General features: G+C 34.8%; 1 protein-coding gene and 1 long non-coding RNA gene across 3 annotated transcripts; one reads left to right on the top strand and one right to left on the bottom strand.

Annotated features, from left to right (window-relative positions):
- Nucleotides 1-32,562: 32,562 nt before the first annotated feature.
- On the bottom strand, nt 32,563-57,435 carry Hdac2 (histone deacetylase 2). The gene is made up of 14 exons (XM_026395060.2): nt 57,144-57,435; nt 49,245-49,357; nt 47,777-47,894; nt 46,336-46,410; nt 45,429-45,567; nt 43,194-43,335; nt 40,782-40,874; nt 40,590-40,698; nt 37,563-37,703; nt 37,233-37,341; nt 36,497-36,627; nt 35,509-35,664; nt 33,488-33,545; nt 32,563-32,946 (listed from the first exon to the last, which is right to left on the bottom strand). The coding sequence occupies exons 1-14, from the start codon at nt 57,193-57,195 to the stop codon at nt 32,916-32,918; spliced, it is 1,467 nt and encodes a 488-aa protein (XP_026250845.1). The 5' UTR covers nt 57,196-57,435; the 3' UTR covers nt 32,563-32,915.
- LOC113187322 (uncharacterized) lies at nt 56,664-63,725 on the top strand. Of its 2 annotated transcripts, none has more exons than XR_003301403.2 (3): nt 56,664-56,834; nt 58,161-58,360; nt 63,375-63,725. It is a non-coding gene; the product is annotated as an uncharacterized LOC113187322 (long non-coding RNA). The 2 variants fall into 2 exon arrangements; XR_003301404.2 differs by having other exon boundaries at nt 58,161-58,404.
- Nucleotides 63,726-72,089: the final 8,364 nt, after the last annotated feature.

Raw genomic sequence — 72,089 nt, 5'->3', positions numbered from 1 at the left:
CATCCAGGGAAAGAGCAATGACCCTATAAATCAGGCTGTGGCAGTGGCACTGAGCTTATTCACTTCATATGCATATGGTGATGAAATTATGACACCAGACTCCCATATTCCTTGAAAACAAAATAAGTTAACTCCACAGCTATCACTTTTGAGGGAAACATGGCTTTTTAAAGTATCTTAAAAATACTATGTTTGGGGCAAAAAATAAAAACTAAATTAAATTTGTAATTTCACATATATATGATCCAAAATCATCTTTTTAAACATTTGTAGCCACTTCGAATATATTTACATCGATTAACAATTTCTTGCCACTTATTCATCCCTTTGGCATATTGGTAGTATAAGAAGCCTCCAAAACCAACTCAGGACAACATCATTACTGATTCAAAAACTTGGAGTGGCTGTTGTGAAAACTTGAGGTTTTTAAAAGTATGAGCTCCCTCTGGTGGTCAAAATAGTCTTTGCTGTTCAAATTGGCCATGCATTTATATTTAAATGATTTTAATAAGTTAACTTCTCCTAGAACTGAATTTGCACTTTAACATTTCCTCTTGCTTGTTATTGAGTAGGCTCAATAACATTCATAGTTGATCTCAATGTCTATTATTGTTATAATGGTAATTAGCAGTTTTCAATAGTGTTTATTGAGTTTCAGACTATAACAAAAAGCAATTATCACATAATTAATGAATAAGCTAATTTATTACAAGTGTTCCAAGGAAATGAGGTCATCACTAATAAAAAGCCTTCATTGATGAGTCTATTTCTCTTAGAATTATTCCAAAAACGTGCATTTCACATCAGAGTCCCATCATTCCTTACAGGAAGAGGTCACCCTCTGCAAATTCCTCTGAATTTGCCTCTTGCACAAGGGGACAGGGTCAGGTGAAAGCAGTTGTGAGGAGGGCATTGGTGGGGGTGGGAGAAATGTAAATGAAAGGAAAGACCAATTTTCAGTGTCTACTATGTGTCAATGTTCCGCTTTATATTTTACATCTGCTATTTCATCTGAACTTCTAGGAAAATGTTATTAAATTCCTCTTCTATTCACCAAGAAAACTTGAAGCTCTTACAAGTCATAATAAGGTACAGAAATGAAGTAGACCTCAGCTTGTAACCAAAGGCTTGGTCCTTGTCCTTGATGCCAATCCAATAACAAAGACAACATCTTGAGAAAAGGAAAGAGGTTTATTCTTTGCTAGTAAAGGAGAAACACATGGGACTCCTGTCCCAAAGGCTGTGATTCTGCCTATCCGCAGGAACAGAGGGCTTTTATAGAATTGATTCAGAGAAAATGAGATTAGGGAGGAGAGATAGGGAATGAGAAGATCAGAGAGGAGATCAAGAAGGAGGTTAGGGAAAAGAAGATCAGGGAGAAGTTTAGGGAAAAGAAGATCAGGGAGGAGAAGATTAGGGAAAAGGAGATCAGGGAGGAGAAGTTTAGGAAAAAGAAGATTGGGAAAAAGGAAAAAACATGTAAGTTTCAAAGCCACAAGTCAAAGCATCAAGTGAACCCCTGTTACAAGTTCTGCCTTTAAGATGCATAGAGCCACAAGAGAAAACTAGGAGAACACCCAGAGGCTGCTGGCTTTTCACCCTAACTCAGGAGGAGGGGAAGGGGGAGGGCAGGGAGGAGGCAGTAGGCCACAGGAAGACCTGCCTTCCTAGAGGAGGGCATCCTAAGTTGACTCTTGAAGGATGAGTAGTAATCAGCCAATCAGGGGGACAAGATGTACAAAGGGCTGGAGTCAGAGACAGCTACAGTTCAGGGTGGCTAGAATTGAGGGAGAGATGTGAGTGATTCCTAGCCCCATTTTTCTAAATGACCTAGTGGCCACTTAAAGACATTAATTAAGTATGCTGCCCCTTGGACATCAGCGAGCCTCAGACTTGCTGCCTGGTATTCACCTCCACCTTCTGTACTAGGGGAAGATGATAGCGCTGATCAAGGTAGACTGCAAGAGTAGCTGAAGCCAACTTAAGCAATTATAAGCCTAGCTCTGAAAAGGTTTTCGCCTTTGGAAGTAAAAAACGGTCAGAGTGGTTTTTAGTCAAAAGTAGGGACACCAGAAGTAACAGTGGTCAGAAATGATGAAATAATATGGCTAAATTCAGGAGCAAGCAGCTTTCCCAATCCATTACTGTCCATTCTCAGGTTCTGATCTTAATTAAAATCCGATCCAGCTGCCTACCTTGGCACATTTTTTTTGGTGGAATTGCATCTTTGGGTAAGGTAAGGCCCAAAGTGAACAGTGAAGCTAAAAATAGTGTGTAATCAGAGTTACTCTTGAAAAGCACTTAAATTCTTCTTAAAATCATCCAGACCAAATGTCGTCTTGTAAATACAATTTGGTACTGTGAATCTTTCATATCCCAAACTGTGAGGACTACTAAGCTTAATTCCAATGAGCACAAAACTGAGTCCTTGTGCAGATGCCGGAGCATTCAGTCCATTCTGCTTCTAGATGACTGTCAAATTGCTGGTCCTTACTAAAGCAATTGGTGGAGAATCCAAAATGTTGCGATTTGCCTTCATGGTTTATTCCATTTTGTATTAAGATGAATGCTCTTTAACTTAGCATTTTTAATTTTACTCAGTGTTGTAATCCAACACTTCTAATTTAAGATAGATGCACTTTTGTTATTACTATAAAGATCAAACTAAGACTAAAATGTGCCACAGTATTGGTCCTATAGTAGGTGCTCAATAAATGTTAAGTGGATTTGTTTCATTTGAACTATATAAACATATTATTTGAAAAGTCATAGAAAAGAATCTTGCCACCTTATTTTTGTCTTTCTAGTGGGCATTTCATCATTGGTTCCACTGAATATTGATCATTCTTATACCCTAGAGCATTGATTTTCCATCCTCCTGAGTAGAATGGAACTTATTTGGGGTTTTAAGGTAAGCCTAAAGTTAAATATACACTTGGTGGATTTTACTTGTAGCTTATGTTTTTTCCCCTCATTTTTTTTATTGGTGCATTATAGTTGCACATAATGATGGCATTTGTTGTTACATATTTGTATATGCATACAATATAACAGTGTAATTTGACCAATATCACTCACCAACACTTTAATTTCTTTGAATTTTGAAGGGAGTCAATTATAAAGGTTGATACTAGTGAATATGCCAGATGATATAAGGTAAAGGTCAAGGAATTTAGCTCCTGAACTGGGGTTTATTCCTGTCTTTTCTAAAGATAACCCAAAATGTTTTGGTACATCAAAATTCTATCCAGCAAACATTTGTGAACAACTTTCCATATCCCAAGCACTCCCAGAAGCATAACAAGGGAAAAAGAAACAAACAACAGATAGTTCTATTTTCTCCCTTTTAAACATAACAATGGTTATTTTTAATAAGATGTACTTGTACAGTGAAACCACAATCTCCTTCTTTCTTCTCATTAAATTAATTAGCTGGAAAAATACAAAGCAATTATTATAAAAATTCTTTCAAATTTAATTACCAGATTAAGAATATTCCTTTCAATATCCTAGCTTTACAACTGCCAACATTATTAATAAAATTTAATGTAATTTGATTTAGCCAACGTTCTAATTCATCAGTTCTAATTTAGGACATCTGACAGCTCATGAATAAGAAAGCCAGTCTACAGGCATTTTTTTGTGTAGATTACTTCAATCATTTTTATATATTGTTATCATGAGAATATTAATGAATGGGAATCTATTCTTATTAAATAAAAAAATATTAAGAAATATTTTTTTCTCTTTTCATAAATCATAAACAAATGAAAAAAAAGTGGGCTTTCCCTTTCTGACCAAATATGATAGGTGTTTGATGGTATGATTACAATTTGCAGTTCTCTAGCTACTAAGAAGATTTTTGTACCTTTAAATATATTTATAAGCCATTTTAATTCTTTTATAAAGTGCCTATTTAAGTCTGGTCATTTTGCTTCTTGATTCATACTAGTTTATATATTCTGGAGATTACTTTTTCATGGCTCTATGGATTCTAAATACTTTCTCCATTTTGTTTCATTTCTTTCAGTTTTTTAAGAAGCAGATATTTTTAACTTGATCCTTAAAACAGTCTTGAATAGCTTTTGCTTTTGAAAGATATTTTTGCTGGGTATTGAATTCTAACTGATAGGTTTTTTTTCCTTTCCAGTATGTTAATGATGTGGACTCACTGTCTCCCAATTCACACTGCTTTTAAGATTTTTATCTTTATCACTGGTTTTAATTATTTGATTGTTATACTTCTTGTAACATTGCCTTCAGAAGCATTTTCTAATATTTTTCAACTTTTTCTCTCTTCATGTTACATTTTAAATAGGTTCAATTGCTATGTCTTTGAGTTCAGTAACCTTTTCCTCTGCTAATTCTAATCTGCTCTTAATCTCATTTGTTATTTTTCATCTCAGACATTGTACTTTTCATCCCTTATAGATAATGTAATTTTCATCTCTTATAGTTCTATGTGGGTTTTTTTAATATGTCTTTAACATCATGTTTAATCTTTCCTCTATTTTTAGAAACATAGCTGTAACAACTGTTCTAATGTCCTTATTTATTTTGGATTTATCATCTGTGTAATTTATCAGTTCTTCTCTATTGCTTGCTTTTCTATTCATTTTGGGTCATATTGTCCTGCTAGTCAGACATTGTGAATTTTCCCTTGTTAGAAGGTAGACTTTTGTATTTCTACAATTATACATACACAATGGGATATCATTCAACCCTAAAAAAGAACAAGATAATGCCATTTGTCATAACACAGGTGAGCCTAGGGGACATTATGCTCAGTTAAATAAGCCAGACATAGAAAGAAAACTATTATACAGTCTCACTTGGATGTGGAATCTAAGGAAAAACAAATTAAAGTACACAACAATAGAGAACAAAACAGTGGTTAACATGGACAGGAGTGATAGATGAAGAGGAAATGGGAAGGTGTGGGTCAAAGGATACTGAGAAGCAGATACATGGGATGGACAGTAGATATCTAGATATCTACTGCACAGCATGAGGATGATCAGCAATAAAACTATTCTGTGTTTTGATTTATGCTACGTAAGTAGATTTTAGTTATTTTGCCACAAAAACAAAAAATGGGTATTGATGTGAGATGATGGATATGTTGATTTGCTTCACTATAGTATCCATTTTATTTTCTGTATGTACCCCATGATGTTTTATCACATATCTTAAATATACACAATAAAATTTATTTTTTTAAAAAGATGTGTGTATGTGTTAGTATTTACTTCTCTGTGCATTAAAACTATCTGCAACAACATAAGAAATTGAAAATAGTATTTAGTAAAGGTAGTAAGGAAGAGTTCAGAAACTGAGATAGGAAAGCTTATATGCTAAATTTTTAAAATTTTGAATTACATGAATGTGTTATTTACTATATTCAAAATATTAAGTAAAAGAGAAACATAAAGCCATTTATTTGGCACATTGGTATATATATTATAAATCAATAGAAAAAATAATTTGCATATTTGAATGAATAATTAATTATTAACAATTCCTAGTGAGACAGAGATTGTTTCTGTTTTTCACAGCAGAGCATTTCTCTCGGGGAATTTTTTAAAGTTCTAAGCCCCCACATGTGACTTCAGACATGCATAAAGGTCCAGGCCAGGGCACGTGTCTGGCTTTAGTAGGCTTACCTTTGTTCAGTGTATCCTGTAGCAGTTCTGGGGTCTGGCAGCCAAGCCAGTGCTCTCTTGGCCCTCAGCAAGTGAAGAGTCTGTTTCTGTGGAAAGCAGGGGGTTATTACCATAAAGTTTCTACTTATAGTTAATTACTACCCAGCTTCACAGAAAGACAAAGGACAATGCATTTTGGGAGACCCCTCTGCAATTAGTGAAAACTCCAGGTATGACAAACCTCACTAGCCTTAATGAGGAGGCTAAGATTAATTTAATTACTTGGCCATGCAATGCTTACACTACATCCTCTATTAGACTCACAACATGGAAAAGCCAATATGGTTATAGATGTGTGAAGACACCGCATCAATAAGAAATGTTGATGCAATTCATCACTCTGAAGTTTCATTAGAGCTGCAACAGAAACCACTTCCTCCCTCATGACTGGTTGGTTAGCTTGCTGTGCTCCCAAGGGTGCAGCTCCTGCAGACCTGACAAAGCAGGTAAGAGAGTAGCACCCTGTTTTTTGCCCTTTTCCTCCAGCTCCCTGGCTGCCTGCATTGCTGCATGTGTCATCTGAGCACTGAGATGACATCATTCTCCAGAGGCCAATGATACTACAGCCAGCACCAGAGACATTCTGGAATGAGCCAAGTGGAGATGATTAGTAGCAAAAGGAAGTCTTCAAATGGGGGCCTAAGAAGCAGGACTGGAAAGGATTCACATAGAACGTGTGAATAGTGAAGCACATCATGCAGGATAAGCCAGGGTCTGCAAGGTAGAGGGTACATTCTGCATGTGCAATATATTTGGTCAATGGAAAACCGTGCAAAAGTCTCATGGCAATTCCTCAAAAATACTGTCTCACCATGAGTTTCCAAAGGTCTAATTATGGAAATGTAGCAACAGCTGTAATGGGAATGATAAGCTCCATTGGCAGGCCTGAGTCTTAGTGCTCTACAATGACAGTCCTCCTCAAATAGCCTTGAACAACTGTTCCACTACTTAGATAAGTGTTTATTGTTATTTATTTTTATGTAGTAATAACTTGACAGTACATAATGGAACAATGAAATAGAAATGCCTGTTAATTAGTAGAGTGCAGAAAGAGCCTATGCCCTGGTAAAAATTGCAGCTCTGTCACTTAATAACTTAAGCCACTTTATAGATTTGTGTCTCAAGTTTCTTACCTGGAAAATGGAAATAATATGATTAGAAAACTAATAACATTTGCCTCCATGATGTTGTAGAGAAGAACCAAGGTAATGCAGATATTGTACTTCATGTGATGCTCGACAATAGGAAGCTTTCAATAATCTCTAGTTGTTGTTACTGTTGTTATTACAGTTGCTGCTGCTATTATTACTCTCACCTTTTCTCTCGATTCCTATATTTAGTCTGTTAACAAATCTTTCAGTATAAAATCTGATCCTCCCCCTTGGCCCAGAATTTGTCTCTTGATTGAAAATATGTGTACCTCTTGGTTCCTAGTCTTATTCTTGTATGTCTCATATTTTTGAGTGTTTATAGGGGTAACTACAATTGTCATTTTCATAATCCTATAGTATGAGTATTTGTTTCCTAGAAACCTAATATTGAAAGCACAGAGCATTGCTACAAGCATTAAATGAAATAAAGACTCAATATAGCTACACTAATCTGTGCTTTCTAAATTTACTGATGAAAGTGAAGAAAGTAGGTTGGCATGGAATTTGTACAATTCCTGGATCACACTGACTTGAATTCAGTGTGCTTAGATAAAAATATTGTTTCCTCCCAGGAGGTTTCCAATTTTTCAAAGAAAAATGCTCCTGTTTAGTGCATTATTTGACACAATGAATGGCCTTTCATTCTGGAGGAAAAATTAGATGAGAATGTCACCATTTTCCAAAGGTAAAGATGCTCTGGCAGAAGTCACAAGCAAGGTGGGGTCCCCAGTACTGTAAGATCAACAATGCCAGCGGTGTAGCCAACTGTGGTGCATTCATTCAGCAGAGGTAGCAGTTATCCTCATGTGATCAGCATTGACTTCCTGTTGTGGCCAGGCCAGTGGATTTGTGATGGCAGAGAGCAGGAAAGAAACTAGACCCCAAATAAACAGATGAGCAGCCAGAAATCAAGGAGAAAGTCAGTGACTACTTGAAAACCTTCTCAGAAAACACTTGCCTAGGATATTCAGAATTGTTGAATGTATCCTCTTTTTAGAAAAATGAGAATTTTATTTCTCATGCAGAAAAAAAACCCAAGAATATCAATTGCTCTTAAGAAAAGATAGTTTATCTATTAGAAAATTTAAAAACCTAGGGAAGAAAATGCGTTTCTTTTGAACATTTACATGGAACCTCTCTTATCACTTATTATGTGAACTTGACAACTTTAGATACTTTGTAGAGGACTCAATAAATATTGAGTTAATGTTTAATAAAATGAAACTACCAGCCTGCTGTTATTATCATCCTTATTTCCATGCACTGAACTTTACATCAAGGACAAGCACATTATCATCTTTAAGCTTTGTTGAAGCCGTCAATGTAAAATTGGCCAACGTTGAAATCTTACAGAAAACTATAGTTATTAATAGTCTCCACATGTATTTTACTTTTTTCAATCCTAAATCTCAAAGCATTTTAGAAAGAAATACTATTGCAACCTTTTTTAAATAGAAAAATACTAGGTAATTATGAGAAATAATTGCAATTTAAATAATAGGTAAAAAAATAAATTTTGATGTAAATCTATATTTATTTATATTTTAATTTTTATTTTTCTCTCCAGTGCTGGAGCTTTAATCCAGGGCCTCATGCATGATCGACAAGTGGTCTACCACTGAGCAACATCCCCAAACTCTGCTCTATCTATATTTATTAAGAAGAATATTCTTGAAAATACTTTTGTTTAAAAAAAGTTTAAAATATGCATAATGGCTTTTGTAAAAATATTTAAGAATATATGTAAAATTTTCAAAGATGAGTATGTGTTTATAAATAAGAAAATTACTGGAAGGTATAAAAAACAATTTTTCATGGATGAGGTGGGAGGCAGATTAGAAGCAAAATTTGTTTTTATATTTAATATATTTTCTGCTTTTATAATAATGGGAAATATTGCTTTACATTCAGAAAAATACAGCTAGCTTTATAAAACTGTGTAGCAATAATCTTAAAGAAAACATTTTTAATTTCTAAAAATCTTACCACTCAATAGTTATTTATATATTTAATCATATTATTTGTACTATATTGCTTAAGCTAATGTTTTGTAAGAAAGCATTAAAAACTCAGCGCTTTAAAATATTAGTTTATCATTATAGCCCATGAGTCTGTGGGACATTTGAGGAATGACTTAGCTAGGTTGAGCCTGAGTGATGTTATGCACTTAATTGTGGTCCCCCAAATTTATATGTTGAAATCCTAATATCTAATACTTCAGAGTGTGGTGATATTTGGAGAGAGGGTCTTTGAAGAGATAACTGAGTTAAATGAGGGTATTGGGCTGAGCTGTAATTCGTTATCACTGTGGCCTTGATAAGAAATGACATTGAGACACAGACATGCATAAAAGGAGAATGCTGTGTTACCATAAAGATGGCCATCTATAAGCCAAGAGGCCTCAGAAGAAACAAACCTGCCAAAACCTTGAGTTCAGACTTCCAGCCTCCACACTGTGAGAAATAAATTCCTGTTGAATAACTCACTTGGCCTATGGTACTTTGTTATGGCAGCCTTGGCAAACTAATACCACTGGTATCAACTGGTCTCCATTGGTTTGTCCAGGTACTTTAAGTGGGGCAACTTTCTTCTAATATCTGAATTCCTTCTTCTGGCACTTGTGGATTATCCCTGGCATATCCTCTCTTGGATGATAGGGATGCAAGAGAGAAAGTGGAAACATGATAAAGGGCTAATCTCAAAGCTAGTACACTATTACATCTGTCTTATTCTATTAGCCAAAGCAATTCATATGACTAAGCCTAAGAGAGAGAATAATACCCTGCTTACTACAGGAGGACATCACAGAGTGGCATGGTAAAGGCTATGGCTTTCAGGGTGGAAGAGTGCAGTGAGGGAATTGGGGCCAATGATATAATCTATCATAATACCTTAGAGGTTCACATTCATAGCCCAGTATTACACCACAGCCCAGTCTCTTCTACATACTATATGTATATATTTTTAACTTTACTTTACATTTAATACTAAAACACATTTAAGAATAAGATTTATAATTTTATTGAATGCACAATGTAAATATTACATCCATTGTTTTTTTAAATTGGGATTACAGAATTATCTTTACAATTGCATAAGAGGACAGTGAGGAAGTAGAATAAAGAAAATCACATTGAAAAACTGCTTCTAAAAATCAGTCAATACAATTAACATGTAAAGTTGAAATTTTAATTCAAGTGAAAAGCTCACAGTAGCACAGTAGAGTGTTTTCTATATAGCAAGCATTCAATCTGTTTGATGAATAGGTTTTATGTGAGTTTGTTTTGAATGTGATAACCATTGCTAAAAAAACACATCAAAATGTGGGAAGTCACATTTGTTGAAACACAAAACAACTACAACAATAGAAACAAAATAATGATGACAGTAGTAACTATAAAATGTCACAATTTGGTATCCGCCATCAGTTTTCTGGTTAGAAACATGTGGGAGCATTTTATGGGTCTGCTAAAACTTTTGATCCACTTGAATAGAAGATTGGCTGAAATTTAGCCATTCTGATATCATTTTTTTAATATCATGAAACTATTTTTACTCCTGCAAACACTTTTACTTAATATAAAAGGAATGCAAGAAATTATCAGAGAAGTTTGTTTTGTAAAGAGTGATAACCTTCATTTTCCTAAGAGGAGTAAAGGATTAAAAAAATTGTTGAAGTTTTCCTTTGTAAGAGAAAGTAAATCTTGGCTCCAAATTCATTTTCCAAATCAGGAAGCAGAAAATTTTTTCAGGAAAGCATTGAACTAGGGAAGTAGAAAAAATTTTTTTCCACTAGTTAATTATTTTTATAATTTGGTTCTAAAAACATTACTAGCATATATATTTCTAAAAAAGATTTTAGTGTCTTATGTAATCAGCAATTCAGTCATTTAAAAAGCATGTGGAAATTGCAGAGCTAAAGAGCAGACATGTATTTATTACATTTGGTACATGCACATACTCTAGGGATAACTAAATGTGTGTATAATACCCCTTTGTCTCCTGTAAGAAACTTCTCCAAACCTCTGTTATGAATTATATTGTTTAAACATGTCCTCACTCAGTTTCAGGAGAGTTATTCCCAAGTCAGTTTAAAACTGAACACATGTTGCATCTGTTTTCTGTTTGTGAATTTTGAACGCTTGGCACTTTAATTGGGATATTTTTCTTTGGGATGAAATAATTTCAAATATTCGCTTAATCAAAACATTAGTTTCCTTTTCTAGTTTCCATCATGGATTGTTGGGAGGTTTCCCAGACCTGGTCTCTTGTGCTTTGGGGAGAGACTCTCCTTCCCTGGGTGTGTAGGCGGGAACAGAGGGGAAAGGAGGCAATATCCGGACTACTGGCTCATCCCTTCTCCACATCCTGTTCCTCTTTAGATGTCACCTAACGTGAGGGATCATTCAATTATTTTTGAATATTTTAATTGTCTATCCTCCACTGATAATTTATAACTTTTCTTTCTTCTTTAAATTTTAATTGGAACACAAAAATTTTTCTAATAGGTGAAGTTCTGGGAAGCCACTGGAGCTTCACTACTCCTTTCCTTGCCAGATGTAATAAAAGGTTCTGGGGACCTAGATTTTTGGGATACATGTATTTAAGGGAAATTAACATGGCAACAGAGATGCATCAAAGAAAGTAGATTGAGGCAAAAAGAGGGAGGAAAATGGAGAAAATGAGAAAAGTCATCACAGCAGAATTGAAAAAACAACTGGTCCTACTATGGTAAGCAAGGAATTTTAGCCCAATCATTCCTGAACCATGTGACCCCAAATGAGGTACCCTATTTCTCTAAACCGCTCTTTCAACTTTAAAACAAATGAAACTAGCATACATAATTATTACAAAGATTAAATTTCTTCTTCTTTTTTGCACAGAGAATTAAACCCAGGGTCTCACACATGGTAAGCTAGCAATCTATCACTGAGCTACATCCCAGCCATGTGTATTTGTTTATGTATTTATTTATTTATTTTGTAGTACTTTGGACTGAACCCAAGGGCACTATCTTTGAGCTACATTCCCAGATGCTTTTGTTTTTTTGAGACAGAGTCTCTTTAAGTTTCTGACTGGTTTCAAACTTGCAATCCTCCTGTCTTAGTCTTTCAAGCAGTTGAGATTATAGGCATGTGCCACCACACCTGGCTGAATTATAAATTTTTAAAAATCTCTATTATCTTAATCAATTCAGACTGCTATTATCAGAATACCACAGACTGGGTGGCTTAAACAACAAATATTTGTTTAAATCTTAAAATATATTTATTTCCTTGAAAAAAATACTCAATTTACTATGGAATAGTTTTATTTGAACACAGAAAGAAATTTATTAGCAATTATGAATAACTTGCGGGACTAGCAGGGAAATGAACATTGCCATGGCTCTTTTATTTTATTTTTATTTATTTATATATGATGGCAAAATGCATTACAATTCTTATTACACATATACAGCACAATTTTTTCATATCTCTGGATGTATACAAAGTATATTCACACCAATTCATGTCTTCATACATGTACTTTGGATAATAATGACCATCACATTTCACCATCATTTCTAACCTCATGTCTCCTCCCTTCCCCTCCAACCCCAACAAATATTTATTTCTCATAATCCTTGAGACTCCAAAATCCAAGATGAAGGCACTAGATTTGGTGTCTGGCCAGGGCCCACTTAAGCTGGTTCGTAGATGACTATCTTTTGTTATATACTCATGTGGTGAAAAAAAAGACAAGAGAGCTCTCTGGGGTCCTATTTTACTAGAAAATAATCTCATTCATGAGGGTGGAGCCCTAGGAGCTGATTACCTTGTAAAGGTCCCATCACTTAATACCATCATATGGGAGGTTAGGGTTTCAGCATAAAGTTCTAGGGGACACAATACCTTGTCTATAACACCTAGTATGTAACAGAAGCTCAGTGTTAATGTATAATTTGAAATGGATACATCTGAAATATAACATGAAGGAAGAAACAAATGGTAATGTATTGACTACAGGAAATGAAGAACTGCATTAAAAAGAGAAAGTATCTAGTCCATAAACACACATGATGTAATTGGAAAAGGGAGCCAGTTTGGAGTAAAAACTAATGAATTTAGTAATGAACAATGAGTTTAAAGTGATAGAAGGACATCTAAGTAAAGATGTCTAGAATGTAGATGGAAACACAGTACTGAAACATGTGAGAGGTTAGCGGGGTTGCACACTGGGGTTAGAGATATGAATTAAAGAAGTATGCAATTAGAAATAATTATTGAATCTATGAAAACAGGTAAATTTACCTAAGTTCAATAGGAGATACTTAAGTTAACATCCATCCTTAAGAAAAAGCAAAAGAAGGTAGAGGATGGACTTTAAAAAGTTAGGAGAGATCTAGGACAGCCTGCTTCTATGGAAACCAATAGAAGATAGCCTCAATGAATAAATGATTGATAGTATCAATTATATTGTCAATACATTGGAAATATATGCCCATTAAGGAAGGTTTGCTAAGCAAATTATTGTACATCTGTGTACAGGAAAACTACAAAGCCTTTAAAACAGTAGATCTATATTTACTGGCACAGAAAACCAGTAGATTAAAAAATACCACAGGTTAAAGAACACCATGTGTAGAATGTGATCCTATAAGAATGAATGAATATACAAGTACACAGAGGTAGGTGTAGCATAGTACTTAAAATTATGTTTTCTGAATACTACCAATGATCAATGATCACCTACCTATGAGAGCATCAAAGATGAGTTTCACTTTTCTCTTTGTACATTTCTATACTATTTATATGTTACAGTAATCATGTATCCATTCTACAAAGTTGTTTTTTTTAAAGAGTGGATACTACTAAAGATGGTATTATGACTCTACATTCTTACAGTGTTTGTTGGTCTTTTCCGTATTTCTTGGCCATTTACTCAACCTTACTGATTGGATTTATCTAGCTCCATAGTTAGCCTTAGTTCAGGTCACTGATGTCCTCCTACCTCATCCTAGAGATTAAACCCAGTGGTGCTCTACCACTGAGCAACAGTCTCAGTCTTTTTTATTTTTTATTTTTGAGATAAGGTCTCAAAGTTACCCAGGCTGGCCTCAAATTTGAATCCCCCTGCCTCAGCCTCTTGAGTAACTGGGATTTCAGGCATGTACTACCCCAACCAACTCACTAATGTCCTTTGAGATGCTCTGGGAGAGAAAAAGTGATCAGGAAGTTTGAAAATGTTAATATAATATCTCCTCTGGGAGATCATCAAGAATTCCTGCAGTAGAGGCTCCAAGAAGGTGCTCCTAATGATAAACTGATCAACATTTAATCTAATACTTCCCCCAATTTTTTGAGCATGGAACCCTTTTTAAATGTTATCTACTGTGAATACACTATGGAACTATTATCTGCAGAGCATACTACAGGAGACATGGGCTTAAATGTTAATCCATTGCTTTGTTATGGATTTTCAGCTTTTTCTGAATGAAATTCAGACTGACTAGCTAATATGTGCACTCCCTAGAGACTCCTTTGGAATCTCTCCAAGGGACAGGTCGGTAATCTAACGCTTCCCTTTGTTCTGTGGTAGGTCTGCCCTGGGCCTGTTTAACAGCAAGCTCCAGATTGTCAGCAAGGGCTTTGCAGTTATAATTTCAGATTTCTTCAAGATTCTAGTTGAAAACACACACACACAGAATACCAAAGTTCACTTCACTGTAGGATTTTTTTTTTAACTTCAGTTTCCCTCTATTACCAGAAAGCTACAAAATGTTAGTAATATTTCTGTGAAAGTTATATTAGTCAAATTTTATAGTCAGTGTGCTGTTTTGAAAACTATTTTATCATATAAATATATTTATTGTGATTGGTTAAAAACAAAGTGAAGAAATAAAAAATCCCATCATACAGAAATAATTCCTGTTAGTATCTGAACTTTTATACCTCCAGATTCTACATATGCGCACCATTTGAACAAAAATGCAATAACATTACATGTTTGTTATATAATCTGCTTTACTCCCACAAATTTATACAAATATATTGCTATGTCAAGAATATAGATTTATATCAAAAGTTTTATGGGATAATTAATATTTCATAGAATTAATAAGGTATAATTCCCTAAAAATATAATTCCCTATTGCTGTTATAAACAATACTAAAATGAACACCTGGAGGCTTGTATGCATGTGACAATTTTTTAAAGTTGGGCTTAGAAATGCTTATTAAATTGACAGTTTCCCACATCCTCCACATTCACCAACACCCCTTCCTTTTCTATCAGAGAACTCAAAGCAGAAAGAATCATTAGTTTGTCTTCACACTTGTGATCAAAGAGACAAAAGAGATAGAAGTTTTCCTTTCCTTAAGCTCTGTGTTCTCCAAGTATATTTACAGCACTCTGGAGTCAATATTCTGGGAGGAAAATAATACATAACTATTAAAATGCTGTCATCAAAACTTTGTAGTTTGCTTTCAAAGGATGTTCATATCTCATTCACTATCTCTTTTACTCTCATGTAAAGGTTCTAGTTGCTCATTTTTGAGTCTGAAAAGTGTTTGGAGTCAAGGTTATTTTAGCTATGAGAAGACAATTTCCAAATTAAGATATATTTAATTCTTAAAAGTATATTTTAGCTACATTGAATCTTTCCATTGGTTCAATATTAAAAAATTAGGCCGACCTAGAAATCAGATTAACTCCAAATGCCAAACTTTGCTCCAATATAAACAGAATTTAGGTATTAATAATAACTTACATATTCACTCAACATATGCCAGTCACATACTGAATACTTTGTAGGTATTACCTTATGTCATTCTCATAACAGATCAGTAAGATCAGCATTACAAAATAGGTAACTATGGAATTATGAGTACTTTAATTCAGGCACTAATAATGGCAGAGACAAGACTATCGTTTAGGTCAGCCTTCTTCCTTTCTATCACCTTCTCTTTCTCAAAAAATTTGATTAAAAAAAAACTGTTAAGTGAGACAGACCAAGGTAGGTGCCCACTACTGGAGGAGACTTGAAGTGGGTTATCAGAATGAGATCAGTTTGAGGGGGTATCTATTTACCCATGATGTATAGAGCTAGAGCCTGAGCTGGGTAAGGGGTGTACACATGGAGGTGTAAGTAGGTTATTTAGTGGTGGGAGGAGGAGATCCATAGGAAGGGGACATGATTATGCCCTGGCAGAATAATGAGGGCATCCATGAAAAGGACACATCCTTGTTTGGTACCAGAAACTTAGCATGGTGAGAGGTATGGGGAAGGTAGGTTGCTTTCTTACAGGGGACTGGTCTAGTAAGTAAATATCTTAAGGCTGATTGGAGCCTGGTTTCACACTGTGGAAAGAGAAAACAAGTAAAATGAGTCCTGTGGTATTAGATGGGAATTCAAGGTATCAGTGTGAACTCAAGATTTTCAGTACATAATGAAATATAGGTCTGTGTATGTGTGTGTGGGCCATGTGTGTATTCCAAAGCCTGTCTCTTAAGGGGCCTTGGAAGTAGTCATATCCCAATTAGCAATGAACACACTTTCAAATTTTGATTTCTAAATATCACTCTCTGCTAAGAGGATTCCAAGTTTCTGAAGATAAAGCTGATTCTGGGATTAGGGATGGACTAATACAAGATGCTCTTGAAATATATTATTGTACAAAGAAATGTTTTAAGGACAATGGGTCAATCACATCAAAAGAACACACAGGCCAGACTAAAAGGTTCCCACTAACCAAATTTGGTATATTTTGAACATTAGAATAAATAATGATAATAATGAATTAGAACTAACTGAATAAAAATAGGAAACTATGAGTTCATATTGATATAAGAAACAGGAAGTTTGGTGAGGACTCAGAAAAGTATTGTTTATTTTCCCTCATATGTGAAAGCTAGAAGGAAAACACAAGAAAAAAAATATGCTGTATGGTTTAGATGTGGTGTCCCCCAAAAGCAAATGTGGGAGACAATGCAAGAAGGTTTGGAGGACAAATGATTGGGCTATAGCCTTAACATAATCAGTGAATTAATCCCTGATGGGATCCACTGAGTAGTAATAACTGGAGACAGGTGGTATGTGGCTGGAGAAAGTAGTTCATTGGGGGTGTGGCTATGGGGTATATATTTTGTATCTAGAGTGAAGTCTCTTCTCTCTGCTTTCTGATTGTCATGTGAACTCTTTCCCTCTGCTACACACTTCTGCCATGATGTCCTGCCTTACTTCGAACCCCAAGGAATGGTCAGTTGTCTATGGATTGAGACCTCTGAAGCTGTAGGCCCCCAAAGAAACGTTTCCTCCTCTACATTTGTGCTGGTCAAGTCTTTTAGTCACAGCAGCAAAAAAGCTAATACAGATGCCATGAAAGTAAAAGGGTTACCATAGGGTAGAGGGAAGGGATAGGGGAGAAGAAGGAAGGATGGTAGTGTACTGAGGAGTGAAACTGATCAAATTGTTTTTTTATGTATTTGTGAATATGCCACAGTGGAACTCACTACTCTGTATAATTAAGATGCATCAACTAAAAAAAGTTTGGTAAGGAAAAGGATATTTATGTAATTTTATAGTATTTTCCCTTAAAGCATTGGTTAAATATAAAGAATAATTTCACAGTGAAGATACTTGCATATATCTCTTTACTTGAGAGATAAAAGTACACATCAGTGATGAGACAAACTGAAAGCATGCATTACCTGATGGGGTGCACTGAGAATACAGCACTACACTCTCAATATTCCTGCGAAAGATATAGCCTAAGCCTAACCATGAAGAAAAATCAGATCTGCCCAAAGGGATATGCTACAAGTCTAAAGGGTAAGTGACCTTTTTTGGAAGGGAAAGGGAGTACCAGGGATTGAACTCAGGTGCACTCGACCACTGAGCCACATACCCAGCCCTATTTCATATTTTATTTAGAGACAGGGTCTCACTGAGTTACCTAGCACCTTGCTTTTGCTGAGTCTGGCTTTGAACTTGAGATCCTCCTGCCTCAGTCTCCCAAGCAGCTGGGATTACAGGCGTGAGCTACTACACCCAGTGGTAAGTGACTTTTATTGTTAGTGGCAGAACCAGGACAGGATTCATTTATCCAGACTTCCAGATCGGGCACGGTGCTTCTCCATCCTGTTCCATCCCATTCCTCAAACAATAAGTGAGGTTTTATTTGTTTGGCACTGTTGTAGACATCACTGATTATCTTATCCACAGTGGAGAGTAAGACCAACAAATCCCTGCCCTCATGAACTCTCAGTCCAATGAATGTAACCAGACATTCTAAAGCATAGAAAGAAGGTAAGTTTTAAAATGGAAAAACATCATGAAGGACATAAAGCCAAGGCACTGGTTAAAACTTAGTAATATGATTTCACATTTCTTATGATCTATGGCAGTTTTAAAATACACCTGAAAAATTTTAACACTCCTTTCTTTTTTTTTTTCTTAAATAAGCAAATTCCTATTATAATAACCACAGAGCAAATCCTGGAACAGTTCAGCAACCAATAAATAGAAAGTAGTCTTAAAAAGCTGCTATTTCTGATTATTCCTTTGGATCCTTCAACTATATTTAAAGTATATGGAAAATTACTGGTTGTCCAAAAGCTTGTGACTACATGATATGCTTCTTATGAAAGAATACTGGACTGAGTCAAGAATGGGCCAGGCCATGGGCTCCTCCTGAGTGGTGTCTAACAATTGGGCAAGTTTCATTAAGATTTCATAGCCTAACATAAAACAATGACCAACACATTCAGTTCTCCTGGAATCAATACAGGAATGACACAATTAAAGATGTGCTACAAATAATTAGGTCTAAAGTTGCTATATCCACGCAGCAAACTCAAAGAGCTCTTGCTAACCTACACTGAATATAGCAGAAAATACTAATGTTACATTTAAATGAGTATCATCAGATTTTTATATAACCACGTTTAATATTTATATAAGTGGTACTAAACTCTCAGATTAAACTTATAAGAGCATAGTTTAAAAGCACATTCCTCATTGCTTTTTAAAGTTAAATACAGGCTTTTCTTTTGAAGTAATTTTTATTTTCCTACTTCTGAAAATAGGCATCAGATTTCTAAATTGAAGGAAAAAAGTCTCAAAGAGCCACATATTATGTACTCAGACAGGTTTAAGAAGTAACTAAGTTAATAAACTGAATAAGTTAACTTGAATAAATTAAGAATGCACATTCAGAACAGAATTGTAGCTTTTGGTCAGCAACATGTGAACCAAAAGCAAAAATCTGCCAAGATTAAAGTAGGTTTTTTAAATATACAGTGCAGTGTGTTTCCCCTTCCCTCACAAAGTTCATTAAACATTCACTTTTATTTAAAATGCATTGCCAAGGTAGAACACAAGCTTCCTAATGAAAAAATATATATAGGTGACAAATCCAAGAGTATGATTTATTCCCATATTTTAGGAGTTACATTATTTTAGCTCTTCTCTTTAGTCAATATTTTTTTAGTTAAATTTTATATATAATAGAAAGTAGAGATCCAATTTTATTCTTTTGTACATGGATATTCAGCTTCCCAACAGCATTTGTTAAAGAAACTGTTCTTTCCCCATTGAATGGCCTTGGCATTCGTGTTTAAAATCAATTGGCCATATATGTTTGCGTTTATTGTTAAGACACTCAGTCCTATTCCATTGATCTGTGTGTCTATCCTTATGAAAGTATCACATTGTTTTGATTGCTGTTACACTGTAGTTAGTTTTAAAATCAGGAAGTGTGAGTTCTTCAAATTTATTCTTTTTCACTACTGTTTTGACTATTCAGGACTCCTTACCAATGTGAATTTGAGGACTGGTTTTCCCACCTATGCAAAAAAAAAAAAAAGAAGAAGAAAGCTACTGAGATGTTAGGACATTGCATGAAATCTATAGATTGCAGTTAGCAATACTGACATTTTAACAATATCAAGTCTTTTAGTCCATAAATATCATGGGATTTTCTTGGTTTTATCATATTTATTTTAATTTCTTTCAGCAAAGTTTTTTATAGTTTTGGTGTATAGTTTTTCATTTTCATGGTTTAATTTACTCCTAGGTATTTTTATTCTTTTAGATACTCTTTTAATTTCCCTTTCATGTTTTTTGTTATATGGAAGCCAATTGATTTTTGTATGTTCATTTTGCATTCTGCAACTTTTCTGAATTCACCTAGTGATCTTGTAGATTCTGAGGTGTTTTTTTTATAGAGAATCATTTGCAATTCAAGATAACTTTATTAATTTCTTCCCAGTTTGCTTTCTTTTGTAATTGCTTTGCCAGACTTCCAATACAATCTTGAATAGTGATGATGAAAACAGTATCCTTCTCTATTTCCTGTAAAAGGAAAAAAGTTTTCAGTCTTTAAACACTGAACATGATGTTAGGTGGGTTTTTCACAAAGGCCTCCTAGAATGAAGAAGTTCTTTTCTATTCCTGGTTTTCTGAGTGTTTTGGTTTTTTGGTTTTGTTTCATCATGGAAGATTTTTTGTTTTTAACAGTGCAATTCTGTATTTTATTTGTGTGTATAAATAGAACAGAACTGAGTCCCAATGACCAAATATGTTGATAAAACTGCCAATAAGTATAATCAATTAAAAGAAAAAACTTTCAAATTGCCTATTGAAGTAAAATTCAAAACTATTGCTTTTCAAGACATATACTAAACAAAACATTAAGCACAGTGCTATTCCCTAAAATGCCAGGGATGTGGGATTCCTGAGGCAGGAAGGTAACAAGTTTGAGGCCAGCATTAGCGATTATAAAGGACAATGGCTGAGGGAAATTATTGGCACTCACCACTTTATAGGGCATCAATTACCCATGTATATATGAATCAATAAATGAATGGGAGGTATCCTGGGATATGGTGTACATATTTTCCCCATATTTTAAATAGTAAATATGTGAATATTGCCTCCTGGGGCACTTGGTTACTTTGACTCAAAGCTCTTTTTTCTTACAAGACAACACATCATGGAGGGTCCAATTCATTATCTCAGAACGATGTCTATCCTCCTTGGAGGTCCCCATTCCCCACTCCCCACTTCAGTAAGACCACTCCCATAAGATCTGCTCAGTTACTCACTGAGGAGTGTCTCCACGACGCCGGTGAGGCTTTCCCCTCTGCTTTAGTAAGGTTGTTCTACAGAGGTCAGTATAACTTTCGCAAAGACCTGGACCTAGACCTACGATTACTATGACCCCTCTCCACATCCTGAGTAACTGAGTCCAAACATCTGAGGCGATTCCCTATTCTTTCTGCAATGCCAGTTCTCTGTCTCCATTTAAAAAGTCATAATGGTCACTCTAATGAAGTAAGATTACTATAACCACTGCAATATAAATACTGGTTTTCCAAAAGAGTAATGCATCTATTTGTCTCTTGTTTTCTTGTTTTTCACTAAGAGTAAACACTTTCACTCTTTAGACTACCAACTGAGAAAGTGTAATAATTAGAGGGACTAGGCCCTCATAAATCTTACCCATGGCACCAGACCCAATCTTCTCTGATAAGTCTCTGGTAACTCTAGTCAGATTTTCTTTCTCCTCTATATTAAGGTGGCTCCATAGTTAACCAGAACATGCACAAGGCCCTGGATCAATAATTATTGAGACTTCTCCACTTCTCCACCCGCTCAGCTACAAGAGATGTGAAGATGGACAAGAGCTCAGGAAACAGCCGTGTGACAATGCAGGCCAAGGCAGGAGAAGATACTCACTATTGGGTGGCTCAGGCACTGGGCCAAGAAAGAGCTTCTGACTCTTGTTTCAGTGTCCCTCCCTGCAGATCCAGTGGCACCTCTTGCTGAAGCTCCAAGAGGTACTAGAGTCCTAATTCACAAGCACATGTGATATGAACACAGAGGGCCAAGGAAGGTTCTGTGCTCAGCTGATGGTCTAATAATAGGGATGCAGGTTTGGTGATTCCCATTATCGTCATCTAACCAATGCCTTACAGTTCATTCTTCTGGACTATGTTTTTCAGAAGTGCAGTAAGAAATTGCTTCACTCATGTCTCTGTCCAAGATTTCTGCTGGACACTTTCACACTGACCCCTATCACTGGGTGGCATTGTTCTACATCTTCTAGAGATTATTGCTATCCCAAGGAAAAGTCATCATTTTGTGATTCATGTGCTCAACAGCAACAAGTAGCCAGTGACAATCACCTTGCCTACTTTGGATAGAGAATATTTAGATAGAGAAGGGTTTCATTTCTGAAGGAATTTCCATTGGGCAATGAATGCTTGTGTAGTAGAATATGCCACCCAATGTTGTTAGCAGTATATAAATCACTGCTTTGAACTATGCAAACCCTGGGCAGTAAACTGCTGCTTCTGGGAACATTGCAGTGCAAAAGTGCCAGGGAAAGGCCCATTTGTAGCATGACTCCTGTTGATAGGGGAGATTCCCTGCTTGTCATGGAATTCACTAGTTCAAAAACCTTGCATCTCAAATCCCAGCTGCCCAGAGGTAGAAGAAATGGGAGTAATCTGCTAAGTTCCAACCATGTTGTTTTCCTCAAACTTCATCCTGTTCACCTCAAGAAGTTTTTCACACTAAAACATTTTGATGTTCCTACTATAAAAATAAAACACAGGTCTCATTCTTTGTTAAGCCAGACTCTGCCACAGCTGGCTTGCCCACCGTGCCCCCACTTCCAGTAATAATTGAGTCTTTGCTTTATTTCTATAATTTCCAATTAATTTTCTCAATCCAGCTCACTGCCTATATTGGTTAACTGTTCATCTGCTGCGCTGGCTGGGACAGACAACACATCACCTGTTAAGGATATGGTGAAGCAGCCCAGGATGGAAGCAGATGACATTCATTCTCTTAAAAACATAATAGATACTAAGTGGCTCCGAGCACTGGAGCCGGGACACTGCTCCCCGAATTAATGTATTTTCTGTTAGTTGAGACAGTCATGATTTTTTTTTACCTTTTGTTTTATTAGTATTGTATATTTTATTGGTTTTATTATGTTAAGCCTTTCCTGAATTGCCATAGTTTATCAATCTTTGCTGTTGGTTTCATTTGACAGTACTTTGCTGAGAGTTTTGTTTTTAATCTGTATTTATTTATTTTTGTATCTGTATTTATAAGAGATATTAGACTGTCATTTTACTTATACAGAAATCAATATATGGAAATCAATAAACAAAATTCATCAAAACAATAGACTTTAAAGACAAGAATCACGATTATCTCAATAGATGCAGAAAAAACATTTGACAAAATACAGTATCCATTCATGTTCAAAACACTAGAAAAACTAGGATAGTAGAAATATACCACAACATTGTAAAAGCTATATGTTAAACCCTGCCGCAGTCTGGCTGGGCACAAATCACTAGCCACTGAAGCAGGAACAAACTTTATTTCTGAACTCCACCAGCACGCTCCATAAACGCTCCCAGGAATTCTCCCGAACGCCACCCATGCGGCTCCTCCAGGAACCACCAACCGGAAATCCCTCCTCCGGCACTTCCCCAACCAATGGGAACTCTCCGGGAATCCCCGTGAGAACTCCAAAGTAGCAGGCCGAGGTGGACAGCAGGGGTCTAATATTACAATTGAACACACAGCTTAACATAACTATTATCATCTCAATGGCTTGCTGGCGTCATGTCCGTCACCTCTCAACCACTCCAACCACTCCGTACTGGCAAAAATGCCATGCATCATTCTGACTGGGCTATGGCTCTCAGCAAAACCCAAGGCCAACATCATTCTAAATGGAGAAAAATTGAAAGCATTCCCTCCAAGAACTGGAAAGACAAGAATGCCCTCTTTCACCACTTCTATTCAACACAGTCCTGGAAACTCTAGCCAGAGAAATTAGAAGAAAGAAATTAAAGGGCTACAATTAGGAAAAGAACTCAAACTATCCCTACCTCCTGATGACACGATTCTATATTTAGAAGATGCCCCTCCCCCAAAAAAAACCCACCAGAAAACTTCTAGAACTCATAAAAGAATTCAGTAAAGTAGCAGTATATAAAATTTATACCCATAAATTAATTGCATTCCTATACATCACTGATGGATCAACTGAAAGAGAAATTAGTTAAAGTGTCCCATTCACAACAGCCTCAAAACAAAATATTCAGGAATCAATCTAACAAAAGAGGTGAAACATGTCTACACTGAACACTTTAGAACATTAAAGAAAGAAAATAAAGGCCTCAAAAGATGGAAAGATCTCCCTTGCTCTTGGATAGGCAGAATTAATATTGTCAAAATGACCACACTACCAGAAGCACTATACAGATTTAATGCAATTCTGATCAATCTCTCAATGGCATTCTTCACAAAAACAGAAAAAGCAGTCATGTAATTCATTTGGAAAAATAAGAGACTCAGAATAGTCAAAGCAATCCACAGAAAGAAAAGTGAAGCAGGAGGCATCATAATACCAGATCTTAAATTATAGTACAGGTTACAGTAACAAAAATGGCAATGAAGACCAATGTATAGAATAGAAGTCACAGAGACAAATCCACATAAATACAGTTATCTCATAATAGACAAAGGCATCAAAACATAGCCGCTTCAACAAATGGTGCTGGGAAAACTGGAACTCCATATGAAGCAAAATGAAATTAAACTCCTATCTCTCACCTTGAATAAAATCCATCTCAAATTGGATCAAGGACCTAGGTATTAGACCAGAGAACCTGCATCTAATGGAAGAAAAAGTAGGCCCAACTTGCCATCATGTCAGCTTAGGAACCAAATTCTTCAAAAAGAGCCCAAGTAGTAAAATCAAGACTCAATAAATGGGATGGAATCAAACTAAAAAGCTTCTTCACAGCAAAGGAAACAATCAATAATGTGAACAGACAGCCTATAGAATGGGAGAAAAATTTTTCCACCTGAACCTCAGATGGAGCATTAATCTCCAGGATGTAATAAATTGAGATTTCATCTCATTCCAGTCAGAATGGCAATAATCCAGAAAACAAATAACAATAAATGTTGATGAGGATGTGGGAAAAAAGGTACACTCATACTTTGATGGTGGTGCTACACATTGATGCAATCATTCTGGAAAGCAGTATGGACATTGCTCAGAAAACTTGGAATGGAGCCATTTGATTCAGTTATCCTCCTTAGCATATCCCCAAAGGACTTAAAATTAGCATACTATATTGACACAGCCACATCAATGTTTATAGCAGCTCAATTCACAATAGCTAAGCTATGGAACCAACCTAGGTGCCCAACAAATGAGTGGATAAAGAAAATGTGGTATATATACAATGGAATTACTCAGCCATAAATAAAAATAAAATTATGGCATTTGCCGGTACCAGGATGGAACTGGAAACTATCACGCTAACTGAAATAAGCCAGTCCTCAAAGAAAGGCCGAATGTTCTGACATGTGGATGCTAACACACAATAAGGAGGAAAGGGAGGGAAGAATAGAAGTTCATTGGATTAGACAAAGGGAAATAAAGGGAAGAGAGGTGATGGGAATACTAAACAGTAGAAGGAATTGGACACAACTTTCCCATGTTCACACATGAATACATGACCAGGTAACTCCACATCATGTAAAACCATAAAAATGGGAAGTTTTACTCCATGTAATGTATATAAAAATACACTCTATTGTCAAGTATAAGAATTAAAAAATTAAAAAACCCTAACAATAACTAATAATAAACAAATCAATATAATACACACTACAAATAAAGCAAAGGTAGAAATTATCAGTGAAGCCATTTGATCCTGAAGTTTTTGATTACTAGTATGTATGTATATATGTATTTAGCAGTACTGAGGACTGAACTGAGGGACATTCTACTACTGAGCTACATTCCCAGTCCTTTTTTGAGACAGGGTCTCACTAAATTGCCCAGATTGGCCTTGAATTTAGAATCTTTCTGCCCCAGCCTCCCAAGTACCTGGGATTAAAGGCACACATAAACACACCTGGGTTTGATTACTAAGTCTCTTTATTTACAGGTCTATTGGAATTTTCAATTTCTTTTTGAATCAATTTTGGTAATTTGTTACTAGGAATTATTCCATTTTACCTATGTTCTCAAATTGCTGATTTATAATTCTTTGTATTCTCTATAATCTTTATTTCAATAATAATATTTTATTTATATCTAAGAGTTTCTTAATTCTTTTGGCCCTTTGAAAGGCTGTCTTGAATTTGTTGTAATAAATGAACCAACAAATCTAAGAAGCTCAACAAATTCCCCAAATGAACAAAACAATGAGATCCACACTTCGACTCAAAGGGGTCTCAAACACCAGCATTAAGTTTCATTTTCTCAGTGTGTCAAAGAGAAAGCAAACCTCTTTCATTGGTGCCTATCAAGCAAGCTTCTTTGGGTAAGGTAGGGTGAATCTGCTCTTCTTAAAGTCATCAAGATTGGAGCTGAAAATGTTGCCATTTTCAGTTCCAATCTGCACTGTAGCTTTCAGAGCTACTTCCCATATCCCATTCCTTTCTGTAGTTCTGGCATGGGAAATGACTGCTTTCTGTTGCAATTTGTCTATTAACTTTTCAAAATGATAATTTTCCTTTTCTGCAGTGGTCTCCATTTCAATTCTGCTTCTGGATTAAAAACAAATTCCTTCATGTATTTTTGTATCCCATCACTTACAGATGAGGTAACTAAAGCTTAGGAAACATGTTCAAGGTCACAGGATAGGAAGTGATGGAGCCCAGTTATAACCTATACATAGCCTTATAAACATAGTGCAGTTTAATGTCATCTGACTGCATTCAACAAGTGTTCTAAAGCAAGTACAATTCTGTTATGACTAATAATTTTATTAAACTGTTCATGTTCAAAAAGCATTGTGGTTTCTGTCTCCTGACTAGATTCCAATGCAGGGAAACTCTCGTCCCTGATTTTCATGGTATTTTTTCAATAGCAAAGTGCAACATAATGAAATAATTTAAAATTAAATATTCTACGGGCCCAGTTTAGATATCAGAAAAAAGCTGACATTGAAAAAGAATTTCTAGGCTGGATGCAGTGGTGCATGTCTGTAATACCAGTGGCTCAGGAGGTGGAAGAAGGAGGATCTCGAGTTCAAAGCCAGCCTCAGCAATTTAGCAAGGAGCAGAGCAACTCAGTGAGACTCTGTCTCTAATAAAATACAAAATAGGGCTGGGGATGTGGTTCAGTGGTTGAGTTCAATCCCTGGTACAAAAAAAAAAAAAAAAAAAAAAAAAAATCTAATAAGTATACCATATTTAACAACCAAGAAATAGAGGTGTGGTAGGAAACAGTGTTACTCATCAGTGGTCACCTAAAGCTATGATTTGAACATATCTCCCAGGGTCATAGTTTGGAAACAATCCCCAGTGCAACAATATTGGGAGGCTGGGATGAAATAAGAGGAGATTGGGCCACAAGAGCTTGACCCAATTGTTGTTATTGTGAGAATAAGTTAGTTATCATGTGTGAGCTTTTTATAAAAGTTAGTATGGCCCTCTCTTATGTGCTCACTTGCCCTTCTGTTAGGGATGATGAAGCACTAAAGCCCTCACTAGATGTTGGCACCTTGATATTGGACCTCCCAAACCCCTGGACCATGAGCCAAATGTATATTCCCAATCTATGGTATCATTATAGCAACACAGAATGGACCAAGACACCTAAGCAGCTTCCCAGGTAAACTGAAGGACAGAACTGACTCCCTCAAAGTAAAGGTATATAAAGCAAAGGCTGGTGTGACACCCATTTTCTACTTTTCAATGGATAGTTCTCTACATGTTATGGCTACAAGTAATGATGGTGTTTTGAGGTCAGGTCAGAAGCACAAACAAGTTTAAGATGTTATCATCATGTAACTATTAGGGCTTACAAGTGCATATATGGGAAATCAGATATATTGCCCTCCACAGCCACAAACAGCCAGAAAGAAAAGACTTGTTTTTCTGCCTAATTTTGAAGAAGGATGGTAGAAGAGTAATTAAATTTGGAATGCTTTATCATTTAAAGATATATTGTTCAAACAAAATAGATTTCAAAAGGGTATTCGGCATCACAAGGGAATAGCACAGAAACTATACTGAAAACTATTACATGTGAACACTAAACTATACTATGCTTGAAAATAATTATTTTCTTCTTTAAAATCACCAAAAATTTTATCTTTACATTTGGTTAATGAAGCTGGTGTCAGTTAGTTTGGACTATGGATTGTAAAGGATTTTTTTTTTTTTTCCTGGAAAATACTGTATGGCCATTTTAGGTAAAAAAAATTTAGAGCAGATACCTTGCATCTGCTTGCCCAAATTTTCTTATTCAGATGAGTAAAAAAGAACACACCTAGATTCTAGAGAAATTAGAAATCTAGTCTTAGAGAAGTTCTGGTAAAGTGTAGGTTCCCATCCCCACATTTGGAGGGCTGTTATTTACTACTGGAGCTTGAAGGGTACCCTCACCTAGAATCTAGTCAAAGGAGACACAGTATCAAACTCTGCTAACCTAAGAAAGAAACAAAGAAGAAAGGGCTAAAGGAGAATTCCTTGTCTCTCAAATCATTAGTTTATTGCTTTCCATAAACATGATAACCTTTGGTTGGTGTTTGTCAGCTAGAAGCAGTTTTGATATGCTCTTTCAACTTACTACCTATCTGTACTTACCTTTTTATTGAAAAGTTTTCTATTTCTATTCATATGTGCTACATGACTGGAAGTGAACCTTGATATGTTGATTTCTGAAGAAACAAAGAAGATGATTTGTTAGATGATATAAGAGAGAAGCTAAACATTTCTTAATTGTCAGTAAAGTAACAAATTCACAACCCTAAAAGAGGAAAGTTTCGATTTATTATTTTGTTCCACTGACTGCATAGGTATAGTTGAAAATTTTTAGCTATTCAGACACCTATTAATTTTATTTTAGAAATTCTTTATGTGAATTTTGTCAATGTTTAGAGTAAAACATTCTTAAATTATCAAATAAGAGCAAATAACAAAATCTAATCAAAGAGTTTCTTCTCATTATTTATCAAAAAGGAATTACTAGTAACCTAGTAACCCAAATCACAACTCTATAGTGTTCAAAGATTAAAACGAATAGGTACTAAGTTCAGTAACAGAAGTTGTAGAACAATAATTCAATGATCCCAATGTTACCTTCACTATATTATTACATTTTTTAGAAAGAAATCTCAATTCTTCTTGCTCATTGTTCCTATTAACTGATTCCATTTCCACTTCCAACCAAAAAATTAAAATAAAAGTAAAACACACACACACACACACACACACACACTATTCTGGCTCTGGCTCTAATATTTAGTCCCATTCTACTTTTGACTAGAAAAGCCACTAGAGTAACCAGTTACTATCAGATACATTCTACTATTTGGTCTAAAGTGCAAGAATTGATGTTAAAATTTTCCTCCTTATAGAAAAACCTAAATCAGTACATTGTAGTTTAATTCAAATAGATTCTAATCCAATATTGCACTCAAGAGAACCTATTAATACATGTTACTCTGTTAAATGGACAATTACAGGAGAAGATGTCAAATAACAATGGAAAAAATTAAAAATGGAGAATCTGCCATCTTGTGGTGTGGTTAGAAAATGCAACAACTGCTGAACGGCTTTTAACATGTAGCTTTCCTGAGCACTGCTTCCATATAATGCTATTAAATCATGAATAATCAATAACAAAATGAAATATTTTAAGATTGGGATGTCCCTTCCTGCACTATTTTGGCCCCGTCCATCCACCTTTACCTTGTAACATCAGCAGCTAACACTTATAAGCATTAGTATGTAGAAACTCAGTACTTACAACAAACCTGAGGTAGGGACTATGATCTCTTCCTCATTTAAATTACTAAGTGACTGAGGCACAGAAACTGAGTAATTTGAAGATTATGATGAAGAAAAAAGGATTTTAAGATACTGAAAGTTACTACTTGTGATAGTACACAAATCAAAATTCTCATTTTAAGCTCAAAAACCCTGTTCTCATTTATATCACAACATGAATGAGGGATGCTATGAATACCAGCTATCAGAGAAACTTTGAAATTTCTGTACTTAAGCCATAGAAACTGGAAGATCAAATTAATGACTTTGACAAAAAGAATTTGAAAAAGCATCTACTAACAGAATGCAGCTTTGGTAGAAATGCAAAGATTAATTATTATATATAACTACTGAATAGTGTCTTTGCTGATGCCCTGGGAAAATAAGAAACATTAAGGACAAAACAGCAACACTTTCATTAACTGAAAATGAGTTGAGTTGGAGTCTTGATTTTAAAATGCAATGTTTAAAACTGTGATAGTTGTAGCTACTTTACTCCAGCTCCATGATTCTTCCAGAGGATCCCTGTTTCATCCTTGGTAAGCCTATGCAAGTCTTCCACCTGGGAAGAAACAAAACTAAGAGTCATTGTCTAGCAATTCTGAATTGCAAGAATTGCCCTTATTTTGTGAGATAATTGGAGAGATCATCTAAAAGAAACTGTAAGAATATACATCTCTAGTTTTTTGACCAGCAATCATTTGGCTACATTTTTTAATTAAAAATTACTGTAAAGGTATGTTATCCAAATGGCTTAGCATTCAACTTCCTATGAAAGCAGCCAATACTACTCAGTTTCATTATTTTTCCTAGACAGTATTTGTATAATCAAGTAATTTTGTGTATTTTTTACACAGAAGTTACTATCACATGTCCCACCCCTTTCTTTTTAACTTAATATGTATCGTGACAATCTTTTCATTATCTTATAAGCATTAACTGGTCCCCTATGAAACATTTAGGTTATTTTCACCTTAAAGCTGCACAATGAATAATGAAAGCTTTTTTTTTTTGCACATTATATGCTAAATTTCTTGAAGTGCAATTATGAATCAGATTATTTGAAATCAAGAATGTCAAATTAAGCTTGAGATTCTATGAATTCACACACCTTCTTCATATAAGTTCCCTCAAACTCTTGCCATTTTAAAAAAACTTGTAAACAAGGTTTTAAAAGCTAGGTGCAAGAACAAAAGTAACCCCATAGTTCTTAGTTTGCATTTCCTAAACAAAGTTAAAGATCTTTTCATATTAGAAATTATATTTCTTTCCCAACTTTCATCTCTCATTTTTTTTTCTCTATATAATCTTTAGCCTTTTGAATTGAAATGAGATGCAATTTTGCCATCTACCACCCCACCCATTTGTAATTTTTTTTTCCATTTGGCTACATTATCCCCACACCACTCATGGAATAATCTCTTTATTAAATATTTTCACACTGTATTAATTTCTAAAAATGTTTTAGAGTATTTATCTTGACTTCCTACTATGCATTTTATGCTGAAACAGTTTCTTTATATACTTGTAGACATTTAATCATTGCTATTGTAATGGAGTCTCTTTTTCAAAAAATGATATTATTTGTTATGGTGTCCGTGTATTAATGTTTTATTAAATCACCTGGCTGAAATTTTTGGGGAAACTTCTTGAGACAATAGTTCTATATCATGCTCTTACTTTCCTTTGTCATTAATGTTATAAGGTCTATAGATTCCTAACAAATATGTAGTGAAGCAGTAAAAACATGGATGACAATATTCATTAACTTCAAAATAATGGCCACCTCTGAAGAGTGGGAAAGAAATTATAAACGATAAAGCAAAGACAGGGCTCAGTCTCTGTATATTAAAGATGTTTTCAAATTCTGCAAACATGGCCAAATTAAAACAGTTGTTTCATTATAAGTCTAGGTGCTTTTATGAATGTCTGAAATAGTTAATGGCTGGCAGAAAAGCATTTCTGACTGTACTACCTTCTAGCATCTGTTACCTATACCTGGCAAAAAGATTCTACAAGTTTTGGCAAGTTTCTAAAAATGTTTTTATTCTGTGAACATCCTGGTAGTAGAAATGACCCCGTTAGTCTGCTTCCTAGCACTGTAATGTAAACTGTAGGTATTTTTCCTTTATGGTCAGTTCCTCAAATCTTAAAGTGAGTATACTATAGTTACTAATGAGAAATCATTTATTTTCTTGGTTTGGAAACTTGAGTGTTAGAATAGAATCTTGATGTCATATAAATGCAGTACACACAAAACAAAACCCTAAACAACAATGATAACAGGTTTTGTTGAATTAGTGGTTCTGGTTTATCTACTTGGTAAACAGTAAAGGGAGATGACCCAAAACACAATAAATTAAAACTCACTATATATAGCTCAACATTAAGTTTACTGTTTCCTTTTTTGATTATAGATAGAAATTATGAATTGAAATGAAAGACTATTTCCAATTTTGGGGACTCTGAAATAGCTCAAAGATAATTCCTATATCTTAATTATACAGTTTGTATTATGAATTTCAAAGACAAATTCTAACAAGATGTCAATCTTCACTGATATTAAGCTATAAAGAACAAAGTGGTAGCATTTATATTATAGCTAGAAAAAATTATATTAAATACCTATCTTTTTTTTTTTTCCTTACTGGGACTGAATCCAGGGGTGCTTTACCACTGTGCTACATCTCTAATCCTTTTATTTTTTATTTTGAGATAGGGGCTCACTATGTTTCCAAGCTGGCTTTGAAGTTGCCATCCTCCTGCTTCAGCCTCCCAAGAAACTGGGACATATTGTCACACCACTGTTCCAGGCAGTAAATAGCTATCTTGAAAGCTGCAATCATCTTTCACCACTAAAACAAACTTTCATTTTTAATAAACAGACAAAAGGCAATCCAAGTACAATTTTTTAATAAAGATAATTACAAAAGATGGAAAAAATCAGCTCAGAAAGGCCAATTACTTCTTTAATAGATCAGTTTTTGACATAATAACTCACATCAATTTTAAATACTATCACATAAAGCATGGTGGAGAAAAGAAATTTTGCTTCATAATTAGAAAAACTCACAATAAAACTTGCCAAGAAAAACAAAAACAAAACAAAAAGCCATTTTGAAAATAAATACAGTCCATGCCAAAGTAGTATAAAATGAAGCCAGAAGTCTTCAAAGAGAAAACATTTTTTTTGTCCCAGTATTTTCTCACTTTTTAAATGGTTTCCTAAAATTGGGGGGGCTCTCAAATTCAAGGGTTGCTGAGTTGTTCCGATTTGGCTCTGTTGAAAGAGGTTAACATGAAATATACTGATCAGATCCTGTAGGTTCATGTCAACAAACACATCAGCTGATAAAGCCTAAAGAGTAATTAATGCCTTAGTCTTTACAATCTATCCAAAGTTATTCTTCATTTATAGCACAAAATTATGTTACCAATAACACATGCTTTCTGACAAAAATCCTTGATTATGCTTTTACTTATAAATTGTTATTTGAGCCCAGTGTTTAAGTTCATCTATTTCACACACACATACATACATACATACATACATACACACAACTGTGCAAAAATTTGAGAACCAAGAAAACCACTAGTGCATACATTAAAGTTTACAGCATGTAAAAATCATTTACTTCAGATAAATTACATGCAAACACTAACTTTAGAAATTTATGTACAAGAATAAATTTAGATCATTTCACACAATTTGATAATGTTCTTATGTTCTAGTCCAGTACTTTGTAAGTATACATATGCCCTCAAATGTTTTTTTATTTTTATGATATAATAAAAACTACTAGATAGGGAATATCATTTACCCTTTGGTATCTGTTTTTTCACCACTATTGTCCTTGGATTTATCTTCTTCCTTAACATCTAAAAGCAAAGATGAGAAAAAGATTAAAACCTATTGATGTATATAAAATATATATTTTGTTTTAAAACATACTTTAAAAATATATTTTTGTTTTAGTTGTACATGTTCACAATGCTTTTGTTTATTTTTATGTGGTGCTGAGGTTTGAACCCAGTGCCTCACATGTGCTAGGTGAACGCCACTGAGCCACAACCCCAGCCATAAAATATGCTTTTAAAATATAAAAAACTCATATGCAATCTTGATATTCAAGAACTCAGTAATTAAATAAGCTTTGTGTTTGATGCACTACATGACGGAGGTTTAAGCTGTCAATGCAATACTGGGTCTTTCCCTTTTTGAACTTTTTGTTCTATGGGATCACAGTATTATGGGTGGGATAGACACTGTGAAAAAGTTCAGCATACAGACATGAATACAGCATTATGGGAGGTAAGAAAGGGTTACTAAATGAGATTTAAGAGGTGTCCTGAAGAATGAAGATTTTGCATGGACAAGAAAGGAGAAGTTATCTTCAACAGAGAAAAACTTCAAGGACTTTGAGGCAAGAAGGAACTGTTAAAATGGAAGAAGAAACTAAAGACCAATATGGCAGGAATACTGTGAGAACAGGGGAAAAGTTAGATAGAAACAGAGTCTAAATCTCATTACTCCGATCTCTAGTTTTTAACCCTCATTAAATCAATACTGGAAGTTCACAATTTTAATATAGTATCAGTACCTTATATTCTAGGGTTAGATCTATAAATCTTTTTTTTTATCTTTTACTTTTTTTAACACACATAATTGGGTTCAATGTGTTATGCATACACACATACAGATGCACTGATCAGTTCCAACCTCCTTTTATCCACCTTCCCCAACTCTTCCTAAACTCATTAAATATACATAAGTTTGAAAAATTTTCTGTTAGTCTTTCTTTTTTCTATTTTTTGAAGGGTTTTTAACAATTTATAAAGCCCTAAGAGAAGTCTATCAACAAACAACCTGGTTTTAAAAAAGGCATCAAAATCAGCAATAAAAGTACTAAGGAGCTGAATATTATCAGATTAATCCACCACTGGGCCAGTAAGATATTTAATGTTATTTTCATTTTTAGTTAAAATAGCCATAAAAAACACAAGCACCCTAGTACATTTATTTGGAAGAAAAGTTACAAAAAAGATAAAAGATTTAAAAATGATAAAATAAACAAACAAAAAAACACTTAAAAAAAAAAAAAGGAAAAAGATAACATACTAACAATGAAAGAAAACAACTAGCTGGGTGTGGTGGTGTACAACTGTAATCCCAGTGGCTCTGGAGGCTGAGGTACTAAGTGACCGAGTTGAGACTCTGTCTCTAAATAAAATACAAATATTCTGGAAATGTAGGTAAAAGATAGTAAGAGTTTCTTGTTTACAAAATTCAACTACCTAAATCTGACAGCATTCTGAAATATGTTAAAGCATCAGAAAGCAGTATCTCTTCACAGTTCAGTTCACAAATCCTTTTCTATATTTCCTTAGTTTTTGTTTTCTTCAATTTCTGAACAAAGTCTATTACATGACCATTTTCAAAATGATGAAACTAGTCTGAAAATAATGAAACTTTCTGTTTGACTTCCATTAAATTAGGTAGGTAAAAATTACCTCAGGATTTCAGCTGTTTATACACCACAAATGGAATTATAACCATTTTGTCTTCTTACTCAATTTATATAGATCATAGTACAATGTTCACTATTTTCAACCTACGTCATTAAGAGAAGGAAATAAGGTCTCCTGTATTATAAAAGCGAATGTAAATAGCAACATTTGAAAAGCTTTAATCAAAAGATATTTAAGAGTTAAACACAGTTTAAATGGGGAAAAAACATTATCTACCTTTCACATCCATCTGATACTTTTGTAGTTGTGATTTCAGGTTCTCATAAAAATGCTCAATCTTAAAAACATACATTTACCAAAAAGTAAACCTGACCTGCTTTTTTGTCCTCTGTTTCCTTCTTGTCTTCTTCAATTCTAGCTTTCTTTGCTCCTTTCTTATGATCAGCCACATTTCTACGCCCTCCTTCCCCTTCATCCTCAGAATCTGAGAATTCTTCATCACAAGCTATTCGCTTGTCTGATGCTCGAACTGACATATAAAAAAGATTTTAATATATTCTGGCAAAAAAAATTCACAATCATTATACCCATACAGATGCACAAAACAGTCACCACATTTAGAAGTATAAAAAATGCTTAAAAATTTTAAGTTTTGAATGGTTTGCTTAATACTAAAAAGTTAGCTTTGATCTATATAGATATAGTTCAAAGAAACATGAGAAACTTTTCAGGATGTCATTTGTTTTTTTTTTAAAAGGCAAAACTTTGGAGAAACTGTTTTTTAAATAGGACAATGTCTTTACCTTAAAAGCAGCCCTCTTATTTCAGAGATGAGAAATAGATAAAAATAAAATATTCTAATAATAACAAAAATGTTAGATTGTGTATACCGTTAGGCACACCCTTATGCTATAAACCTAACAATCCATCCTATTATATGTAATGAGAAGCTATAAAATCAAACAGAAGGTACTTCATGTTATCTAACTTTACATCCTACTTTGAACAAATGGGGTGTTTTCGATTATTCTCAAATTAAATAAGTGGCTCACTTTTGAAACTTATACTTTTCTTTGGTGACTGGGCTTTAACCCATAGTCCTGAATATGCTAAGCAAGTACTCTGCCAGTGAGCTATATAACCCCAACCACAGGAAACCTTGCAATTATATACATATAGTACTATTAAAAAAAAAAAAAAAAAAAAAAAAAAAAACTACTGACATCCAAACCAGACTTTGATATATTAGAGAGCTAAATCTATATAAGATTAAAAATGGAGAAAATGTCAATAATATGTGTTCATGAAACAAGCCCTTTAGTGCTATTTTGGTATCATAAAAACCTTTAACATTATCTTACTAGAAATTCTCTTGTCTGGATCTTCTCCATCTTCGTCTCCACTGTCTTCATGAACAGCATCTTCTGGAATAGCTTGCATCTGGACACCAGGTGCATGAGGTAACATGCGCAAATTTTCAAATAAACGCTGTCTAAATTACACACATTGTTATTAGACAAAATTCAAGTCCTTTGAAGTTCCTCTTGCATGCAAATAAAAATATAAGCAAAAATACTCATGTTTTATCTAGCTTAACCAGTGAACTAAAATAATACCAACATTAAGCATCAATACTTTGCATGTATTTAATCTGCACAACTTACCAGTCAGATACTGTTTTATCCCCCATTTCCGTGATGAGGCAACATAAACATAAAGTCAAATGAACCTATGTAATGTCATATGGCTAGTCTTTGGTAAAGAGGAACCAATACCTGTGTACTACTATGTCTCTAGAACACTATATGTAGATTTGAGAAAACGTGTCTGATAATAATGTAAATCAAACTTAGAGTGCCCCCTGCAATGTTAAAATGTATTTCAATTAAAAAAATGATGAAAATATTTTTTTATCTATGAAGCTCATACCTTTCCATCAAATTAAGAAATTAAATCAGTAATCTTGAGGTTTCAAACCCTTTTCAAGTTAACAAAGGAAATTTCTAATGTATAAATTAAAATAAATCCACTCTAATTATTCTTCTAAAGCTTTTGTCAAGATGAAATTGTTAGCAAAATGATTCAAAGATTTCTTACTTTATCTTTTCCATATATTCTGGAGTATTCTGGTTTGTCATGTTTGAAGGACTAATATGCAGTTTGAAGTCGGGTCCAAAATATTCAAAGTAATCATTATATGGCAGCTCTATTAAAAACAATGAAATAAAGTTACATAATTAAAAGTTCAGTTTCCTTACAAAAATCATACGTAGAATATAGATACAGGTAAGGAAATATTTCCATAGAAAATGTTCAAAAGCGAATGTAAAGTGAATGCTATCTTATTTATATAATTTTGGAATATAATCATTCATCTATTTGTATTGACAGTCCATACAATACATATCCTGCAGTGTGAATACTTACCATTGGGAATCTCACAATCAAGGGCAACTGCGGTCTCATATGTCCAGCATCGGGCAACGTTGCGGATTGTGTATCCTCCTCCCCCAAGCATCAGTAATGGTAAGTTAAAAGTTTTTACAACTTCTACACATTTAGCATGACCTAAGACAAAAAAGATTTGGGTAATAACAAAATCCACCTACTCTAACAGTTTGAAAAATGAACCTTACAACAGTAGTAAATGCAAACAAAATTTTGCTTAACCAAAATGAGTTGAATTTAAATACTTTAAAAATGAAGAATAAAAATTTGAGAAATTTCTAGTCTAAAACTCCTTGCTAATCACTTTCCTTACACATAATAATAAATGAGGGTATCTTTAGTAAATGTCTGTGATAAAAAAGTCAAATATGTACAGGGCAGTCTGACACATGTCTATACGGCCAAGTGACTTGGGAAGCTGAGGCAAGAGGACTACAAGTTCAAGGCCAGCTTGGGCAACTCAATCAGATCCTGTTTAAAATAAAAAGGGCTGGGTATATAACTCAGAGGTAGCATACTCCTGGGTTTCATCCCTAGTATAGGGGGTGGGAGGAGGAGATAAGATTTTTAAAACACAAATATGTTCACTTGTGGTTATATGGGGGAGGGGGAAATCAGGCTATAATAAAACATTATATATAATCCAAATTGACTTTTTGTTTTGGGTACCAGGGAATGAACTCAGGGGCACTCGGCCACCAAGCCACATCCCCAGCCCTATTTTGTATTTCATTTAGAGACAGGGTCTCAAATGAATTTGCTTGGCGCCTTGCCTTTGCTGAGGCTGGCTTTGCACTTGTGACTCTCGTGCCTCAGCCTCCTAAGCCACTGGGATTACAGACATGTGTGTGTCACCACCCAAGGCTTGAATTGACTTTTGTTTCCACTTTCCCCTGCATATATGTATAGAATATTTGGAAGGTTATAACACAAAGTTTAAACAATTTTTTTTTAGATAGTGGAAATTTGCATAATTTTCTTAAATAATGAGATTATAAACCTAACATAAAAACTAAATATTTCCTCTGAACAAATATCATGCATGGTTCAATAATTTTACAAGTTAAAAGTAACTTCTTTAGGCACATAATCATAAAGTAAGGAAAAAAGTTCCTCAATTATAAAAGAAATCCATGCATTTTGAAGAATATTTGGGAAAATAAGGTACAAAGAAAAATACTAACTACCTAAAACCTCATCATCCAAAGACATTTATTTAAAAAGTTTAGTTGGCTGTTCTCTTCAGGTAATTGGAAAACGACTATTTTTATTAAGCATTCTTTAGTAGATGTATTACATGATTCACAAGCCAATCTTAATTGCTACTACAACAAAAAACAAAGGCTTCTTATAATCTGGATATTTGGATATCTGGAAATTTTTAAAGGGAAAATAAATAAAACATTTACTTTTCCTTCATCCCAAAACTAGACAAAAATGATTTTTTTAAAAGGCTAAAATTTGTGAAAATAAATGGGAGAGAACACAACACCAAGAGTATAAATGAAGGCAGAAGGGAGATGAACAAGAGGAAACAACTTTAGGAGACCTGAGAAATCCAAATAGATTCTGGAAGTAGAGAAATTTACAATCATATTTAAAACCTGCAATTTCAAATATTCTTATAAGCTTTATACAAATGAAAATGCTATCAGTTGAAATAAAATGTACATTTATTATTTTAAGAGTAACATGCTATGCTTTATTATCAAAGCATTATTTTAAAGACTTTCTGAAAGTCAATCCAAATTTTAAAAGTATGTATGTTAAAGGGTCTGAAGGCATAGGTCAGTGCTTCTCTGGCATGTGTAAGGCCCTAAGTTATTTGGTCCACAGTACCAAAAAAACCAACAACAACAACAACAAAAAACCCATATCGTTCACTTTAGGAAGCACATATCCATTTTGAGGCAACAGATGGTTATTAACACTTTAAATTCCAACAAAATGAAATTGCTATTATTAAACCATTGTTGACCTACCAAGTATAGTAGCAAGCATAACATCAGGTAAAGTAGTTTTTAATATCTATATTTGATGATTCAATAAAATTTAGGCCAGCAATCATTCTGGAAAAGTTCTATTTGAGAACTCTTCACCACTTATGACAGAATTCAAAGCAGAATATCAACTTGCTACCTTAAACATTCCCATGGAAGAGAAAACTCCAAAATCTCACATGATCTGCATGACAAATCATTTGAGTCACATACATTTTAAGAGTCTATTAAATGGACACTAGACATTCGTTCCATAATGGTTATTTTGGTCTGGCCTAGATTTAATCATGTTGATTTCAACATGTGATCAAAATTTAATATGGTGTAACATTCCTCCTTTCCCACACACCTTTTCTCAGGAAGCCAGAAGACAAAGCAATCAGGATCTGTATAGGATACTCAGTCCAAATAGGAAGGTAAAAGTGATAGAATACTTGATGCATCTGAACATATGAAGATATTTAGACATTGGCTGCCTAATAATGAGTAAAGAGACAACTAAAAAAACCTTAGCAAAACTGAGCTATGAAGGAAATAAAAATCAGATATGGCGAAGATGTTGCTGCTGTAACTATTGATTATCACAACCAATATTCTAGTATGTAAAAGGGAGATAAGGGAAGAATTCATGTATGATGGGAACAAAGAAGTGAAGAGAGCTAAATCCTCTTTGTTCATAATGGGTAAATCAATATAAAAGGCTAAAATTAAAAATCTAATTAAGTAAGTTATCTGAAAGAAGGTGAAACCAAAATATAATCATCAAAAACACTGGAAATAACTGCTTCAGTTGGAATGGCAGCAAGCCTTTAACTATTCATGCATAAATGATAAACTAAAAAACACTTAATTGAAACAAGGTTAATTGAAGTCATATATACACTCCAGATAAGAAGCACCCATTTTGGTGTTAAAATGTCAGGTGAAAAGTAAAATGGGAACTTCTATGGAACTTCTTGAGAAGGAGAAATTTTTTGAGGGGAATACACTTATCTAAATTTCTTACCTTTGACTGTTAGATTGAAGCAACCAAGCCTATCACCAGACAATGAGTCTGCACCACACTGTAATACCACCGCACTTGGCTGATACATCTCCATCACTTTTGAGATAATCTATATACAGAATAAACAAATATTAACACATCTCTAATAATACTTAAAATTCCATTTCAATTTTGAAAATAATTAATACTTACAGGCTTAAATATCTGCCCATATGACTCATCATCTATACCATCTCTCATTGGAAAATTGACAGCATAGTATTTGCCTTTTCCAGCACCAATATCCTAAGACACATAAATAGATCTTAGAGACTATTCATAATAAAAAGCTTGACACACTTGTTTATAATATTTGTAAGATTAAAAGACCAAGTAAAAAAACCCATTTTTGAATTCATATTACAAGTTGAGATAGTAGATCTTAGAGACTATTTCATAATAATAAGCTTGACACACTTGTTTATAATATTTGTAAGATTAAAAGACCAAGTAAAAAAACCCAATTTTGAATTCATATTACAAGCTGAGATAGGAACGATGTAAATTGAGAAAATAATAGTAAGGAATAAAAATGTGCATGCCCCAATATTTACAGATTACTCATAAATTTTATGTTAAAGAACTCTTTCAATTAATCTGTAATGAAAGAAATTTTTAGTTAAAGGCACTATTAAGTTACATTACTAATATTAACCTAAGAACTTCATCATAAACAGAATAAATATGATGAGGAAGCAAAATTTAAATGCATGGAAAATACACACTCTGAGGACAACTGTCTATTAAGGCAGAATTCTGTTTATGATTAACACCTAGTATAAATTTACTTATGATGAAAGAAAGGGCCAGACTTTCTTGAAATTTTCACAGAAGTACACTAAAATATCACATTTGTTCTTTAGACATGAAATAAATTTTATTTTTACTTGTGTTAGTACTGCTCCAAACATTAATACCTCCTCAAACATTATACCTTCTCCTCAGGAAGAGCTGGTCTCTAGCTATACACATATGTAACTGTGTATGTATGTGTGTATGCACACATTTAGAAAAGATGGCATATCAGAGACATTTCTACAAAAGAGTGTTTTAATTGCAACACCAAAATATTGGGGATAATTAATTATTATGCATTTTAATCATATCTCTAGACATATGAATTTGAGGCCAGGTGTTTAGCCCAGTAGCAGAGTACTTGTATAACACATGCAGGGACCTGATTTGATCCCAGCACTACACACAAAAGTATGAATCCTTAGGATTACTATCATGTACACAAGTTCTTCCCCAATTTCTCATAGAATGATCTTAGCTCAAATTCATTTTAACAAAAGCACAGATTACATATCCCCAAACTCCTTCCAAGGTGAAACAATATATTTACTTTGACTCAAAGATTTCAGAGTAAAGTTGGTCAGCACATCTCACCCTAACTAAAAGGCTGGCAACTCAAAAGAGCTGCTACCCTCAATGAACCAAGCTTTGTCTCTAGCCTTTCTTATTCTATAACTGCTATTTATCACACCTCTATTTCTTTCTTCCATTTAGATTTTTCTCATTAAAGCAAGAAGAATTTTAACAATGGGAAGCTCACAGGCAGAGAAGGGAGATATTGCTTGTTTAAACCCATTATTTCCTATTGCCCTAAATATGAACACCTATAAAAACCTAAATTGAGTAATTTTATAGGTGATCCCATATGATGGGACATTATGGGTTTAAGGACCATTCTTTGAGATAAAATCAAGTAGGAAAGAAAGAAGCTAAAGGAACTAGAGTAACAAGGAGCTGAAATTATAAATCTGAAAATTTAAAAAGTCAAATAATTTAAACTCAAACTAAGTATCTGAACTCCTGTTCATTTTTAATTAAAAGTTAGAAAAGATTTTATGGTAACATCCTATCTCCTACCCAACAAGCTTACTGAAATAGTGCCATCTTGTGGCCAAATAAAGAAAAAGCACACATGTAAAAAATAAGGCTTAATTTTGGTTGCTAAAATGAATGACAAATGGGGGAATGGGGGACACGGATCTTACACAAAATAGTTCAGAGTTACTGTTCAATACCATGCTAAGCAAATCTTCCACATAATCCATACTGAATTGAAAACAGCCATTAAATTTCTGAATAAACACCAACATGCAAATAGTATGGTTCAAGAAAACCTCTAATAAAGCTAAAAAAAAAAAAAGTTTGTAGAAATGGAATTTGACAGTGATTTTTTATTAGATGCAGGAATATCAGACGAAAAAAGCATAATAGAAATAAATGTACTTAATGTAATAAACAAGGAGTACTAAGGTACTATAAAAGCTTTTACAGTCAATAGAAATGTAGACGACCACAGGATAACTTTGAAGATTCAAACTAAGCAACAAGAAAAGTGCTTTGTGCCCATACTTTGTGAATGTTCAAAAATAATTATTCAATCATAGAAGAGGGCAAAGAAAAAAGTGAATTCTAGCAGACATTACAACATATAAAGTGATTTAATTCTACATATAAGCTTCATATTAATGACTCAGGAAAAACATTAGTTCAAGTATAAGATTACTAACCTCCTAGGTTACTCATATTTATTCAGACAGAATTTGGTCTTACCCTCAAGTCTCCTGTGCCAGGAAAGTATTCCCCATACTTATGGAATGAAACAGTCATTACACGATCTGTTGTATAAAAAGCTTCTTCAACACCATCACCATGATGGATATCTATATCAATATATAAGACTCTCTGATGATACCTGAAAACAAGGCCATATTTATGTTATTATTATTATTATTATGGTTCTAAGGTGAAAAGAATTACCAGAAACTCAGGAAACTATAATTTTAGCTCTTGCATTCCAGAATGTTTAACCCTTTTCTTACTTTTCCTCCAGCCTAGAAGATCATTCAAAGATCTAAAGTTAGTTTGAACCTTATACCTTTAAATCTCCCATTTGGGCCCAATTTAAGTGAAAAAGTATTTTTACTTGAGAAACTTGTCCTATTCTACATGCTTTAAAAATAGCACATATTTCTATATATTAATATTTATAAAACAGCACATATTCTATATATTCTATATTAAAGACTGTACCATACAAGATTGTTACTTCAATTAAAATCTCTCTCTATAGTAAATCTTCAGCATTATAAATAAAGGTCAGCAAACTGTGCGTATAAGACAAATCTGGGCAACTGGTTTATTTAATAGCTTTGAGCTAAGAATAGTAAATGTTTTACATTTTTAAATTGTTAAAAAACAGAAGTTGAAATAAAAATATTTTTGACATGTGAAAACTAAGACATTCTTTTTGCGTCCATTAAAAAAGTTGTACTGAAACATGGCCATGATCATATTTATGTTTTGTCTATGACTTCTTTTGTCCTGCAACTGCAGTGCTGAACAGTTCTGACAGAGGCCATATATAGGACTTTTATCACTTCACACTGATGCTTTAGAGCACTACAAATTGCAGTGATGCATTTTTAACTCAAATACATTTTAGGAGCCATCATATCACCATTATCATGACATTTTATTTATTACTACTGCCTACCCATGACAGAAAAAGAAAAGGGTAAATTACTTCCAATGTTATCATTTTGAATACAGTGATATGCAGATTATTTTGTTTTTGCATTAGATTATAAAACATTGTATTTCCTATAAATGATACCATAGCTAAGTGAAAAGAATACTATAAGTTGACATTTTCAGATTAGGTACTCATGATACTCTCAACTCACAGAATATCAACATTCAGAAAACTCAGAAAATTTGAAAGCAGTATATCTCATCAAAGCAGAAATTCTTCACAAAAATGAAAAAATATAAATGAAGCTGTAGTCAAGGTTAAATTTCCAAATGGCTCATGTGTTAGAAAAGCAAGGAAAACTGTTCACCAATTCAATTAATTAAATAATATTTGAATTTTACTAGGAGGTAGAATTGTATCCAGAAAAATTAAAATTGTTTAAGACTATCAGCCTTGTGGTCAAAAACTTGCTCAAAGAGGTGAAGACACTGGAAGGAACATCAATATTCAAAAAAACTAGGTGAATAATTTCAAATGGTTTGCTTTGGCTCTTGATGAGTCAAGAAGATGTTAACACAGACTCTACTCAGTTATGTTTGATAATTTAAGGAGTCAATACCAAGGTTAAGTGGCTGAAAATTAGCTTCCGTGAATAGTATGCATGTTGTAACTACAAGCAAGAACATTTTCAAAGCTGAGAATATAAATTTTACACAGTATAAAACAGAATCTGCAAAAATGTTATAATTGATAGTAAAAAAATATCTAATTTTGTTAATCTCCAAATTCCTAAGCACTTTCATTAGTTTCTTTCTCAAACTGTAGTCAAGAATGACTTAAAAAAAAATATATCCTTCAGCAATTTAGAGAGAATGTTATTATCAATTAGTAGAAAAAGCCCTATCCAGATGTGGAAGCCAGGCTAGACTCACTCAACAGGTAAAAAAATATGCCCTTAACACAAGTTTTGAATTTTCAGCCTCAAATTAAAACTTAAAACTATTAGGATATAAAATTCCCAAGGTTATATTACTTTTCATTAGTTGAAGCAGTAACAAATATAAATTGTCAAAACTACTTCTAAGGGTACTTAATGGTAGTTTTAGACATTTATACAATGCATTGCTCACTCTAAACACAAGGACTGGATAAATTTTCCTATCCTTCTATCTTTCCTTATTATGAATTTGTAGAAATTCACCATATCAACCTACTATCATTTACTTGATGCTTTAAAAAATTCTTTTAAATTTTGTTGCATTTTAATGAAAACATTTTATCACAGAAAAAATTATCAATGCAAATTAACTTACTTTAGTAATTCAAGGATGGCAAGCACAATATCATTAACATAACAGAACCCCGATGCTTCTGATTTCTTTGCATGATGTAATCCTCCAGCCCAGTTAACAGCCATATCAGTTTGCTGCCGGTTTAGCTTCACAGCCCCAGCTAAAAAGTAGAAAGACATATAAAATAAAAAATTAAGAGACAAAAAAAGCCTATAATTAAGAACATGCTATGTATAAGCAAAAGAGTCATAAATCATAAAGGATAAGAATCACTGTATAGGACACTAAAAAGAAGTTTCACTTCTGGTGTTTTCCTATAGCCATGACCTGACTAAATGGTATGCGTGGGAGTAACAATGACCATTAGGAGAAAAAAAGCCTTTAAATGGAAAACTTAAACTTTAACCAAAATTTCAAGTCATTACAATCATACAACATGGGGAATTTGAAGACAATCACAGTTGCTATACTCTAGACAGAAGGAAGTATATGTGGTTAGGCTTAGTTCTAGGTGTAATGCAATCAGGAAGTGACAGATTCATTAGAAGTTGAGGCCCAGTAGGTGATTTTAGGTCACTGGAAGCAGGCCCTTGAAGACCCTGGTCCCTTCCTCTTTCCCATATAGCCAAGAGGTAAATAAGCTTTCTCCCCTTTGGGCTTTGTTACCACAGGCACAAAGCAATAGGGCCAGTCATGAACTGAAACCCCTAAAACTTTGAGCCAAAACAAACCTTTCCTTTTTCTAAGTTGATTATCTCAGGTATTTTGTTAATTGATGGAGGGCTTATTAACACAATATTCTACCATAACCACAGATTCCTTTTTAGTATCAAAATCCACTTCCGTACCAACTTCTGCTGTAAATGAATAACTCAAAGGGTACATAACCATATTTAGATCAATTTTAAATATGAACTGAGACACTTACCAACTGAGCCACCAGTGGAAAGCTGACAAAACTCAAACAGTCCATCAAACACTGGACAATCTTCTCCAACATTGACTGTGGAAGACGAATTTCATTGCATTATTCAAATTAATGAAAGCTCTTACTTATAAAACTTTCCTACAAATACTTTTATTTCATGTAATCATAAAACATACTTTATAGTAGTAATCTAAAATTTATAATTTTAAGACATACTTCATTATTTTACTCAAGGCAATTAAAGTTTTGTGAAATATCATGAATCTGTTCAGAATCATTTGTGAAATATTTCTGCTCTATTAACAAAAAATCCATTATTTTTCAAAACACAAAAGCTCTTTGCTTTTATTTAATTAAAACATAGGCTTAAATTTTCGGGGTAGTTCTTAAACATAAAACAACCAAGATTCTAAAAATTAAGTTAATTCTAATTAATTTATGACAACCTTAAAACTTAGGGCACACATAGCATCCATAACTTTGAAATGTTTCCTTTAATGAGTTAACAACAACAAAAACAACAAAATGTAACTGTTGGTTGGCTACATTCACAGTTAACCTTGCTCTTGAAAGATGATTAAAAAAAAAAAAAAGAATAAATTTTAGTTCATTATTGCTCAGATATAATCATAATTTAACTCACAATTTTATAAATTTTAAATTGGTCCTGATTTAGTCCACGGGTTACCCTTGACTCTAGGTATGAATCTCCACTTGGGAAAAAAAATCATGAATAATAACGCATCACTTATAGTATCTTATTGAATCATACTAGATAATCTATGGTAGATAGATGTGTGAAGTACTATGACTTTGTGAGACAGCTAGTAACTACACTTAACATAATCATCACTTTAGTCATCAATAAAAACACTGATGAAAATGAACTGCAAAATCAAACTTTTTTCCCCAACACTGTGATCCAACCATTTTAGGATTTTCTGCATTCTGTCTTCAAATCAATTTGTTACCAATCTATAACAATAAATTTCTTTGAACTTACAAATGACAACAGTAGTGGAACAAAGGTGAAAACAAAACATGTATTAAAATGCAGGTTTACTAAAGCACATAAATAGCAGACAAAAGTTGCTTACCATGGAAAGACTAATCAAAGTATACGTATATACTTTTTGAAGCAAAGGAGTACATTCTTCCTACCAATATCCATTATCTATATCTCAAAGTTATCATGGGAGCAAAATAAAAAGTAAAATACCATCTGAACTGCCATTTGTATAAGTTTGTTTTTAAACATAGCTTCAACATTATTGTACTGACTTGTCAAATCAATCAATCAACCACCATAGTAATAATAGTAATATTTTAAATCTCCAGGAAAAAAAAATACCGATTTCTGTAACTTTCTCAAGCTTCTAAAACTCTTCATTTACACACACACACACACACACACACACACATATTTTACATAAAAACTTACATCTCTGCATTTGCTTACTATACTCAGACATATTATCTGGTCTTATTGACCGTAGAAATTTGATATACTCATCACTGTGATATTTTGTCATTTCCTCAGCAGTGGCTTTATGGGGTCTCTGTAAAGAGAAATAACAGTCAGAACATTTAGAATTACAAGTGGTTATATCAGAATTATCAAACAAAATATACAATTTTCTCTAATAGCCTCTTTAAAACAACTATGTCTGCCAGAATAATACAGATTCCAAAGCTAATCAAAACCATTAATGGGTGCTTTAGGGAACAGTAATCAATACCAAAGCTAATTCAAACTCCTTTAGAAGAACTAAATATAGTATGAACTATGAATTAATTACTCCTTTTTTAAAAGTAGAAATAGGTCAAACTCATAAAGTCAAATCCATGTTTATAAACTACTTTTCTCATTTTCTACCACCAACTTTGTTCTATGAACACTGATTTTATCAATGAGCTCCCAGAAAGAGACTCATTCTCAACTCTAATTCTTCACTTATGATCTATCTTTTCCTTTGCTAACTTTCTTCTGAAGAGCTCAGCTGAATATCATATTTCTATAAGGCCTCCACATATCCAAACTGCCTTCTTCATTTAAGGCACCTATTGTATTTGTACCCTGCTGGCTATTAACACATTATTAGTACTTCACATTTATTATATAAATATTTGTAGGATTAATTTCTTGTATAATGCTTTTGTAATAATTCCAGGTCTACTCTTTTCAGTAGCAAAGGCAGTTTAACAATTATTCTAACAATAAAATTTAACATGATCCACCAAGTTGTGCTCTGGAAACAGGAAAGCCTAGGTAGGAATTGTTTTCAAAAATGCTTAAAAAAAGTAAACGAATGGAGAGGGAGGAGGAGGATATTGTGCTAAGCAAAATAAGCCAATCCCCCCAAACCAAAGGCTGAATGTTTTCTCTGATATATGGATGCTAATTCACAATGGGGGTTGGGGGTAGGGAAGAATAGAGTTACTTTAGATTAGGTAGAGGGAATGAAGGGAGGGAAGGGAGTAAGTGGGTAAGAAGGATAGTAGAATGAATCAGAGACCAGTGGGATTCTACATCATGTACAACCATAAGAATGAGAAATTATTTTCCATCTATGTATGATATATCAAAGTGCATTCTACTGTCATGTATAACTAATTACAACACATTAAAAAACTACATTATAAAAAATGCTTTAAAAATGAGGAAAAAGTGCATTCTACTGTCATGTATAACTAATTAGAACAAATAAACTACATTATAAAAAAAATGCTTTAAAAAACGAGGAAAAAAGGGGTTATTGCCCCCATACTGTTTCCTTTGAGGAATAATAAAAAAGTAGTTTTCTTCCATACCTTTTCTTCTTCTAATTGCTTTCTCCAAAGGGGAAATATGTCTCAAAGTACTAGTTTAAAAAACAAAAAGCTAAATATTTACCAAAATTTATACTCACATATATTTCCATTTTTCTGTATAAACCATAATTTAACAGCAAGTTGTGAGTCATGCGGATTCTATGAGGTTTCATGGGATGTCCCTGTCCATAATAATAATTTCCAATATCACCTAAAATAGAAAAGACACAAATTAAACAATACAGACAATGGAATCTTCATAAATTCTATGAATTTATGTATGTTCAACAGTAGAAGTTGCTTACTACTTAATAAGATTTATTAAATTAATAATGATCTTAAATTAGTTTTGCAACTTTCAAACTCTATTAGGAAACTAAGATATTATGTCACTTTTACATGCTGATTATTTCATTATTATATTGTTTGTTTATAAATTAAGAAAAGCATTCAATGGGGGTTGGGATTGTAGTTCAGTGGTAGAGCACTTGCCTACCATGTGTGAGGCACTGGGTTCGTTCGATTCTCAGCACCACATATGAATAAACCAAATCAAAGGCCCATCAACAACTATAAATAAAGCTTCCCTGATTTTTATTTCCCCAAATATTTTTAGAATTCTCTTGCATATTCAGATACTCAGGATAAATTCTGTAAGTTTTGGGGTGTATAATTTATTTTTTTTTCAGCAAATATTGCTTCTTGGATGATATACTAGCACCCCAGAAACTCTTAATATGTTTTCATGTATATTTATTTTAAAATATGTAAGCAGCAACAAAAGGATTTTTGTTAATCAACTAAATTTCAATAAAATTAGTATTTTTAGGTAAAGTTCTAGTTTCTTGTAAAAAGCAATAAGAAAGCCTCTAAATACGTACTATTTTTTGAAATATAAAGGGCGTTTTTTTGTTGTTGTTGTTGTTGTTACTAGGAATTGAACCAAGGGCACTTTAGCACTGAGTTACACCTCCAGTCCTATTTTCTTTTTTATTTGTTTTTTTTTTTTTTTTGGCAGGGGCTGGGGGGTATGGTGGGGAAGATGACATGGGACCTGGGATTGAACTCAGGGGCACTCCACCACTGAGCCACATCCTCAGCTCTATTTTATATTTTATTTAGAGACAGGGTCTCACTGAGTTGCTGCTTGGTGCCTCACCATTGCTGAGACTGGCTTTGAACTAGTGATCCTCATGCCTTAGTTTCCTGGAGCCACTGGAATTACAGGCAAGTGCCACACCCAGATTTTCTTTTTAATTTTGAGACCAAATCTCACTAAGTTATTGAGGCTGGCTTGGAATTTGTGATCCTTCTGCCTGGCATAGGGGAACTTTTTAGGACAGCCTTCATCGAATTATAAGTTATTTTCAGCTCTGATTAATGTTTAAATAAGCAATTCCAAAATTTTGTTTGGAAAGTTAAACTGATTTTAATGGCTTAAAGCCTATCATTTCAATATAGGTTTAAATATTAAAAGCTAGGATAAAGAATGCTTTGGACTCACTTTTCAGAAAAACCCCAAACTTTTGTACTCTCCATCTTCTTGATAATAGTCCACGATGAACATTCAGTTTTATAAAACCTATGCTTTTAATAATCCAATATGTTGGCATCATACCTCTGACCTACTGAACTTCATTTTTGACACAACTCTTCCAACAATTCATATATACACAGCTGTTCAAAGGTGAGGCCAACCTTATAAATATAAGTATCAACAACAAAGCTAAGAAATAATAGAGACAAGTCAAGGAGGACTACGGTGCTATGAAACACTCGTCTGCATTTATCACAACTGAAAGGCTGTGAACTCCAAAACAAAGTAATCAAAATCTGCCATATTGCTCTGTTCTACCCAGTGGCTGTACAAACATTTCTTTCAAAAGAGCTTGGTCCCATCAGATTGTTATATATAAAAAGTCAGAGTTACAAAGCATCATGTACCTAAGTTCATGCAAGGAAGATATTTCTAAGTTATCATCACTACCAAAGGAGATAATTAGAAGAATAAAGTCCAATCTTCAGAGAACTTGCATCTATCTCTAAGAATTGCCAAGATGAATTTTGTCTCTAATATTTACCAACATCTTAAAATCAAACACTTTAATTAACAGGCATACAGAGAATCCAATGGAGAGCCAGAAGCTCCAATAATATACAGAAAGATGATAACACTGACAGTTTCCCAGTGTATTTGAAAAACAAAAAAATGATAGCAGTAATTATCATTTCCTGAGTATTTGTCAGAAGCACTATTCTAAGCACTTTACATGGATTATTTTTTAATCTAGTAAACTAAATTATGATATAGGTAATATTACCATTTCATAATTGCAAAGAAATGGGAGATGCAGGCAAGTAAGGTAACATTACTTAAGTCACAACTAGTTAAGTGGAGGAGCTATCTTCAAATTCTGAAAAGGACAGCTTACAGGAGAATAATGGTACAGCCAATAGAAAAAAATGGTAGGAGAACAAAGTTAACAACTAAAGGATACAACATGGAATATAAACACCAAAATCAAAACTCTGGGTCTTTAAAGAAATGAAGAAAAGAAACTACCTACTTCAGTGTAATTTGTTACTAACAGGGTCCTCAAAATTTTCCAATAAGGTTCTCTGACCCAATTTAGAGACTCTAATCCTACCAAGAATACACACAGTTTAAATGTCAAGTTACAAATACTGTTTCATCAAGAATTCCTCCAAAATAAAGGGAGTTATGAAAGAACCAGTTCTAACTTTTTCATGCTGAATGCCACACCTCAATTACCAAGATGGCTGTTTTATAAACATCTAATTCTTAAAAAAAGATAACATGTCTTTTCCAAGTTTCATCAATAGCAGTACATTAATTCAGGTTAAGCTTTAGATTCCAAATGTGTTACAAAAAAATAACTAAAGATTTTTAGATCATTTTTGGACTCAGGACTGTGAAATGTGCCTCCACTCCTGAAAGTAACTGACTGAAAAAAAACCAAGATGGGAGTAGGGGGTGCACAGAGCAACAAGTAAAAAAAAAAAACAAAAAAAAAAACAAAAAAACCCAAAAAACTATTGTATTATTTTTGTCTGCTCCGCAATACTTAGTCCACTATCAGTCTTAGCACAACTGGTCCCTCCTCCTTGAAACACCTTGATTCTGTGTTTCCAAAATACCATTTTCTGATTTTATTCCTACTTCAGGTCCATGCTTCCACAAACTTTTAAATACCAGGATTTTCTCAAGTTCTCTCTTTCATTTAACAAATCAAGAGCCTACTATATGCCAGGCAGGCACTGTTCAGAAACCTGGGTACATGAGTGAATGAGTTCTGCCCTAAATCTCTGAAGAATGAGCTCTGGGTCCTCTTGTCTACCTACACTGTCTCTTTCAAAGCCTCAATATTTTATAAGCTATCAAATGCAAAATTTCTACAACTAGTCTCTCCCCTCTGGGTTCCAGGCTATTTTCATGTGAAATAAATACAGATCTCAAAACATAAGATGTTCAAAATAAAGCCCTGGATTAGTCTTCCCAATATCTCAATTAGTGGTACCAAGACCCACCTAACTGCTCTATCCAGAAATTTAGGAGCTATCCTTTACTCTTTACCACCATTTCCCTAGCTCCAGCCCTATTTCCAATCCATCAATAAGCTCTATTAGTTTTACTGTCCAAACTCTCAGATATCACTATATTTTATGTGGACCAACATGTATTCAATTCTTGCTTCTAGCCTACCATCTACCCATTAGGGGTATGCTCTCTATTTAAAAAACTTCAAGAGCTCCCACTCACTCCTTGAATAAAAGTCAAAAAATCTCTTACCACAAAGTCTTCTCTGGCCATTTACTGCCTAGCCCTGCACCCCATAATTCCCCATGACTTCTTGCCTGTTTTCTCCTTGATATGCCAAGCTCTAACTGAAGGAGAAACTCTGGCCCACTGTCTTCCTTTAGGTCTTTCTGGGTCTGACCAATTACTCTATCAAAGGTCTCCTTTATTACTAAGATGTAGACTTTTATCTTCCTCTTAACATATAATCATTCCCCCACCAACTATTAAGGATTTATCACCATCAAAAGTTTTTATGAAGAAAAAGACATAATTACTAATTTTTGTTATTGTTGCAGAAGAAACTGCAAAAAGAAAAAGTCTTCAGATTCCAGGTGCTAATCTTTTGGACATTGTAATTAGAGTCAATGTAGAAAAATAAAGTGGTAGACTGATGGAATACTACTGTTTTCATCTATAAAACCGACAAAATACCTATCCATAACTCACAATGGTTATAAGAATTTAAAGCTTATATTACAATGGGGAAACACAAAATTAAAGCCATAGAAGCAACAGGAAGAAAAAAGGTAATAATTTGCTGATGAAGTGAAAACTGAAGGAAGTGAGGAAGAAAGGAATTTGGGGAAAGAAGATTCAAGCCTAGAAAATCTCAAAAAGTTCTAACTATATTTAATAACTATGTGCAATTAATAGAATTTATGACCTACTACTATAGTCCATTCAGCATTTTTGCCCTCAAGAAACAATTACCCATTTTATAGAAAATAAAGATTTGTAGCACAGCTAAGACCCTATGCAGCTATATTAAAGGCAATCTAGTAAAACATTGGCAGGGGTTTTAAGTAAAAATGTCAGAAAATCCCTGGCAACAGCTGGCTGCCTAGTAGAAGTCCTCTGCTAGAGTAAATCAGGAGTACACTGGGAGGTATGATCTTTGTAATTGTTACAGTCTATCTTTGTATAGTGTTGAGTGCTTTTCTCTGAATCATCTGTTTCCAAACATTTTGATTATGCACCCCCATAAGAGGAAAAAAATAAAAGCACAAAGCAATTTGTGCTTAATTATATAAATTATATAGGTATCAATCCTACTACACTGCATACAACATAAAACACTAAATGTGATAGGCCTTAAGCTTAATTCAAAACAAAATACAGTCAACATTCCTAAAGTATTAAAAATACATTACAATTAGAACCCAGCATAGTTTCATTTGCCAATTACATTTAAATAAATGAAAATCACATCATTTTAAGGCCAAAAGGGATTTTAGTGACTATCTAATTAGTGGCATATCATTTTGCAAATTATCAATATAGTGTAAAAGATGACTAAAGTTTAGAAACGTGCCCTTGGAAACTCTGAAGGCATTAGTCAATATCCAGAGTATGAACTCTTTACTTTTGTTCAAAGATCTATCATCCACAAATACCTGAAGGTTCACTTGGGACCAGCATTTCAGTGTTTTATAGAGTACAATACTGAAGACTATAAATCATGGAGAGAATACATCTACTTTTATAAGTCCCTTTTATTGAAAAGCACAAAGTCTCAATTCTCCGAGTTGCCAAGAGGCTCAGAGTGTACTTACCAGCCCCAGAAAGCCAATAGTTCTATTCCCACATTCTATACATAACCTATAGTTACAGAACTTACTACATCACTCCTTTTCTCCTTTCTTCTTCTTCCTTTATCAACAAGTTAAAACCAATTAATCTGGGATACAAGATTATTCAGACCCTATTACTACTGATACTACCTATTCTCAGTCCAATCATCTTTACCTGAAAGTATACTACTTTGATATAAAAACCTCTTGCATCTTTTTCAAAATTAAAAAAAAATTATGGCTACTTTTATAATCCAAGAAAGTAGGGTTTTTGGGTAGTGAACATAGTTTAGTATGCTATCATACATTAATTAGCACGATTACACCTATTCAATTGAATAATAATAATTGTTAGCCCCCCCCCAACCTCAACATTCCAAGTGTAAACAACTGAAAAGCCAATTTAAAAAAATAAGTCAAAGAAGTACCAAAGATAGGAAATAGATAACCCACCAGAGATTTCCAAATTGTTAGTTATACATCTGGCTGCTGACCATCAGGGAAAGTCGTTGATGGGCCTAACATATTGATTCAACTATGATCACAAAACATTTAAAGTATCTCCACTCTGTTCATTGCCCTGCATCCTATTCCTGGAACCAGTGCCTGGTCACTGTCCCTCAATAAAGGCTCACCACACATGGGAGCAGGAAGAAATAGCTACAGAGAAAACTGCTACTCAGGTATACCTCCTAGTTCTGCAATTCAAACTTCATAACAAGTTACAAGCAATTTACCCCATCAGAGCCTATCACTGCCAACAGTAACTGGCATTCCAAAAAAAAAAAAAAAAAAAAAGCCTGAGTACTAATTTCCCCATTTTGTTAAACCTCTTTTCTTTACACCAAGCTTTAATAAAAACAAATCTCTAAACCTTAGAAACAATATAAATTTTAAAACTTAAGTTACATATAGGTTATTTCCTTTCCAATTTGATCAGGGGGACTGCAGGCAAAGGTTTGTCATTAATCCAAAACATGCAATGAAATGCATGTTAAAAACTGACATGGTCTCCCATTTCTACACCTCTACATTGGTATGATTTCAAATCAATTTAACACACATATATGGCCTTTTCAAAAAATATTTTCAACAACAGGGTTGTTAAGATTTTAGTTTTTCCAATAAGTGACACAGTGGCTTGAAAATAGGCATAAGATTATCATTGCCAAACGAAGAGATGGTATGACCATTTTTAAGTTAAAGTTAGGCCTAATCCTCTAGGGTCTACCCCTTTCTCTTTTATGTGTGATTCCAATACACCAAATGACAGAAAGACCTCCAAAATTTGTATTGCTTTGTAAAATCAGACAGGATTATCAGGTCATTAAGGCAAGCTAGCTTCTTTGTTGAGTTTCCTTACTCCACCTTTCAAGGGTAATCTATTAGTCCTATAAAATTTGTGAAACAGATTACTACTCCACTTGGTATATAACTAAAGCTGATATAGGAAACAGGTTTCACAAATTTAATTTCAGAAATTTAAATTTCAGTGCTCACACTCCAACTGAGAACCCTCAAAATTAAAATTATCTGACTGCTATAATTCACTGTATTTTGAGTTCAAGCTTACCTGATTAGACTATTTAGTCCTGTACACTACTTCTCAAAAGTTTTCCTACACCAGGATTTCCACCACCTTGCCTAAGCTCTCCCAAACCTACAGAGCAGGGTATATATTTCCTGATCGAACAAAGAGCAACAAAGAAGTGGGTGGTAACCACCTCCCATAGAGGCAAGCCAGGACCCTTCGAGTCAGATCTACCACACAAGCAGAAACCGCTCCAGGTTTCCCTACCACCGTCTCTTATTTCACTTGGGGACTACCTACCTCAAACCTAATTGTTACCGAGGAAGTGCAGCCCTTTCATTTGAATCCTGAGAAAGTGGCGCTCAAAGAACGAGGAGAACAAAGGGTAGGGATGGAAAACACGGGTGTGAGGGCGCCACTCGCCGGAGTTGGGCCCCCACCCTCAGTAACTCCTCTCCAGCACCGACCGGTGGCGGTGACCGGGGTGAGGCTGGAAGGGTGAAAGACGATGCTGGGCAGACAGAAGGTTGGGGAAGTGCTCGGAGCCGGGGAGCTAGGGGGTAAGGGGGAGGGGAGAGGTACCAAGGGGCGGAGCTCTCCCGGCCACCGGGCTTTGTGTAGTCGCGGCTGGGGCTGAAATTTTGAGTCTATGGATAAGGATCCGGGTACATGAGGCCGAAGAGGACTCCCAAACCTGCCCTGCGCTGGAGGCGGCCGGGAGAGGTGCGAGGGCAGGCCGTCTTCTCCCCGCGACCACGAAGCCATGGTAGGCCGACGCCAACCCCGCGGTCGGGCGCTGCGGGCCGGCTTACAGCACCGCCGCAGGGAAAGGCGGCGGCAGGCCAGGCGCCCCTATTCCCGCCCGCAGGATCCCAGCAGCCGCTCCGGGAGGGGGATCTCCCACTGACCAAGTCGGGTGGGGAATGGGTTAAGATGCGGCCAAGCGTCGGTCCCTCCTCCTTCCCACCCCTCAGCACCGGCACCCACTCGCGACGGCAGCCGCGGGGTCCCGCGCGGCTCCAGGCCAGTCGCCTCTGCCCTGCCCGCCCACCCTGCCGCTCGCCCGGACTCTCACCATCGTAGTAGTAGCAGACTTTCTTCTTGCCGCCTCCTTGACTGTACGCCATGGGCTCCCGGGCCACCGCAGCCTCTGGGCTCCGGCTCCTCCTCCTGCTGCTGCTGCTGCTATTGCCGCCGCTCGGCGGGGAGAAAAGGGCTGGGGGGCGGGCGGGGGTGGCAATCCCGCAGGGAAGGGCAGGTCGGAGGGAGGAGAGGAGGGGCGCCGGGAGGGTTCGGTACCGCCCGGCCTAGGGGCCGAGAGAGCGGAGAGGGGGGTGGCAGCAGCGCCAACTCGCGACACTGGGGAGGGGGAGGGGGCCGCCAAACCACCTCTGGAGGCCGAGGGGAGGCGGGATGCGTCCACTGTGGCTTCGACGGGGGAGGATGGAGTATGGCTGGAGAAAGAGGCCGCTTCGGATCTGGGGCAAAAGTTCTTTGAACAATGAACAACCTGGGGAGGGCGGCACGGTACACTGTCTTTTTACGAGAAAAGTGGTAAGCTTTCGCTCCGTTGATAGATAAAGGGAGAGTGGAGCGGGGTTGACGTTCCCCCCTCGGATCTTTGCACAGTGGATGCGCCTATGCTGAGCTTGCGCAGTCGGTGTCTCCTTAACTGTAGCCTTGGCCGTCTAGACCCCCTCCGTGTCGTCCCACGCTGCTCCCCTCCCCCACTGTCGCGAAGCTCCCGCCGGAACCAGCCACGTGCCGCCGGCCGGGCAGGGGGAAACCATTCTCAAGCTGCTTTCGGGCTTCGGAACCGTCCCCCATGTCCGGTGGGGGTGCAGCCCATGGCCATAGTACCTGGTTGCCTACTTTTCTCATTTATTTTTTCTTTTTTGCTGATAATTGCTCCGAGTTACTGACTTATTACAGATAAGTCTGGGTTTGAATAAGCATTTATGGAACTTTTGCATTAGGCTTGGTTCTAAGCATTTGCATTTATAATGTTTCATTGATATATCCATTTATAATAAATACATATTTAAGGCACCCAACAATGCTGTAATGTGCTATTTCTATTCCTTCTTTGTAGGTGGGGACCCTTGGAAGAACTTGGTTCTTTTAAATGCTAAATAGTGGTCTGAGAAGTTTGAACTCATTCTTCCAACTCTACACACCTTAGCTACTCCCAGTAACTGTTTCTGCTGCTAAATTGACGCTGGAATATAGAAATCTAAGAGAAAGAACTTTGAAAACTCCTGGAAGTTACAAATACCTGTGTGCTGATGTTCAGTAAGTCATTTATCAAGCTCCACCCCTAAGCCAGTCACCTCAAGGTGAGAAGCGGAGGCTGACAATCTGAGATGCTGCACTCTTATTCTATCATTTAACAGTTCTTCCTACCTGCACATTCTCCCTCTCTATCCCCTCACCCTGCAAAAAAGGCCTTTTTGAAGCAAGAACCATTTGGAGCCACTAGCAGGAAAAAAAAAAATTATTTTTTTCTTCGATTTCTGAATCCTCAACTGTTCATACTTAAGGCTGCAATTTTTATAGACTTTAACCCAAGAGATTTAGAATAAGTCAGTCCAGGGTGGCTCTTGCTGCATTCTCCTTCCCCAAAGTTTGTAGCTTTAATGAGACCCCAGGTGACTGTTGCATTTGGTACAGGGACCACAGAAAGAAACACTGGCTTAGAGGTAAAAGTTAATTACATGGTATTGACTTCCTAAGTTTTTTTCTTACCAGTTCCAAAGTCAACCTGGAAGATTCAGAGAATAGAATAAGTTAATTTAGTAAAAACTCATTTTTTTTCCCTCTGAGCTGACAAAGTAAAGTCTGAAGAAAACTTATTTCCTTCAGGAGACCTCCCTTCTCTCCTCCCAGTGAGGCTGTTCTCTGTACCCTTCCATGGAAGTAAAGCATTATGCTTTACCAGCTCAGCACTTAGAATTATACAGTTGTCCACAACTTGACTAAGAATGACCAACCAGAACAGTATTTCATAAAAGTAGGAGCTAAGTCTGTCATATATAATTGTTTCTTAGTGCCTGTAACTTCCAGCAAGTCACACTTTGTTTCTGAATTGCTTTATCTGTAAAATGAAGAGTAATTTCTCACATGAATATTAGGAAGCTCATTAAAATTATTATGGAGTGTTTTTAAAACAAGTATATAAATATAAGAAATGGTTTTGATTGCTTTTAATAATAATAATAATAGCTATTATTATTGTTTGCATCATAGCACCTAATAACAAATCTTTTGGTTGGTTGAAGAACTTGCTATATTATTTATTATTTAAGCACTTTAGATGCGTAGAAGTACATTATTTTAACCTTAGAAATTGGGACTGGAGAAGAAGTGTGGAGAGTTGGCCATAAGATTTATGTTCCTAACCATCTATAATGGACCTTAGGTTATCAGAATTAAAAATAGATTCAGCTATTAAAATCCACCCACAAACTGCAAACATCATTTACCATATTTAAACTCATCTCTATCAGCCCTTTTTAAATAATGATTTTTAGACCATATGCAAAAGAAAACAGGCTGAAAGCAGAGATAATTCTTAGGATACATAGTTGAAGATTGTCCTTTCCTTAAAATATTTTCTATCATTCCTAATCTGTTCATAGTAATGTGTTATTTTTAATTTTGAAGCTGTTTACTTTGAAATTATTCAATAAAATGGTATATTAATAAGACTATTTAGAAACAGTGCTCTTTAGAAACTGATTGCTTCAGCTTATGCTAAAAATTACACCCTGCTGACAACCACAACAGAAGTTTAATTTTTAGCTGGTAAAAAATAATTATTCATTAAGTTTATATCTGCTCTAAGAAAATTTATATTCTTGGTATGAAATTCTATTTAGCAATTTTAAGGAAAAGGTAGAAAAGTATAGTGACACACTATGGTAACGACAAATGAAACTGACCTCAAATTGAATTCTGACTTCCATGTAAGCATGGTGCCTATTTTTATGCAGTACTATAAATTATAACTCAAAAATCTGAATAAGAACACTACAACAATGAAAGGTTATAGTTTATAGTGTTATTTGAATTATGCTTTTTTTTTTTTTTTTTGTGGTGCTGAGGATTGAACCTAGGGTCTCACACGTGCCAGGCGAGCGCACTACTGCTGAGCCACAACCCCAGCCCTGAACTATGTTTTTTTGTAAGATTCCAAATTACTTATGATATTAAAATGTATTTTGAACCATAGCTTATCTGCTAACTTACTCAGTTACATTACACCTTTCAAGACATTCCTGTTAGCTGATTGATTAATGCTTTGCCTATGACCTTCAATACACATTCTCACTTTGATCTTCCTACCTATTTGCCCAAATTTTCTACTAAATTTCTACACCCACACTGTTGAAAATATCAACTTGTGTCTCCTTAACATCTTATGTTTGTATTTTAATTCTTCTTTCCTATCTCAATATTTTTTAACTCCTTTCAATTCTGATCATCATTCCTCTCTACTTACTACCAGAACTATACAGATGGAATTAGAATACGTATGTTGTGGCCATGAGATATAAAGTAAGGATGAGGACAGTGGAAAATGATGAAAGAGACCTGGGTCCTTGATGACCTTATTTCTCATTTTTAGTTGTAACATACCTGGATCTCTTATCTCTGGACTTCTGGTTATATGAGAGAAAAAAAGAAGAAGAAACAAACAAACAAAAATTCAGTTAAACCACTGTATAGGTTTTTATATGCAGCTGAAAACAATCCTAATTCATGTGAACTATGAAGTAGATATTAATTCATAAATATCAGGGGTTTCTGGCCATTTCTACTAATAAACTATAGGTATTTGTTGGAAGATAATTTTTCATAGATTTCTGAATAACTTTTTTTTTTTTTTTTTAAAGAGAGAATGAGAGAGGAGAGAGAGAGAGAGAATTTTTAATATTTATTTTTTAGTTCTCGGCGGACACAACATCTTTGTTGGTATGTGGTACTGGGGATCGAACCCGGGCTGCACGCATGCCAGGCGAGCGCGCTACCGCTTGAGCCACATCCCCAGCCCCATTTCTGAATATCTTGAAGTTGAAAGTACTGACTGCCTTTTGTTCTAAAACCTTTTTTTTTTCATGGTTGACTGTACATTGAACAACTTTAGAAGCTAGAGAAAATGACTTTCCTTGGAAAAAAGAGCAGGTATGCTTAGTATTCATTACTGAAAAGTCAGGTTCTCTAAATTTAGGGGTCCTTTCCTATAATAGAATCCAACCTAAATATATGTATTATGTGGCCCTCTTCATTTAGTAATGAGAGTATAGGGCAGTGGTGGAAAAAAATATTAACTGATACTACTAGTCACTGCTATTGCTCTGATATCTGTGTCTAATACTTGAATGATGACATTGTGGTTGGAACTACTTTCAAACTCTTTGTTTCTTGGAAGTTTTTGGTTATGGAGATAGGCAGAGACATGGCTATTTGGAAAAGGAAAGATGAAGGCTTTGTTAGCCAACTAACAGAATTTGAGGAAGGGCTGTATGAACTAGTAGTAAACACATTGACCAGATTGTATAGTCAGTTAGAAAATAAATGGTCCTCCTCTACAGTATTGCCTGTTAATGAGAAATTAGGGAGGGGATTGAGGCAAATACCAGGAAATAGCTTTAGAGGCTGTCCTGATTGTTTTAACTTTCCTCACCACGCAGACAGTGTCAGCCTTGTTCCCTCAGACTTGCTCATGTTGACCCAATTAGGGACCCCCAAATCTTAACTAGCGTTTTCTTTCTAGGGATACCCTATTTGCATTTAGGACTATATGTGGAAGCGAGACATTGGTTTTTCTACTTCCAATATTATAGTGATTGAACCTTTGGTGTGGTCATAAGAGATTGTCAAGTGTATAAGGCAGCTGGAGTAGATCACATAGCCCTTACACAACTGTGGAGAGCTTCTGAAAGAGGGTGTTATGGTTTGGATGTGATGTGTCTCCCACAAGCCCACATGTGAAACAATGCAAGAAGAGTCAGGAGAAATGATTGGGTTGTGAGAGTCTTAACCCAATCGGTGAGTTAATCATTTGATAGTGGTAACTGAAGTGGTAGGGTATGGCTAGAGGAGTTTGGAATTAGGGTGTGGCTTTGGTATGTATATAAATCTATAAATCAATCAATCAATCTATCTATCCACACACACACACACACACACACATATTTGTATATGGAAAGTGGAGTCTTTCTCTCTGCCTCCTGGTCACCATGATGTGAGCTGCTTTCCTCTGCCACCCACTTCTACCATAATGTTCAGCCTCACCTTGAGCCCTGAGGAATGGAACCAGACTTCTATGGACTAAAACCTCCTTCAAATAAACTCTTCTTCCTCTATAGTTATTCTGGTAAGATCATTTAGTCAAAGCAATGAAAAAACTGACTAAGATGGAGGGCCACTTCAGTTACTTGGAGAAACTATCCAAAGGAATATCTAACTCATGTATGTTCACTTGGTGATTAGTCCTAATGATGGGAGTCAGTTAAGTAGAAAAGGTGATAAGAATTTGGGCTAGGGTTGTGGCTCAGTGGTAGAGTGCTTGCCTAGCATGTTTAAGTACTGGGTTTGAACCTTAGCACCACATTAAAAAAAAAAAAAAAAAAGAATTTGTCCCTGAGTTTAGCACAGCTTAAGTGATCAGAGACATCGCTTGAACTTTAGAATACAGTCAGATCTGCCTTAACTCAATGACCAATTTATCTTAGTTGATAAAATGGAACTAGAAGGCAGATTCCTAAGGATCTCTAATACATCCAGCTGTAAATAGAAAGGATAAATAAGAGCAATAAAGAAGAAGCCCCCAGATTTCTTAAGTACAATGTGATGGTTTATTGGATTTTAGAAGTTTGAAGGTCATCATTGAGGTCAACATTACAGATTAGCCTTATCCTGCTGCTTAGATGTTTTTGAAGTGCAGTAACCAAATGCTATATATGACAGATGGAATAAAGCCTCTGTTAGATTCATCAGAATGGTTAAATGGAGTCACATATTCAAGTGAACATTTAAGTTCTGCCAAGAACATTTAGGAGTGGATTGTTACAAGAGTCATATCTATCTTGGCCTTGAGAATTCCTGCACGTTCTTGCTACAATTGCCAGATTGCAAGCCTTATCTATCTCCTGGGACTGAGCAGCATCTTTAGCTAAACACATAGACAACTAAGTAGGTCAAGGTGCCCATGCCACACGCTATTGTGTAACCACTCACTATTGGGGTAAGGGAGACTGACTTGTTTGCTGCTTGCTCTACAAGTTTTTGTCCTTGGTTCTAGGTTTCTTTTTCACAATGCAACCCACCAATCATGCAAGCATCATCTGAGTCCATGGGATATGAGGACAAAAGAAACTGATGAAAATATGCAGACGCTTATGCTGTTTGTTATGCTGTAAATAATAAAGTACTTGGTCTCTGACCCAGGATTCTAGTGACTTCTGCCAACAACCATGAATCTACAGCAGTTTAACTTATTAACTTGCAAGAAGGATGAAATTTTAAATGCTTCCAAGTTCATTACAGTATATAACATCAAAGCCTTATTAGCAAGGAGAAATTTTCCTCTATAACATGACCCCACAGATAATTGATATTCAATTTTGTGTGAATCCTAGATTCTTATTTTAGACCATAGGTGGAAAAATGAGAACATTCCTTGGAAACTACACATACACTTTGGAAAGGTTTAATTGGAAAACTATTGAATTTGTAGTTAACAAATTTAAATGCTGTAATCTGTTGTTCTTATGTTAATGTGCAAATGTTGTAGTATTAATTGAAAGGACTTGAACACAATCACAAATGGTTGGTGATTCATCTTTTTCATATGAACATGGACAGGAAATGCTAATAGTTCAGGATAGCTATTACTCCGCAGTAGTGGAGGTTAGATTGTGCTAGGTGATCTTTTGCTATTGCCTTCTTTTTCTCTTTTTAAATTGAACTTGTTTTCCTTATCCAAAATTTTCACTACTGTGTGCCAAGAGATTACTGTATCCTCCTTAAGATAATAATAACTTCCATCTGGGTTTGTACAACCAAAGAGACTGCATTTTTTTTTTTTTTTTTTTTAGTGCTACTAACTCTTGTTTTCTGAAGTAAAGTTTTCACATTTTCTAGGGCATTGACCTTTTCACAATGAACTCTGGCCTGATTTGTGCTGGGTAGCAATTCTTCTTCACTGGATGTTTGGTATAATGACCTGGGGTCATTGGGATTGGCCACCTTGCTTTGTGGGAATTGTTTGACATTAGTTGTATATGCAATTGATATAATAATAATAATAATAAACAACAAATGTGTTTACATTTGTTGGTAAGTTAGAAAACTTTTTTCCAGACAAAACGTTAAAAAAAGACAGGACATTGAGTCTTGTTTACTCCCCTATTAGTTGCTTTATAGTTTGCTTTTATTCTGTGTAAAGACCTTTTTATTCATAATAGTAGCTTAAGTCAAACTCATTTTCATTTCTTCTTAATCAATTCACCCAGTTGCTTAAAAATATGATATAAATAGTATTTAAATTTATATAGAATTTTCCTAACTCCTCTGATGTAATTCTACATTTATCCTTTGTCATCTTTAACTTAAAGCTTACCCCTCTATTTTTACCTGTATTTGTTCACATACAAATATCTCCTTTTACAAAACTATTAGGCAAGTGTATTAGTTTTCTAGTGTTGCCACAACAAAATACCATGGTTTGAGAAACTTAAATAACAGAAATTTATTGGCTAAAAGTCCAAGATTAAAGTGTTGATAGGGTTAGTTTCTTCTGAGGTCTCTCTTAAGCTTGCAGATAGACCCTTTCTCACTGTGTCCTCACATGGTCATTTCTCTGTGTTGTCTATTGTCTCTTACCAATGCCATTTTAATATAACTTCCTATTTAAAGTACCTATCGCCAAATTCAATCATGTTTTATAGTATTGGATATTAAGGCTAAATATATGAGTTTTGAGGGAGAATAATTCAGCCCATAATAGTAGGGAAACTTATTTGTCTGGATTGTGGATAACTGATGTGAGTGTACACAAGTAAGTATGTCCCAAGATTAATCCAAACTTTCTGACATCAAAATGACCCTACTTATGCTATAATTACTTTATGAAATGTATCAAAATACCTTCCCATAAAACTTTCTAGGCAAGATTATTGCCTGGAAAGTGTTCTTGGTGGCCAATTCTGGTTATCATAAGCATAAAATGAATGCATTTGAAGGGAATTGGTGGGAAAGAATTAGTGGGAAAGCCAGAGTAATAGGCCTGGGAAATTGACAGGAATCAACTGATGTAAGATGAGTAGAACCATTGTTGAACGTCTTCATGTAAGAAACCTGGTTATGATGTCATTTCTACAGTAGACATCATCTACCATTGTTACTACCATCATCCTCAGTTCCAGATCCTGTAATGAGCTTCAGCCGTCAATTGTCAAGATAAATTCTAAATTTTCTTCTCTGTGTCATTTACTTCAGGATAAAAGTACTGAACAGGAGCATCCAATAAACAGCTTTTAGGTTATATCCAGCTGCCAAGAATCACAGGGAGAAAGTGCCTCATCTTTTTGGTGGGAGATGAGACAATGGCTCACATCTAAATGCATCAATGGCAGACTGCCCAAACACAAGAGGGTTGTGATGCTGGAAAGTTAAATAACATCCAGCCTCTGGATTCATATGGCTAATTTTGATCAATTCTGATGATCTTGTTATTAGACTCAAAGACTCATCTTTTTCTAAAATAACTTGAAAAGTATAATTCTTATCATAAAATTTTCAACAACAAAAAAATTCCTGGATGAAATAAAGAAAACTTACTGATATCAGATTCAGTTTAGGTGATTGTGAGGGTTAATTTTATGTTTCAACTTGACAGGGCCACTGTGCCAAAACATGTAGTAAAACATTGTTCTGGATGTTTCTGTGTGTTGTCATTTTTAGGTGTCATTTGGTCTGGGCCTGAGGTACCCAGATATTGGGTATAAACATATACAAGCAAAACACATTCTCTGTATGGAAAGCTGACCAGCCATAAAAATGCATGAACTTCTGATAAATATAACATTAATCAGACCATTGTTTGTCAAGAGCTGGTGCTGAGAATGGGGTAATATCTGAAAAGGGCTTAGAGAATTTTTAGGGTGATGAAAATATTCTATGTCTTGATTGTGATGATGATATTTGTCTGTACATGTTTGTCAGAATTCATAGAACAATACAACTAATAAGGATAATTTGTTTGTATGTAAATTATGCCTCAAGCTGATGTAAAACAAAACTAAGTTATATTCTATAGAACTGAAATCAGGTATGCTATGGCTCTCCTGTATTACAGGTTTCTTTTAAATAACAGGACACCACAGAAAATAACGAAGGAAATAACTGAATAGGTAAGTTAATTTATATGTTTTGCTGAGTTTCTTTCTCCATATTTTCAAGTACTTTAAAAGTACTAATGGCAGGCAGTCAAGATTTTTGCTTTTCCCAATAAGAAACTATTCAGTATCTTTATAATAAAGATTTATCAGAATTCAGCTTGACTCATTTTATTCCATTAACACTTTTCTATTATTTTCTTTATTACTCACTGTTTTCCATTACATACTTCTAATCACTCATTGTCTAAGTAAATAGTTGAAGGGGGGATTCACCTTACTTTCATTTCTTAATTTAATAATTATTCTACTAATATTTTAGAATAATAGAAAACACCTCAAGTAGATTTCCTAAAAAATAATTTGTGAATTGAACTATGGTATATTAAAATCATGTTTTAAAGCATTTAGAGAATAACCTTGATGGAATTTTCTGATTATAAAAGTTCCTGCCAGGGCTGGGGTTGTGGCACAGAGGTAGAGAGCTCGCCTAGCACATGCAAGGCACTGAGTTAGATCCTCAGCACCACATAAGAAAGCAAATGAATGAAGTGAAGGTATTGTGTCCAACTACAACTAAAAAAAATTAAAAATTAAAAGTGCTTGCAGTTAGTACTTAGTTGTTACCTAGCAAAATATTTATGAAATTTTCTTTCCCTTCTCTCCCTGCTTCTTTATTGTCCTTTCCTATTTCTTTCAGAACTATCTATACTTTCAAGTCTGTTGTTTTAGCAACACAGATATGACCCTAGAATAGATTATATAACGTGAATTTGATGCCTGACAAGTTAGAGGGTGTTTTACTGGGAAAAGAGTATCAAGCCCCACATGTAGTAAAATTATTCCATTTTCAAATATTTGATGATAAGCTTATAATTTTATGATTAGTGACCATAGACAAAAGACAAAAGAGTTGTGTTATTAATGATGATTGTAATATAAAGGCACTGGGACACTAGCAGTTTCTATTGGCAGCCTGATCACTTCCCTCTTGTACTGATCCAACTTTACACTTTCTGAAACAGGTGTTCTCACACTTCAGTGTACAGAAAAATCCCCTGGGAACTTATTGAAAATGCCAGTTCCTTAACCTACTTCCAAAATTTCTAAATCAGAATGTCTATAATGAGATCAGGAAATCTGCATTTTAACAAGCTCCTCAAGGAATGTAATATAATGGCGCAAGATCTGCATGTTGAGAAACATTGCTAATGCTTTGTACCCAAACATTTCCTGCAAGTCGGTGTGGCCCATTGAGATTCCTGGACAAAGCATTTTAAAAATCAAGTCGCATAGTCTATGTTAACTAGTTTAACTAGTGGCAATCAACCTGTTGCCACCATTTTGAAAGTTACTGCCTCCCAGGACCATGCTCATTTGGAATGGATTACTTGAAACTAGGTTTGAATGCATAAAACTGAGTTGCATAGAATTTTAGTTTTGTTTTATATATCATTTAATAGAAACATAAGAAAATATAAATAGACAAAAAGAAAAAAAAACATGTCTTCCATCTTTTCCCAGCTCTTAACATTTTAATGCATATATTGGAAAATACTTTCTTTCTTTATAAATAAACATATATCTATGTAAACAGGTAAGAAAATGCATTTTGAAACAAAAATAGGGTCTTGTGTTTTATGTGTTGTCTTATAATAAATATACAATGTTTTGAACTTTGCCTATCCCTTTTCAGTAAATTTCTATATAAATAAATGCCAAATCATTTCATGAATAAAGTAAATTTTGTTTAACAAAGCCATATTAAATTTAAGAAAAACCTATTTTGTCACTTATAAACAGGGCTTTCTTCAAATCTAATACCATAGATCTTTATGCATCTGTATATTTGTCTAGAATTTGCCTTAAGGGTTTTTGATATATAGTTATCTATGCTTATACTTAGGTCCACTAGCACTATAAAATTGTTTCTTTATGAAGCATAAGGGATGCTTGTGGCTATAGCTTTTGTCTCTCCCTACCCTTTTCTTCCTTTCTTCTTCTGGCTCTTTTTTTTTTTTTTTTTTTTTTGAGAGAGAATTTTTAATATTTATTTTTTAGTTCTTGGCGGACACAACATCTTTGTTGGTATGTGGTGCTGGGGATCGAACCTGGGCCGCACACATGCCAGGTGAGCGCGCTACCGCTTGAGCCACATCCCCAGCCCCCTTCTTCTGGCTCTTTACTAGGTAAACTTCTCCAAACTCCTGCTCTTCACCCCTCGCTGGGCCAGGATCCTGCTAGGATTGTGTGGCTTCCATCCTTCCATTTCAGGCGTGCACTTGTGATCCAAATTGGACCAGATTATTCCCCCCAGACATTGCAGATTGAGCTAATTGGAGAGACTTATGCTATGAGCTCTTGGCTGTCTTCCATAGCCTTAAGGAGAAACATGTTTGTACAAAGAGCAACTGAGATTAAAATAGAGGGAAGTAGAGAAATGATAGATGATTGATAACTAGCTAGCTAGCTAGCTATAAAAACATTTGAGACTCTGGATTTACCCTTGCCTGAAAGCTAGTACTACCTCTAGATTCCTATTCCTCAGTCATACTGGCCAATAAATTCCTTTTTTAATAAACTAGTTGATCTTAGTTTATCTGGATCAATGTCACTTATAAACAAAGGAGTCTTGATTAATACATGTAGCAGGTGAAAAATAAAACTAATAGAAATTCAACAGTCTTATCAACAAATTATTTTAATAGCTATAGACATTTATTTCCTATCATGTTGTCCACTATTTTAAAAGAGTTTCTGCTTTCAAACTTACATGATTTATCACTAAATAGTAAAATTTAACATAGTTAAATTTTCAAGAATACTATGCCTTAAGCAAACTATGATTAATATCAGAGGCTGAAAATTTGGATTAAGACTAAAAGTTTTAAATTTTTCACATTTAAGAACACTATTATATAATATTCTTTTAAATCCTTCTGACAGTACAATGAAAATATGGTACCAAATATAGAAGTTCTATTTATAACTTTTCAAGAACACATACTATACTACTATACAGTTGCATGGTTTAAATTCATAAAGATTTATGCAGTTTTATTTGCATCATCTTTTCTTAACACTTACATAGTTTGGAACATACAATAGCATGTCAAGTGAAGGATATATGATTAGCATTATTTCATAAAATGCAGGGCAAAAACACTGTTACATTTCTTCTTTTTCCTTTTTTTTTTTTGTTTGAAAACGCATGCACCACATTATTAAGAAGTATAGTGTCTCCTCTTTAATTTTTTTGTCCTAAATTGTCCAGGAAGTTCTGGACATGACTGAGTTCAAAGGAGATCAGTCCTGGCAGAAATGTCCTTGAAGTCCGCAATAGCTCTTCATTGCCACAAGATGTCATGGAAGGAAGAATTTGCAGTGTCTTTCCACTCTGCTACAGGGAGGGAGACCTGACAAGATATTCATGATATTCTCTCTAGTTTATTCCCATTCTCTGAGGATAATCCACTGTTTTTCAAAACACAACCAGCCTATGAGCATTGCTGGATCCTGAGAAGTTTCTAGGAGTACTTCCAGTGCCTAAACCAGCCCTATCCAATGAATGCTTAGGCTCTTCCCTTTTTTTAAAGGATTGTTGAGAGTCCTGCTATTTCTTTTAATTTGCCTTTTCTTTCTTTTTCTTTTCTTCTTCTTCTTCTTTTTTTTTGTTGGACACAATGCCTTTATTTTATTTATTTATATTTATGTGGTGCTAGGATCGAACCCAGGGCCTTGCACATGCTAGGCGAGTGCTCTACCACTGGGCCACAACCCCAGCCCCTTAATTTGCCTTTTCATTACAGTTATAGATAATGTTTTTACATGTTTTATTACATTTTTAATTTTTTAATTTTAATTTTATTTTTTCCATATCTTTTGGTATATTATAACTATATATCATAATAGGATTCATTATTATATATTTGTACATGCATACTATACAATAATATAATTTGGTCAATATAGTTCCCCAAAATTTCCTCCTTCTCTCTCCTCCGTCCTCCCCACTGGTCCTTTTTAGCTATTAGTCTCCCTTAATTTTTCTTTTTTCTTTTTTTAAAGGAAGCATTTTATTCATTCATTCATTCATTTATTTTTTAAAGAACTACCAATCTTTATTCTTTTAATTGATTTTATTTTTTTAAATACACGACAGCAGAGTCTCCCTTAATTTTTCATGAGATCACTACCAACTACCTTTCTTTTCCCTTTTCCTCTCGCTTCCATACATGAGAGAAAATGTATGACTTTCTGAGTTTAGTTTATTGCACTTAAAAGAATGGAGAGCTTCTTATTTTAATGTAATTTTAAACATCAGTTGAAAGCATAGTATGAAATTCTTCCATGTATTGTCTCCCCAGATTCACCAATAATTTATACCTTTTTTTTTAAGTGAACCATTTCAAAGTAGGTTGGAAACATTTTGATGTATATTTTCTAAGAACTAAGACATGCATTTATATAACAAAATAGAATTACCAACATGTCTTGCAATCCTGTTTTCTAATCCAGAGTTCACATTAGAACTTCCACACTATCTCAATCATGTTTTTTATATCTTCTTTTCTGCTAGTTTCAGAATCACTCCAGGATCATGTATTATGTTTAGCTGTGATATTTGTTTAGTCTCCTCTATTTAGGAAGAGACTCAACCTTTTTTTTTTTCCTTCTTGAGCTTACCATTTAGAGTCTAGGCCAGGTTGATTTTTAGTTATTGTTTTTTGTTTGCTTTGTAGAAAGTCTTTCTTTTCATGTTGGTCTGATCTTTCTTATTACATTGCATTTTTGGTAGAAATACCACAGCAGTGGTGTTTATCTTTCTTAGTGCATCAAAACAGAAGATGCATGATATCTATTTTCCCAATTATTAGTCATGTCAACCTGAGAATTTTAGACAGTATCCCTCAAGTTTCTTAATTGTATGTTTTTTATTTTTACCCTGATATATAATAGGTTATTTGTGGGAAGACACTTTGAGGCTTCCTATGTGGTTGCTTAGTGTTTCTCACACTGTGATTAGATGAATTCTAAGAATGAACATACCTAAAGAATAAAATTGAAGAATGTGGCATTTAAAAAAATATTTATTTATTTATTATACTGGGGACTGAACCCAGGGGAGCTGAGTTACATCCCCCATCCTAGTCCTCTTTAAATTTTCAGACAGGATCTTGCTAAATTGCTGTGGCTGGCCTTGAACTTGTGATCCTCCTGCTTCAGCCTCCCAAGTCAATGGTATTGCAGTTTGAAGATGGCATTTCTACAATTTTGCCTCAGAAATCACATAAATTTATTTCTATAGCATTATCTTGGATGAGGCAATCACAAAGGTGCAATCACATTCAAGGCAAGGGGACATACAGCCCACTGTTCCATGAGTGGAATGGCAAGATCACATTTAAGAAAACCATTATAGATTGAAAGTGCCATTACAGCTATCTGAAAAACTGTGTCTGCCACATAAGGGACACCATGTACACTGAGTCACTGACCTTTTCCTCCAGCTATGCCACTGCTTTATGTGTTCAGTCTGTTTAATTGTAGGCCTCTGTGAACCCTCTTAAGATGATGGTTTACAGAGGAGCCCTGGTTTTAACCTCTTGTGGATTTTT

Source organism: Urocitellus parryii, chromosome 8 (genome assembly GCF_045843805.1).
Source record: "Urocitellus parryii isolate mUroPar1 chromosome 8, mUroPar1.hap1, whole genome shotgun sequence".
In the NCBI taxonomy this organism is placed as follows: domain Eukaryota; kingdom Metazoa; phylum Chordata; class Mammalia; order Rodentia; family Sciuridae; genus Urocitellus; species Urocitellus parryii.
The sequence above is the reverse complement of the archived record's forward strand: the minus strand, read 5'-3'. Positions and strand labels throughout refer to the sequence as shown.

Coding starts and splice junctions, on each gene's coding strand:
- Hdac2 (XM_026395060.2), bottom strand. CDS start 57,195: ATGGCGTACAGTCAAGGAGGCGGCAAGAAGAAAGTCTGCTACTACTAC. Junction 49,358..57,143: donor AGTCTGCTACTACTACGATG/GTGAGAGTCCGG, acceptor TTTCTATTTTAG/GTGATATTGGAAATTATTAT. Junction 37,342..37,562: donor TGATTGTGAGATTCCCAATG/GTAAGTATTCAC, acceptor TGTTTTTAATAG/AGCTGCCATATAATGATTAC.